Here is a 72,089-nt window from a genome sequence, read left to right on the forward strand (position 1 = left end):
GAAGAATGCTGTAAACAGGTAGCCACAGGCATCCATGGAAGCTTTTGGTATCCAATAATAATACAAATTGGAACAAATGGAGGGTGAGTAGATGAAACCAGTTTTCATTTTTGGGTCTACTATCCCATGCCGTAAGGACAGTTCATCCAAAAAATTTTATTCTGTCATCATTTATTTACCCTTCACTTGTTCAAGTGACCTATTTGAGTTTTAACACACTGTTGAATGCAAAAGAAGATATTTTGAAGAATGCTGGGACCCATTTTTTCCTACTATAGAAAGTTGATGGATCCCAATACTCTTTAAAATATCTTCATTTGTGTTCAACAAAAGTAAAAAAAAACTCATAATGGTTTAAAAAAAACCATGAGGGATAGTAAATGAGGTAATTTTCATTTTGGGTGAACTCTCCCTTTTCACTACTGCATCTATCAATTCTCCACTTGACCCCCAGAGTACGCTGTTTCCTTTGTAATAGTTCAGGGTTACTAACACCCGTTCACTCTTTAAGTTACATGTTCAAAATAAGAAATGGATGAGAATTTTCATTGACTGCTTTGTATGTTTATAAAATGTGTATACCCTATGGTTTTTAATTTTGTATATACCTACAGTGTGTATTGTTTTACCTATATGTTATTTAACGATCTTATAAAATGTCACACATTTGCTATGCAAATTAGCCTATCACTAAGTTGTTGATGAATTGTAGCCTATGTGTTTAGCGTTACTTTTTAAATGAAACTTTTATGTTATGACTTTTAATGAAACAGTGAATTTGTGTCAACCACTTAATAAAAACAAAGCAGGGATGTATTTGCAGTAGGAAATGTAATTAATATTCTGAATTAGACCTATTTAATTAAAATTGCTTAAACTTCTACAATAACATATCATTAGCATAGAGAAACGGGGAAATGACATATCAGTGAAACCAATGTGTCATATTTTCCGTATTCTCTACTTGCCCACCGTCATGGGAAAACACTGGTTTCACTGCTCAGAGTTTTCCCAGAGCTGACAACATGACGTCTATAACACTTCAGTGATGTGCTCGAGTTGTGTGATTGTTTGTCTTGTCTGTGTGGTTCTTATTTAAAACATACTGTACCTGAATCAGGTTGACTGGTTTGGTACATTCCATTGAAGGGAGGATTCCCTTTCTAGTAGATGGGTGTTGGCATGAACTAAAGCCTTCGTTGTTAAGGCAACCCTGGGCTAATATGCAAAGAAGCACATTTGTCTAACATGAATTAATCATACCATAGCATCGTGCTGATATGCTGTAGATGGGATTCCCTCTTCAAATGCAGTCCTCACAATTCAGATGGATATAAGGTGATTATTCCAAGCTAGTAAATGATTCAGTTTAATTAATTTAGAGATGGATAGATATATAGATTAGACAGACAGACAGACAGACAGACAGACAGACAGACAGACAGACAGACAGACAGACAGACAGACAGACAGACAGACAGACAGATAGATAGATAGATAGATAGATAGATAGATAGATAGATAGATAGATAGATAGATAGATAGATAGATAGATAGATAGATGAAGTGATTACCTGTGTGTACCAGAATTACATAATAGTTTCTGTTCTGTTTTGTTTTAAAATGCCATATCTTGATTGGCTCTGCGGTGGAATTTCATTGGTTTCCTAAACATCAATCATCGGATGCCCCGCCTACGACTACTCACCTCACCGCGGAACTCAAAACACGGTTCGAGGTTCAAACCTGAGCTGGAAGTCGTGAATATAAAACCTATGGTTTCTCTTCCACCTTGCGCTTCTTTCTCGGATTACAGCGGTGCGTCACGAACATTTCGTATGTGATATACACTTCCTAGAAGCGAAGTTACTTAAGACCTGGCAGGTAGGAGAAGAGAGATGGTGAACCCGACGACAGTCGCTTTGTCCAAAGTATAAATGTGCTGATAAGGCGTCTTTTTTAAGTGGACCGCCAGTGACACGACGACAGAGCCGCCGCGCCACGCTGTCACTCTGAACCTGGCGACTGTGGTAGGCACTGACTTCGTTTCTAGTAATATAATGTAAATGTTTGGATGATCAAACAAGAGCTTTTGTAAGAGAAGAATTATAACTGCGATGATTTCGGCACATGTGTCGTAAAATATGTCCACTAATATACATCCGGTCTTATGAATGAATATAGCCGTATGTTTAACGTTATATCAGTCTTAAATCCCGATCATAGCCGATAAGTTTATTTCTTTTGAGTTTAATGTCGCCTTAGAAACTCTTTAAAACTATTTCCTGTCCTCACCATGGGTTAAATGACTCATCTGTGAGCCTATTACGCAGTTTTGTTTTAATTTACCCTTAATAAAATATTTATTCTTGTTCATTTTCGGCCTAGGCAACTTTGCAGTTTGTTATAAAAGTTTTAAGAAGTTGTGCAAGTCAATTTACTATTTGACTGATTGGTTTGGTCAGAGTCATTGTGTTGCTGTGGCAACAACAAGGGGACCCGCATCGTGTACAAGTGTCCGTCACGACTGCAAATATTGTGTGTTGTTGTGTTGCATAATTCACACACTCCCTAACCCTCGATTTTTGTAGTTTATTGTTGCTTATTTGATACAATTAAAAACATCAAATTACGATATTTTTTATTTTTATTGTCAGCACCTTTACTATCTGCTATAAAAGTGGTTTAATTTTTTGACAAAAGGCAAAGTTTCTCGCAAAATCCTTAATATGTAAATTAGTGACCTTCATTCTGTTCAGTTTTTGTCCCGAAGGCAGAAAGTCAGAGACTAGCTACAGCAGCATTTTTTTCTATACAAGGAAAGTGAAAGCTAACTGAAGTTGTTTTTAACTCGGAATATAATAAGAATACATTTTAGAGCAGTAATCACAATACTGTGATAGAATGAAATTTTATCCAAGGTTATTATATCCTCAGAATCTTATACCGTCCAGGCATGGGACAATAATTGTTTTCTGTGGTTTAGAAAAGTCAAGGTTTTAAAACCGTCAAAAATTTCCGCTGTACCGTTCCTAAAGGTATGTGTAAGATTGTTTTAATCATGTTTTTTTTTTTTTTTAGGACAACAGTATCTTTAGCAGAAAAAATATCCAAAGATGCTGTTTTAAATAGTTAAAAAAAATCGGTTTTTGAAACAAATGAAGACATCAGAAGTCAATTATTCATTTAGCTTGACATGATTAATGTTCCAAAATAATTTAAATGTTTCTCAAAATAATATATATATTATATTTAAAAGGAAAAATGTTTTAGTTTTATACCATTCATTAAAAAAAGAATATATTTTAGAGCTGGAATCACAATACCGTGAAACCGGGATATTTTTATCCAAGATTATCATACCGTCAGAATCTTAAACCGGCCCATGTCTAAAGGGCGCTGCACTGCTCAGCGCCGCGACAAGGCGCGCACATGCCAGTTTAAAGTATCACACACCAGACATGCGCATTCGCATGCTATTTAAAATGAAACTAATCAGATGGCGCTCTGTGGCGTGGCAGAAATATGAACAGTGTTCTGAGTCGTGGCTGGGTGCCACCGACTTGCGGCGCCAGTGTGTGTACCCTGATAGTAGGACTGGGCGATTTTTCAGATTTTTTTCGATTAATTCGAATTTACGTTTTAAGACGATTTAATTTTGAATCAAATCAAGAAATCACGATTAAAAAATATGTATATATATTTAATACAATTATAATGGCACCAATGCGCTTTGATTCACTCTCTGTATGAAGCAGGAAGCACACTAGAAGCGCCTCTCTGCCGCGCAGCACCACGCAGCGCCATGGATTTTAGAACTCTAAACAGGTTCTATACACACACCGGCGCCGCCCAGCCACGATTCACGAAGCAGTTCATATTTCAGCCGGCCCACAGAGCGCCATCAGATTAGTTTCATGTTAAATATCATGCGAATGTGCGCGTTTGGTGTGTGATAGTTTAAACGGTCATGTTGCGGCGCGGCACTTCTGGTGTGCGACCTGCTTGACTGCCTGTTAAAGTGTGAAGTCATGTAGGATTTTACTTGTTGCACGTCTGTGTGGATTGTCAAGACATTCCCTAATCAAGTCGATAAACTCGATCTCAACATGTATAAAGGACGTAAAAGCCAAACCGCCCCGATCTTTTGGTTTGAACATGAGTAGAAGTGAGGGACTGTAGCAGTGAAAATGAAAGTACCCGTCCCCATGACGTCATTTCGCGGACCTAGTTGAAAACCAGACAGATCAGGCAGCATAATACAGAGAGTGGAGCAAAGCGCATCAAATGGTTGGTATTTAAAAGGGGGAAAAAAGAAAAATAGATTAAATATATTATTTTATATTAGACACACATCTGGTGCTTTTATTTGCTCCTGCTATACGTCCACAACACAACACATTGGGTTAAATTAGGCTTTACAGTTTCCATGTTCAGTCCTTTTCTTCAAGTTACTTTTAAAGAGAATGTTACTTCAGTCATGTTGTTGTAATGTTTTGAGAAGACTATTAACACAATAATAAAAAAAAAGATCGAAATCATGAATCGGTCAAACTTTATAAAAAACTAAGATTTTTTTTTTTTGCTAAATCGCCCAGCCCTACCTGATAAAAATCTATGTTTAAAATTCTGACATGCATGGCGCAGCGTGGTGCGATGCTGTGCGTTGCCGAGTGCTTCTGGTGTGCGACCTGCTTAATACTGTCCCTTGCCTAGTGTGAACACAAACCAGTTAAGAAGATGGCAAGGGGGGCAATCAGACCTAGGTTTGGTCCAGGCAATTGAACCAAGTGTAAAAGCACCCTTCAACAGTAATTTTGGAATTACACTTCACTGATTTAAACTGGGTATAAGCAGTGCTGTCTGTAGTGCTGTCGCCTCACAGCAAGAAGGCCGCTGGGTCGCTGGTTCGAGCCTTTGCTCAGTTGCCGTTTCTGTGTGGAGTTTGCATGTTCTCCCTGCGTTCGCGTGGGTTTCTTCTGGTTGCTCCGTTTTCCCCCACAGTCCAAAGACATGCGGTACATGTAAATTGGGTAGGCTAAATTGTCCGTAGTGTATGAGTGTGTGTGGATGTTTCCCAGATTTGGGTTGTGGCTGGAAGGGCATCCGTTGCATAAAATCTAGCTGGATAAGTTGGCGGTTCATTCCGCTGTGGCGACCCCGGATTAATAAAGAGACAAGAAAATGAACGAATGAATGAATAAATTAAACTGAACCAAACTTCAAACAGTGAAATTTGTATTAAATTAAACTGAATCAGTTGTCATTTAACTAGAACTACACCAGCATTCTAACACAAGCTGCTTTTGACATAATCTTCATTGTAAAATTGCTGTTAAAATGAAAAAGACTTGTCTTGACTTGATGTTTGACTTCCATAGAAGCAGAAACAATACTAGGGAAATCAACAAGTCCAATAAGTGTTTGGTTACATATGCTCTAAAAATCTTCTTTTGTGTTAATCAGAAGAAAGAAATGCATACAGATTTGGAACAAGTATAGGCAGTGAAAGATGAAAGTGGTTTTTATTTTTTTAGTGAACTATTCCTTCTCCCTTTCTTTTGTACTTGATGTTGCAGCATAAATTCAGATAAACAGTTTTTTGTGCTTTTCACCTCCCATTTTATTTAGCTTTTAGTACCTTAATTTAGACAATGAGGAAGATTTTCAAATGTTGTTCCCCATTACAGTGTTGTTATGATCACTAGGGTTAGGACTTTCATAATGCTGCTGAGATATGCTAGGTGGTTTTATATGAGTTTGAAATGACTTGTGTGGCTTGTGAATTTTTTAATAGGTTTCCCCAAATGTACTCTTGCCCAATTTTATGCTTGAACAAATTGCTTTATATCTTATTACAACACAATACTTAAGACTTTTCAAAGAGTTGAGTGTCAGATTGACTCCTTGTTGCATAGGTCTCAAACTCGATTCCTGGAGGGCTGCAGCTCTGCACAGTTTGCTCCAACCCTAATCAAACACAGCTCATCCAACTAATCAAGTCATCACTCTTGTAGTCTTAAACACCAACTCATAATCAAGGGGTTCAAGACAAGAGACTGTTAAGCAGGGGTGAGTTGGAGGTGGTTGGAACTAAACTAAGCAGAGCTGCGGCCCTCCAGGATTTGAGTTTGTGACCATTGCCTTTTGGGTTTGTTTTTGGTCTGACACAAACTTATTCCAAAATGTTGTGTAGTAATATCCAATATGGTTAATATACAGTAGTTAACTTTCATTTTCCCCTTAAGATCATGCTTATAAGTCATGTGACTGAAGCTCATTACAAACACCTTAAGGTTTTTTCTTTTCATTTATAAAGTCACTGATGTCAGCTGCACTTTTCTGTTTGACTTTTTCCCACAATAACTGTTCATGTGAGTCTAACGACCTTTACACTTTTTAATCTGGCCTGTAATGAGTTTGTATTTGTCATAAGTGTATCTTTGATATGCCTCTGTGCCCTTAGTCCCACATTACAGTCAGTCTACACCCCCACCCATGTAACAGTGTGTGGTGTTAATGATTGACTTTTATACAGGGACAGACATCATATTTTGTGCGTCTTTGTGCATGCAATACTTAAACCCACGTTCTGTTCATATACCAAAAAAAAAAAGTCAGTATGAACAATGTCAGTTCCCGTTTGACTTTTTTTCTTTTGTTTGGACCTACAGCTAAATCTGATTGTACTGCGTGGGCAACTTGTATGTTTACATCATAGGTTATTCAAACTCACCATACAAGACATTTTCAATGTCACACATGAAAAGTTTCAAGAGAGCTCAGCCTGTTGCAGCTGCTCAAAACATTTACTGAAACACATTTGTTGGAAATTCTATAATGGAATCAAGTGCAGGACCATTCTATAAATATGCACATTGCAACCAATATTTAGAAATAGGGCTGGGCGAAATGAAAAAAAAAATCAAGAATTTTCAAGTATTTAATTATATTTACCCTCTCCTTTTCAAATTGGTTTATGCATATTTTAATAATTTGTTTATTATAATTGAGTATTTAAAAATTTATTTTCTTAAGTGTATCACACTGATACTTATACTAATTATTTATACAAGTAATATTAATTATTCTCCTTCATAATCAGGTTCAACTCCTGTCTCTATATCCTACTATATAATTAGTAATTTTAGAATCAGTTATTTATGCCAGTGACCAGTCCTCTGGAGCAGAGGGGGTTATTGACCACCTCTGTACATTCAATTAAATTTACCTTTATTTCTATAGCGCTTTTACAATGTAGATTATGTCAAAGCAGCTTCACATAGAAGATTATAGTAAATTGAAACAGTGTCAGTTCAGTTTTCAGAGTTTGAGTTCAGTTTCACTCAGTTCAGTGTGGTTTAATGTTCAGTACTGAGAGTCCAAACTCTTGAGGAGCAAATCCATTGATGTGCAGCTCTAGGGATAACAAACTTTGCAAGCCAGTGGCGACAGCGGCGAGGAAAAAAACTTCACCAATTGGCGAAAGTGAAGAATTAAAAAAAACCTTGAGAGAAACCTCTACATGCACTCTTCTCTGGTTTAAGAAAGGCTTTCCTCTCCAAAATATAATTAGCAAAACAGTGCAGCATTTAAAAAAAATGAAAGGGCTCTTCACATTAAATTTGTTTCAGATAATTTTGTTTACAAATGGTGACTAAACCATAAGATTAGTGTCGTGAATCGTATCGAATCATGAGTCGGGTGAATCGTTACATCCCTAGTCATATTTTTTTATATATCGATTTTAAAGGTTCTTCAGCATGCCAGTTCCTTTGTGCAGCTGATTTAACACATCTTGTAAAATGTTTTAGCTCTCTAATAATAAAATAAAAAAATAAACAAAAGAACTATCTTTTTAGCATTTACTGTTCAGGTTTTCAACAACCAAAGACATTACTTTACAAGCTATTGTTTATTATTGTTCAACATCAGAAAAAAGCAAAACAGGTTTGGAACAAGTAAAAGGTGGGTTAATGGTGACAGAATTTTCAGTTTTGGATGAACTATCCTTTTAATGGTGAATTTAGGGTGAAATATTCTTTCATATATTTTATTTAGAGATGCTAACGATTAATTGATTGATTGTTTATAACCCTGTAATCAATATACCTTATCAATGACTAAATAAGCATGGGCATTTTAAGGTTAAATTATGTTTTGCACTGTGAGATGCGTCCACGACTTTATGCATTATAATCAAGTGTGTGCAGTTTACCTTACCTTATGGTGTCACTTTCCTGACATTGCATATTGTGGGACGCATAAAACCCTGTTATGCACAGATCTCTGTTATTTCCGTATTTTATCTAACATACTGGCACAAATGGGCCTATGCAGACTCATTTTAAAAATCGCGCATCATGGCGAGACATGCGAGAAGCCTCCCCATTCACACAACAAGAGTTCTCTCATCCTTCCGAACGAGTTTATTCTTCCAAGGTAATTTAAGAATATTATCAGTGCTGCGAATAGTTTGTAAAGACTGTCCTGGCTCATTCAAACCGCTTGATTAAACGTTAAATTGAAATTGTGAAAACAGCTTAAGGGTTTGTTTTGGTGCTGAAGCATATAGCGGACTTGTTTTAAAGCACCTCAGTTGTTTTTTGTTCTCCTTGTTTATTTTGTTGAAAACTGACCTGCAGAAAATACAATAAAATTAAGATAAATTATACCAAACTAAATTTCAAGAGCAACAAAAAGATAATTTTTCAAAGAAAAATATATAAAGTGTATATATTTTTTGTTCGTGCACATCTTACACAAATGTTGTGCAGATGGATGATGTTTCACTCTGTGGAAACTGAGCTTAATGATCCAATGTTGTTGTATCACAAACGTCTGTGATTATATTTGCTGCATATTTAATATGTCATTATTTTAAAGATTATTGTCTTGATTGAGCATCTGTCCTTTCATTTTCCCATCTCACCCATGGTGAGTTCAGACGAGGGGTGTGACGTTGCATGTGTGACGCGGCTGTGATGAGAAATAGCACCTCCAAGGCCATGGTGCTCCACCGAAAAAAAAAAAATGGTTTGCCATCTCCAGGTTGGAGGAAAGTCCTTACCCCAGGTGTAGGAGTTCAAGTATCTTGGGGTTTTGTTTACGAGTGAGGGAAGGATGGAGCGTGAGATTGACAGCCGGATCGGTGCAGCGGCAACAGTAATGCGGTTGATGTATCTCTGGTAAAGAAGGAGATGATTTGAAAGATAAAACTCTCGATTTACTGGTCAGTTTATGTTACTACTCTCACCTATGGTCTTGAACTTTAGGTCATTTTGGGAGTGGCAGTGAGCACCCTAATAGAAAAGGTGAGCAGCTCTGTCACCAGGGAGGAACTCATCCACAAGAGAAGTCAGCTGAGGTGGCTCGGGCATTTGTTTTAGATGCCTCCAGTACGCCTACCTGGGGAGGTGTTCCAGGCATGTCCTACCAGTAGGAGACCTTAAGGAAGACCCACGACACGCTGGAGAGTCTATGGGTGCTTTCACACCTGTGAATCGATTCGGTGGTTCCGAAACAGGGATTAAAATTGTTACAATGTTGCTCTTTGTTCTTGGTGCGGTTCGCTTTCACATCGAAAAAAGTTTCTAAACAGACCAAAAGAGCTAAAACTAGTCAGGTGTGAGTTAAGTCTCCTTGCATTGGTCAGAGTTTCATGGTTTATTTGGTGCCGCTCAGCTGTCATGCGTCCTTATTTTAATTAATGGCAATGAGCAACATTATAAGCGGAAAGCTGTGGTTAATTTTGAAAGGCGACGCCCATAGACAACATCACCGGATATAAATTAAAGGTAAGACTCTCTCAGACTCTAGCAAGAATGCAGTTCCTAACGGATAAACAGCTCTTGTTAATACATCACCATGCTTTTACCTTTGAATTTAACATGAAACGCACATTTACCGGTAGGAATGACATCTCACCCTACTCATAATTCTCTCTTCTTATAGCTGGATATGCCTATTACATATCAATAATGCACTGTGATATAGCCGGGCTCAGATACGTTTTGCTTTCTCACTACAATCGATCGCTCCAGAGTTCGTTTCAATCGAGCTGAGACCACCTCATTCAGCTTTCTAAGAAAATATCTTAATATTAAAAAGGAAACATAAGCTTGACAACAAAAGATCCTATCAAGTAATGTTGTAACAAATGCCCTTAAATAATGCAGCCTGTAGTTTCCAGCTGTTTCTTGAGATTGTGTGGTCTGTTATATAGCTATATCTTTTTAGGGGGTTTTCTTGAAAGGCACAGTTTTCGAAAATGATGACATGAGGCTTTGCTGTGTAGTTGTGGACGGGTGGCATTATTTTTAATGATGAAACAAGCTTGTGGTGTTGCCTGTTTTGATGGCACAATTTGTCTGCACAGTTTGCAGTGCACGTTGCTTTGTTCTGTGTAAGATTGCAAAAAGCAAATTAGCTCTCGTCTATTGAAGTTTAGTGACATTTCTCGTCAACAATGTCTGTGACTGGGATCTTGCTTTTTTTTACTCCTTCAAGTGCAACTGACACTGTGTGGCTGTAAACTAATACTAACTATGTGCGGCATCCAAAAGTACATGCTGCAAGATGCCTGTGCAGCATTACGCGTTGTGCATAAACATTATCAAGCACTTATCCAACTGTCATTATCGCTTTATCGAAAAAATATTTATTGATAAAATTATCGTTATTGAATTATCACCCAGCCCTAATTAGAAACACTACAAACAGCTCACACTTTATTACATATAATGAAGACAATCTGTTTATTTTTGTAAAGTTATGCTGAGCTGTTTTCATGACAAAAAACTTTGTCGTGTGTGTGTGTGTGAAAAATTAAATTCACCTGGAAAGTGCTTTAATCGGGCTTTGTAAAAGAGCTTGAACCCTAAAAAGGGACTTATTTTAAAAGATAGACAGCATATCATTACTAAAAAGCATATCAATAAAAAGTGCAAGTTCCCTTTAATCAGAGCTAATATTTTAAACTAAATATTATTAGATCATTTGTGTTATACTAATAAATGTAATTTTCTTTTAATATTAGCGTCTTTTATTATACTTTTTGCAATTTTTTAAAATAAAATATAATAAAATAATAATACTCAATCTAGTCTGTATCATGTCTATTGTAGTATTTACGTCATGCGATTGTCTTTTTGATTTTGTTTTTAGCTTAATCATACCCAAGCGTTTTGGTACAGGACTTTCAATACACTGCACATATCAAAATATAATGTGGAACTAAAAGGATGTTTGTACTGTATTGTATGGTGCGGTTTTGTTTAGTATGGCTCACTTTTGGGGGTTTTTATGTCCCCAGATTAATAAAGGGACTAAGCCGAAAAAAGAAAATGAATGAATGAATAAACTTGTATCAAAGCTGGAGCAAGAGTAGTCAGTGGTATTTGTGGTTCTCTGGACATTGCATTGATTAGCAAAGACAGACACCATGGAAGGGCTAAAACAGACAATAAGTGGAAGCTTATGATTGCTCAATGTACAAATACATCTGACTTTTGTCAGATTAACAACTTGTATAAAATATGAATGTACGCTTGTATGTTCAACACATTATGGCTAATTAGCAGTTATGTAAATAACTTGAGGTATACTTTATAATCACAACCTAGAAAGCAAGGCAGTTCCTGGAGGAGTTTTTGTAGTGTGTACAAATGGGAGGATGCAAAACCACAGGAATTCATTTTCCCCTAAACACCAGCATGTCTTCAGACAAGTTGTGCATGCTTGCTTGCCCACATACCTCAGTCAAGCTTTAGACAAGTCTGGCTTTGTGAACTAAACAAAAATCAAACATTTAGATTAGAAAACCTGCACTAAAGTACTGGTATTTATACTCAACTTTTCAAACATGCATAAATTAAAAAGAAGCAAGCAAATGACCCCTTTGAATTCTATGAAACTTACTTTGTATGGCATACCAACATGTTTATCCCAAGGCAAATTTGACTCGCATATATCAAGAGGACCTTTTGTGTGTGTACTTTGTCTATTCACCACAAATTTGCCCTGGTGACTCATATCATGAGAATGACCAGAGCATTAGTAGTCTGTGGTGTTGTGCTGTGTTTTCCCCATCCACATACATGCACAAAGATTTAACATTATGTAAACATTACACACATGCATGCATGTATGTGTTGCTGGGTGTGGAAGGTATAATAAGGGTGTTTGTAGATGTTTGTGGTCATTCAGAAGTAGTGTTTGCCTACTAGTTTTATATTAGCATTATTATAAAATAGTATTTATTAAATATCAGATTGTGTTTTCACATTTAGGGCCCTATCATACACCAGGCGCAATAAGGTATAAGACGTGTTTGCCGCGATTTGTTGCTATTTTCAGACTAGCGCCACCCTAATTTTCATGTTGTGCTTCACGTTATTTAAATAGCAAATACATTTGTGTCACTTTGTGGACTCATGGGTGTTCCAGGCTAAAAAGGAAGTGTATTAAGGCGAATTGTTGGCGCGTTGCTAATTTGAGGAACTGAAATAGACAAAGCGGTTTACCAACTAAAAGCTAGGTCTAAAGGTCTAAAGTCCAGCGCAGAGCAGTAGTTATGCGCCTATGTTGGTCCAAAACGTGTACACATGCTAATACACACAGGATGGACAGCAATACACAAACATCTTTACATATAAAAAAAATCAAAGGATTAAAATGTTACAAAAATGATTATTTCAGTGTTTCCTCTAGGATTTTCTCAAGCTGTGGCGGCAGGCCTTTTTTACACCGATCTACCAATTACCTGTGGTGTTATTTCAATGACAAATGTCACGAGCGCAGTATTACAAGTCGAGATCGCATTTATGTAATAGCCTGCAGCACTGGTGTCAAACTCAGTTCCAAAAGGGCCGCAGCTCTGCGCAGTTTAGTTCCAACCCTAATTAAACACACCTGATCAAACTAATTGAGTCCTTCAGGCTTGTTTGAAACCTACAGGTAAGTGTGTTGTAGCAGGGTTGGAACTAAAATGTGCAGGGCTTCGGCCCTTTTGGAACTGAGTTTGACACCCCTGGCCTACAGCATGCGAATCTCTTTGCTTGCACGCCGATTTCCTCTGCTCGTGCACAAAACTTCTTGCATGCCTCCTCAAATATACGCTGCTTAAGCACAGATTTGCTTCTGCGCTCTAAAATAAACGCTGCTGAAGTGCGTTTTAGTGCGTTTATGTAACAAGTATGTCTCCAACATTTATTAGATTTGCTAGAAATATTTATGAATGTCTGCAATAAACCTACAGAGCGTCCTACAGTATAGTGAAATGGCTATACGTCCTGTTTGCTGGCCTCACGCATCTGTCAGTCAGCCAGTCAGTCAGTCAGCACCTTAAAGGGTTAAGCAAATGACGCACTGCACTACTGCGGTTACAGAAAATGTTTCGCTATTATAATTCACTTACCTTTTAATACATTTTGGTGCGATTTATTACCCGCTATTAAAAATAAAAAAACAGGACTGAATGTTGTGAATGAAAAGCTATAATGTAACCATGACGGGATCAATTTTGGCGTGGCGCCCCGCCATGGAAGTATGAATATAGTGGAAACCATGTATTTTCTACATAAATATGAAAACCATTGCCTCCAAGCCTTGTTGTTGTTTTTTAGTTTATTCATGACAATCTGCATTTGTATCATGTTGTGATTATTGTTAGAAGTAATATTTATTTTAGCATATATTGTTATATTTATTTAAGCATATTTATATTTGTTTTAATAAAAACAAGTTTTGATTTGCCCACCTGAGATGTATGAAGTACCATATAGGGAATAAGAATAGAACGCGTGTATAGCTCGATTTTTTGACCACACTTTGTTATTATTCATGGTTTCCGCTTTATTCATTCTTCTATGGTGGGGCGCCACACCAAAATTCATACCGCCATGGCTACATTACAGCTTATCATTCAAAATATTCTGTCATTTTTGTTGTTGTGGTTTCTTAATAGCGCTCCAAAACATAATAAAAGGTAAGTAAATCATTATAGCTCAAAGTTTTCTGTAATCGTCGGGCTGTGCATCATTTGTTTAACCCTGGTGACATGCTGACTGACTGACTGACTGACAGGTGCGTGATGCGTGAGGCTAGCAAACGCGATGTCGGTTTCCGTTAAAATGAACACAGTTTCCATAATTTTACTTTATTTATAGATAAAGACCTATTGTTCTGCGTACAATGACTTAATCTTGCTGGAGTTTATAGCCGTTTCACTTTTCTTTTAGACGCATTAATGCCGCCCCGTAGGTCTACTGGAGACATTCATAAATGTTCCTAGCAAATCTAACAAATGTTGGAGACATATTTGTTACATAAACACACTAAATCACACTTCAGCAGCGTTTATTTGAGAGCACACAAGAAGATCTGCACTTGAGCAGCGTATATTTGAGGGGGCGCAAGAAGTTTTGTGCACAAACAAAGGAAATCGGTGCACAGGTAAATACATTTGCATGCTTGTATTACATAAATGCGATCCCATCTTTAATACTGCACTCATGACATTTCTTTATTTGTCATTGAAATAAAGCCATAGGTAGTTGGTAGATTTGTGTAAAAGGCCTGCCACCACAGCTGGAAAAAATCCTAGAGGAAACAGTGTTATTGATAATTTATCCGTTTGCTGAAAATTAGAACTTAATTTTGAAATAGTTTTGAAACAAATCTTTGCGCTTAACAAATAAAATTAAATATGTAGGGTATTTGATGTCTTCAGTAGAGTGCGTACCGTTTCCTTATCCATGAAAGTAAAGTGTAAAATAAAGAGAAAGTAAAGAGGCCAAATGGAGGAGGCTCCTTCTTTAATCACACGCATTCATTAAAGCATTCAGTTTTTCCCCCTTACAAAGTCTGCCATGTAAATAGCAAATGCGCCATGGCACGACGCAGCTGACTCTTAAAGGGAATTCGAAATAAGACCATGATTACTTTAAATCGCGTTATGCTCAAAGACACCCATAACTCATTCATAGAATAAGCACAACCCTGTTGGACCATGCACCACCATGCATATTATTCCATCCTTAAAATCGCAAAAGTGGATTCAGACATGCCATTAATGCTTTTGTGCCATGTGCTTTAGACTTTGCGCCTACATTGTTAAAATGGAGTCCTTGGACTTTGTTCATTCTACAGTTTTAGATTTGCTGATTTAAATATTATGGAACCCTCCAGAAACACAGATTTATTGTGCTTGCATGAAAACACTGCTCACAGACCTTGTAACGAATGTATGATGCATTTTGCACTTGCATACAACACTCTTGAATGCAGAAAGTCCATTGTAATTTTTCTATTATTAATTACTCACCCACATGTCCTTCCAAACTTTTGAGACCTTTAGAGGTTCAGTCATAATATTAATAAACCATGAGAATACTTTTGTGCTCACATAAAAAACTAATAACTTTATTCAAGTTTCTTCTTCTTCGTGTAAAATAACTTGATTTGCTTTCCAAAGATAAACGAAGGTCTCAGGGTCTGGAATAACATGATTGGCAAGTAAACTATCCCTTTAAGACCATCATTCTGTCATGTTAGCTTATTTTAGAATATTGCTGTATACTCGTGTAACTACCTTTCATGTGACTGGATTATTTTACTGATCAGTGGACCAAAGGTTGATTTGTTCACTCAGATATACCTGAGCCAAAGTCTTAAATCAAAACTATTTGGATAAATGACCTCCCAGAGGTCTGTTGATAGTTCATGTTTGGTTTGAACTAACACTGAGTTTTTGGGCTCTGGAAGGGGGTTTGGTTTTGATCAGGTTTTGTCACCATGGTAACTTGCGCTACACATGCAGACCCAAACTGGATCAATCAGCTGTGACCTATATCCGATGCAATAAAGCCACTCCCATTTCCCATGCTTCTTTTTTGCTTTTTTATTCAAAATAATTGGTTTATATTATGTCAAATATAATTAATTAAAAAATATATTTAAATACATTTGAATCGTCAATTAATGTTACTAATGCCTTTAACATTTATATTTAAATACTCACTTACATTTTTAATCAATGTCTTTTGAGGTTGTTAATGAAATGAAAATAATTCAAATAAATGATTGATTTGCATTGTTATAATAATGTTTTCTTTAACTTGCCTTATCAGACTTTTACTGCATCAACCTTGTGTTTAAATTGATTATTTTTTGGTAATGATATCTCTCCATCTTCAACAGTGAAGTGAATTGTGCTGACTCTCGCAAGAAATTACTAAAACTGACTGACTCTCATGTGCCGTGTGATTGGCTGTTTACTGCATGTTTCATATTTTTATGTGCACGCTCTCCAGTGTTAATTGCCAACTCTGCGTTTAACCCTGATTTAACAGAGAGTGTTTATATCACCCATAATGAAACAATTTATCCTGATTGCATTGCATTGGAGTTGTCATCCTGAAACTTACTCTGCAACCTGGAGTTTGCAACTCGATTTGTGCAACAGGTCTCAGCTCTGTCTTTTTAAACTTCTTCAAGCATCTGAACTTAAATTGACCTGGGAGCATTTGTTACAGTGTGTGTGAGTCTGAAGTGAAAGTTACTATGTAGATTGGTAGGCAAGTAAAAAGTAAAGGGTAAATAATGACAGAATTTTCATTTTGGGTGAACTATGCCTTAGATACTGTTAAACATTCAGAGTGGATGAATCATCTGACCTTGTTATAAATCTAGAAACTCCTCCATAAAGATATCACACATAAGAGTTTAAAAGGTTGGTTTCTTATTGAAAGTTTGTTTCTCTGTTGTGACAGCAACACTTCAAATGTTTGCACTATGCAAACAAACCCCTGTTTCAGAAAGTTTTCCACACACTTTCAAATGCCTGCCATTGCAAAAGGTCTTATGGTGTTATAAATAATTGCTACTGATGCAGATCAGCAGATGCTGAAGTTGGTGTCATTTGCAACCCACACATATCTGCATGTTATTGTATCTAAATGTCTTTTCAATGGGTTAAAATTGAGAGAATAAACCGGCAGCTCTTTTTGTTTTTACTCAACTGAGTGTTTCAATGCGAGTTTAACATATTGCATGGTCCACTGAAAGAAGAAAGGATAGGGGCACAAGAACAGTGTGTCCCAGGTTTAGAACATACGTGCCTGTGTAGCCAAAACAGTGCGTTCCAAACACACACACACACACACAAACAGAAATGCACACACACTTTCTTTCTCTCTCGACTCCAGAGAGATGAAATACAACAAACAACCCGATAATTGTTATTTGTTCCTTCAGTTTTGTTTATCTAAGTTTTTGATGCCAAGGATGCCAATTATGATAATTCTTTTCCAAAGGTTTTCCTTGCAATATTAAAGGGCACCTATGATGAAAATCATCTATTGTAAGCTGTTTGGACAGAACTGTGTGTAGGTCATATTGAAGTGATAGAAACACAATTATTATTACTATTTTTTTTTTTTTTTTTAAAAATAGGATCCATAGCCCCCCTGTTTTGAGGCCCACTGCAACGTTACGTAGGAGGTGTGGTTTCCCGCACACCAAATTGATTGACAGCCCCGTGTTTACATGTCACTGTAGTAACACGTATAATGATATAGGGCTGCTCGATTATCGGAAAAATCATAATCACAAATATTTTGGTCATAATTGTAATCACAATTATTGAAAACGAAAAATTCTGTGATTTTTTTTTTTTTTTTTTATTTTTTATTTATTATTATTATTTTTTAATATATATATATATATATATAAATATTTCCCAAAACATGTGTAACTGAGGAATTATCCAGTATTTCCTATAATATTTTTTCTTCTGGAGAAAGGCTTATTTGTTATATTTAGGCTAGAATAAAAGCAAGTTTAAATATTTTGAAATCTATTTTAATAGCTCAATATTCTTAGCCCATTTAAGCAATATATATATTTTTGATTGTCTGCAGAAGAAACTACTGTGTTAAATAATGACTTGCCTAATTACAATAATTAAGCCTTTGAATGGCACTTTAAGCTGAATACTAGTATCTTAAAAAAGATCTAGTAAAATATAATGTACTGTCATCATAGCAAAGGTAAAAAAAAATATATTAGTCTATCAAATCTATTATTAGTTATTAAATCTGTTATGAATAAACTGTGCTTTAAGCATCTTCACTGTAATGAAAAAACTGTAGCTACAAAAGTCATCCAGTCAAGAGCAGTGAGGGATTTTCTCCTTTTGTTGTTTGATTTAATAATAAGAACAGGTGGCAGCAGGAATATTGTGTGCTCTCTCTATAAGAATAGTGCGGCTCTGACAGGCGTGGGAATGGGGGGTGGGGAGAACTAGCATCTACATCTACACTGTGTTTAGGGGAGAAAATTCCAATATTATAAATATAATAATAATAATAATAATAAAAATAAATAATCTGTTTTAGCTAAAATTTTACAGACACTTTCTGGAGAGACAAAAGACTTCTCTTAAATCTTGAAAAAGGGGTAAAATAGGTGCCGTTTTAGGAATCTGTGTGTTTATATTAAAAAAATCCAGTTACTTGTTATTTGTAACAAAAGCAGCACAATTCCCAAATAAAATTTGGTATATGGATGATAAGCTACATTTATTTGCTAACATTTTTTTTTCTGGATGCCATTTTAACGGTCTAAGATTTACTTTTCCAATTGGTTGAATCATCATGGGGCTTATGTAAGTTTCTGCTTACACTTTTTTTTTTTTTTTTAAATAATTTTATTCCTTAACATTTTTGGTTACTTTGTTTCCACATAAAAAGTATTACAATACTTATTATAAGACTTTTATTATAATATATAATGTTTTTAGTGTAAATATAATAATTTGGCTTTATGAGATTTTTTTTTATCATTCAGACTATTATTAATGTTAAAATTTGAGTTTTTTTCACATACATTTTTAAAATATTTTGTTTAACAAAAGAAGATTTTAGGAAGAATGTTGGAAAACACATAGTTTATAGTGAACGGAAGAAAAGGAAAAAGAAAAATTTTCATGTTTATGGAAGCCATTTTTTTAACGTTCTTCAACGATTTAGTTTACTTAGATGGAATCATGAAATGATTCATACCATTCAATGTCAATATACCTATTATCTTAATATACATGTACAGATTAATACATTTTTCTGCCTTCGCTATTATTTTCTGTTTGACATATCTCATAATTGTCTGTGTGTTTTGCCCTCTGCTGGCCACTTGATGTAAATCGGGTTCTGTCATTTTGTATTGAGGGTTGCTTTTTTTGTCTTCACAGTAAGTCAACTGCAAGATGAGTTCAGATGAGCAATTGTCACCACTGTCTCCCAAGACGTCACCTGTCACACCATTTCAACAACGGAAAGAAAGTAACTCGTCATCAGATGACAACAGACAGGCAAGACAAGTAGGTTTAGAGGAGGACTAAGAACTTTAATGATTTAATTTTTTTGTAACATCAAGCGTGAAATTAATAGGCGACGCAGTGGCGCAGTAGGTAGTGCTGATGCCTCGCAGCAAGGTAGCTGGTTCGAGCCTCGTCTGGGTCAGTTGGCCTTTCTGTGTGGAGTTTTTATGTTCTCCCTGTGTTCGCGTGGGCTTCCTCCGGGTGCTCCAGTTTCCCCCACAGTCCAAAGACATGCGGTACAGGTGAATTGGGTAGGCTAAATTGTCCATAGTGTATGACTGTAAATGAGTGTATGTGTGCGCATGTTTCCCAGAGATGGGTTGCGGCTGGAAGGGCATCCACTGCGTAAAAACGTGTTGGCTGGATAAGTTGGCGGTTCATTCCGCTGTGGCGACCCTGAATTAATAAAGGGACTAAACTGACAAGAAGATGAATGAATGAATAAAATAATATGCTTTTGTTATATCAGGGGATATGATCATACTTTGACTTAAGTTGTGCTGACATTATTTGCGATTATCTAGCAAATAATCAGCATAGAGAGGAAATATGTTAGCAAATTTCTTATTGCAGTTGAATTGCTAAAGCTTTTATCCCGATATACAGCACTATCAAAATATTGACCTAATCTGCAAAAGAGTTTAATTTTAATAATTATTAATTTATTCATTTTCTCTTCAACTTAGTCCCTTCAGAAATGTGGGGTCGCCACAGCAGAACGAACCGCCAACTTATCCTGACTCAACCCATCTCTGGGAAACATCCACACACACTCATTCACACTCATATACTATGGACAATTTAGCTTACTCAATTCACCTGTACCGCATGTCTTTGCACTGTGGGGGAAACCTGAGCACCCGGAGGAAACCCACGTGAACGCAGGGAGAACATGCAAACTCCTCACAAAAACGCCAACTGACCCAGTCGAGGCTCGAACCAGCGACATTCTTGCTGTGAGGCGACAGCACTACCTACTTCGCCACTGTGTTGTAGCGTTTATAGTTAAATTAACCACAAAAACATTTAGTGTATTGCTTTATTTTGTATTCATGTTTAAAGTAAGTGTTTTAAACAAATCAAATTGCAAAGTTGGTTTATGCATTAGAGTCAATAGTAAGAAATAACTACATTTATTACAATTACCATGTTAATAACTCAATTTTGCTATTTATTAACTCTGATTAATAAAATAATTATAACTTTTGACTTTAATACATTATTAGAGATTAACCAAGAAATAAACGTTTCTAAAGATTAATAAAAGTTTTCGTTGTGGTGCAAATTTAGCTATATTGTCAAGTGTTAACAAAAATACCCCTATAAAAAGTTACAGAATTTTTAATTAGTTATTTTATTAGTTATTAAGCTATAATTCCTTGTTTATTTTTGAAAGTAAAATGCTTATTAAGCCTTAAAGCATTTGGAGAACCCCTGAAATGCAGCAATCTGAGTATTCTAAAAAGACATTCTAAAAATGTAAATAACTTTTGACATTATTTTTATGTGCCCAAGATATAAATATTGTGGATGTTCATTATCAAGGTATATTGAATTACTGAATGTCTCCATATGTCTAGAGGAAAGTTGTTGTTGTTGTTGTTGTTGTTTTTCTGACACAGCCTTTTATTCAAATTTACATCTGTGTCCTATCTCGTTTTATTTTTTTATTCTTCTTTAGGGCAGTTGGGAGGTGGTTGAGGATATGCAGGGATTGATAGGAGATATCCAAAAGCCCGAGAAGCAGGAAGGTTTGCTGTTAAAAAAGAGGAAGTGGCCTATGAAGGGCTGGCATAAGGTGATCATGTGATTTTGTCATTGAACTCAATGATATTTAAATGATTGTGTGTGTCCTAAATGTGCTTAAAGGCAATTTCTTTTCATGTCCACTTGTTTTTAACAGAGATATTTCCTGCTTGAAAGGGGGATCCTTACATATGCCAAGACTGGCAGTGATGTGAGTGTGAAAACCTAGTCATTCACATATATTTACTAATAACTTTATAGTAACTAACAGTGTTGGGAGTTAGGCATGGCACGATAACCATTTTCAAGGTATACCATGGTTTGGAAAGTCAAGGTTTTAATACCGCCAACATTTTCTGTTATACCATTTCTATGTTTATGTAAGATTTTTTTTTTTTGTTACTTTTTTTTTTAAGACAACAGTATCTCCTCCAGAAAAGATATCCAATATTGGCATTTTGAATGAGATTTTAAAACTAATAAGACAGCAGAAGTCAATGATTCATTTGAATTATTCAGCCTGACATATTTACTGTTTCACAATATTTTACATTTATATGAAGCTATAGTAAACTATATTGGCTGCGTCACAAATCACCTACTACTCAGTAGGTACTGCATTTGAATTTACTACTCGATCGATAGAAATGTACATTCTACACATTATGAATGCGAGTAGTATGAATGGAACTTGGACGTACTATGGATGTCATTATCATGTGACCTACCCACTTTACTCCCATTCATTAATTTTCTGGCGGTACATCATGGAATAGCGTAGCATTTATTGGATGCGCACTTCAGAATCTCATCTGGTTACTTTTTGCATACTGTTATTCTATGTATTTAGACATACTACTTGGCTCGTATATTGCTTTTAGCAACTGTATACTACTATATAGTATAGAATTATGTGATTTCGGATGCAGCCATTGGGTTCAAAGGAGAAAAAAAGTGTTTCTTTTATACCCAGACATTTAAAAATAATATATTTTAGAGCAGTAACCACAATACTGTGAAATCGTGATATTTTTATCTTGGATTTATCATACCGTTAGAATCTTATGTCGGCCCATGCGAATTAAGGGTAACTCATTACAAGTAATGCAAGTTACGTAATATTACTTTTTTAAGTAACAAGTAACTCATTACATTAAAAAATGAAGTAGTTATATTTTAATTTCTTTTTTTTAATTTTTTAGAAATTTCTTTTTCAGTGTGAACACACTACTTACACTATTTATACTACAAAATGGCGTAGAATAGTGCATACGTATGCGATTTGGGACGCAGCTATACTCTCATTGATTTGAATGCATAAAAAAGTGATTTTACTTCACTAATAAGACAAAAGTAGCAAACACATTCCTTTAAACAAACCTTAATTTGTGTATACAGCATGTATAGCTCTGGGGTCAGAAAGTGCTCAGTAGATGACATTATCCTAAAATATAATTTTTTTATTAAATTATTATTTTTGGTATTTTTATTTAAGGTAAATAAAGGCTATAGAGTGTGTTGTTATTGCAGAGCTCCTCTGTTAAATAATAATAATAATTAAAAACACCTGTGAGTTCTGAAAGAGTTTAAGCCTCAGCAAAAGTATTGAAAAGTAACACAAAAGTAATGTAACACATTACTTAACTTACTTAACATAACATAACATTACTTAACATAAAAAGTAACGCAAGTAGTAAAAAGTAATGCAACTAGTTTCTTTTTTGGGGAGTAACTCAATATTGTAATACGTTACTTTTAAAAGTAACTTTCTCCAACACTGGAAACTAATAACCTTAACTTTTCTGACTCTTTGAAACAATAATAATTGTAAAAAGAACTATAGATAATGAAGTTGACTTGAATTAAATTGAATATTACACACTCGTATGCTGAGTAACCTTACTTAAATCCTGTCAGAGATGTTGTTTTAATTGTTTCCATGTGATTGATTCCTCAGCTAAAGAAGGGGAGATTACGAGGCCGCATTGATGTTGGTCTTTCTGTCATGGCCATGAAGAAAAAGTCCATGTGCATCGACCTGGACACAGAGGACAGTATCTATCACCTCAAGGTATTGGCATATACACAAAACAACTGTTCTTATTTTGAGATTGCACTTTCTTATTACGCTCCATTTACTGTGACGTTCACAGGCAAAGACTCGGAGTCTGTTTGATCTGTGGGTGATGCAACTACGGCATCATCGAATTTTCCGTCAGAATGAGATTGCCATGGAGCCTCCCGAGAGACAGCTGCAATCTGACCCCGCCTCCAGCAGACAAGTACTCACTCTGTTTATACAGTAATCAGTCACAGTGGAATATAAATGTCAGCCTTTAGACTCTCTGCTCGATCAACAGAATATTTGACTCTAAAGCTGTAATAAAAATCACAATAATAACAAGATCTAAATTCAGCTTGAACCTGATATTTAGTTAATTTTTTAAAGTTATGATAGATGCTAATATTCCTTTTATATCTTTATGACTTTTAAAAAATGTAATCTAATTGTTTTGTTAAATCACGCATAAAATCATTATAAAGTGTACAGATTTTAAAATTATGTACAATAGTTTGCATTTGTAGAAAACTTTAAGAATTTGTTGCAGTAAAATGTTAATAATATGACCACTTTTTTTAAAAAGTATTAAAACTAATATACATATTGTGCACGCTTAACAGAAAAAAACATTATAATATAATAATATTATATGTATATTATATTATGTATATTACCATAATATGTTTGCAGATATTACAGAAACATGCAAAGTGAAGATTCTTGTTAATCTGAAAAACAGTGCTGAAGTCCGATATTCTGTTTTTCTTTTTTTCCATGCCAGAACGTCTGTCTTTGTTTTGGTTCTTTTTACCTACCCACAGCTAGTTTAGCTAATTATATTTCAGCTACTTGTTGGAAAACTGCTTATTTTATTCACTCATTCAGAATGGCTCTTAAAGCATGCGCCCGTGACTGAAATGCGACCTCCGGTGGACAGTAGAAAACTCCAAAATGAGACTCAGATATAGAGTTCCACATGAGATGGCTATCACATAGCAAATAATATAAATATTACGAGCGTAGACATTAGGTGAGCAGGTTACATTGAACCACGTGTTCCAACAACATGCTACGTGACAAGATTTGCAGTGATAAGCAATTTGGTTGTTTGTACAAGACACGTAACATGACGTTTAAATACAGCCATTCAGAAGCAGAGAATATGCACTTGCTCATGAAATGGCAATGCTTCTAACTAATTAATACATATTAAACACTATTAACACTTTAACATTATTAAATGTACATTGAATGTGCTTACATTCAATTACATGCTGAATGTGTTGGTTTTGAGTCACAGCTCTAAAGTTCAATTTCAAACAGTTTGTTTTATTTTCAGGATCTGAGGTGAACTCTGCTGCCGCTTTCAGTAGAATGGCATTAAATGTCATGTCAAATGGCATTCAAGCTCACATTATTAGCATTTAACACTAAATAAAGCACATGAGGTTTACCTGAGGGAAGCGGCACCAATGTCAGTTTGTGCTGCTAAAAATAGAAGCTGATTCTAATATATCAATTTAAAGAGTTGGTTAGAACAAAAACTCCTTTTAATATGGAACATATTCCCTCAATCACATGTCTTTGCATTAATTTAGAACACAACTTAAATCAGCCTTTGGGCTCAATTGTCAGACTGCTTTCTCAATCTGGCAACCTTGGCTTGCGTTTGTTTTGATCCAGGAATGTAATACCTAGTTCAACCACTGGGTGTCAAACTTACATCGTGCACCTTTAACAATGGTGATACACTAACGTTTCAAGTGGTGCTCGCTGCAGAGCCATTTGGGCGAGCTGAGCTCCAGCGAGGGGGAGCTTGAGCTCCATCTTTTTTGCACTTCTTCTACAAGTGATGTCACTGGGGGTAGGGTTAGGGGTGGGGTTGGTATACGCATTAAAACAGCTTACAGGAGGAGGAGCGAGAGCTCATGCTCCCCCTCGCTGGAGCTCAGCTCTGCTCAAATGGCTCTGCAGCGAGCGCCCTCTCTAACGTTTGGATATTTGGGATCTGTATGTCTTTTTATAAAATGAAATTAATACTTTTATTTCAGTTAGACTCATTTAAGAAATGTTTTTTTTAAACAATAAGCTGCTAAACTGTTTTGACAATTCAAATTGTAATAAGAAGAAATGATTCTTGATCATTAAGTCAACATTATGGAATATTTTCTGAAAGGACAACCAAGACCAAAGAAGTAATTTATATACATTTTTCAAATGTTTATTATTATCACATAAATCAAACCTTGGTGAGAATTAAAGACTTTAAAATATCTTGGGCACATACTTTTTATCATATGTGTGTCTTTTTTCTAATATCACACAAAGGCTTCCTGTAATAACACATTGTCTCGTTGTTTTTCAGTGTCCCCAGCGTTCTTTTATCTCCATGCAGCCTTCAGCCTTATTGAAGAACAACTGGCGCCAAAACTCACAAGATATGGAGAAATGCTACAAAGGTAGTTGCAGAAAACTGCAATGATACATCATTCTGTGCTTCTGTTCTTGGCACAAATGCTACTTATTTCTTAGATAAAGTACATCATTGTAACATTTCAAGTAAAAAAAATGAAATAGTAACATTTTTGATAGATCTGTCAGAGTGTGAATCTTCATTGCTGGAATTAAATCTGCTGCTGAAAAATATGGAGGTTCTTCATCGAACATTCTCAGCACCTGCCATTAACTTACTGCAGGTAAATAGCATTTGCATGTTGTATGTATTTTTATAATTTTTTGTCAAAATGTTTAGTTTATATCTGATGGTTAATCAATCTACTGAGATATGAACTGTAGTTTTTAATTCTAAAAATAAAAAAGTGCATTTTGTTCAAGTTTGATCTTTATATAATTTTTTGCTTGAGATAATTTAGGATTCCAATTTTAAATAAAAATGAGAAATGTTGAAATAAAACAAACTTAAATTTGTTTTATTTCATTTAATGTTCTTTTTTAAAAGGAAGTAATACAAATATTTGTCATTTGGTTTAATTTTGTAACTTTGACCACAGAGCGAAGGTTCCAAAAAAGAGAAACGAGGACACAAAAAATGGAAATCAAAGAATTATAGCAAGGAAAATAAAAATGCTCTACAGGTATAATAACAACATCTAACTCCCCTGTACACATACAGATATCCTCACAGATTCTCTCTCAAGCAGTTAAATGATATATCTGTTTTTCCATCAGAATCCTGATGCTCCATCTTCTCGTCTACATGTGTCCCATCCTAACTTGGTATATTCAGAACCCGTTTCACCAGACTCATGCCTGGAGAGTCCAGACTCACCCACGGAAGCCTCTCGAATGCAGGAGGAGTTCTGTCGGCTTGCTGGCACTGGTTAGTTTGAATAGTCACGTTTGCACCATGTCAGAAATTATTATATTATATTAATAAATCTCCCCTGGTCCTTGATTTTGATTTGATTTAAAGCTGATTTGAACAAACTTTCACCTGTGACCTCAATGAATCAGTATTGCTGCTCTAGAGTGGACAGTCTAAAAAAATAAATTTCAGACGCCAGATATATTTTTTTTACATTTTCTTTTAACAAGTTCATGTCAGGACACTATGTGCAGTTTATTTATAAACTTATTTCTAGAGGATTACGTGCTTATGATTGACCACGGCTGGTCCAACACTAGCCAACAAATGAATTATTAATCGGATGAATCTTAAAACATTATAAATAAATAGAGTTTCGTACTTCAGTTATCTTCGTCTTGAAGAATCCCTCTTCCACCCCTACTACTCCTTTTTCCTAGATAGGGTGGTACAGCAGCTCAGTGGTTAGCACTATTGCCTCAAAGCAAGAATGTCACCAGTTAAACTCTTTAATAGGCCAGTCAACGTTTCTGTGGGGAGTTTACATGTTCTCCCCGTGCTCGCGTGGGTTTTCCCAGGGTTCCCCGGTTTCGTCCCACAGTCCAAAGACATGCAACATAAGTTCATTGACTAAACCAAATTGGCACAATAGATGAGCTCTTAGTCAAGATCCCATCTATGCCTTTCAGTCAGCAGTCTATCTCTTCATAGTCATGCTTATCTGTCATAAGCCATAACTAAACCAGGGGATTTCTCGAGACATACCTGAGCTCAAACTCCTCTCTTACCCTTCACATGAGAGGGAGCCCCTAGCTTGAGGATCTTCTTAGCTCAGGGCTCTCTCCTGGGACAGCATGGCAAACACGCTGTATTATTTATTATTAGCTAACGCCTGTTTCACACCGCAAGCGTCAGCGGCGCGTGAGCAGAGCGTGAGCAGCGCGTGTGTTTTCGGCGTCCATGTTAACAGATTAGAGCTTTCATACCGCGCGCAGCAGCAGCGCGTCAGTGCGAGGCGTGAGCGTCGCCGAAGCAGCAGTGCAGCGATAGTTTCGGCGCTGGGTCTATTTTTGATGCGCTGCTCACGCTCAATTAAAGTGACAGTGCATTGATAATGACCAAAATCATTAAATGACAGTAAAAAGTAGCAATTTTACCCAATAAATGCGTTAATAATGTCAAATGGTTTATATATAGTCATTCAAATGAACTTAAAACGATTAAAAACGGCAACAAACATTTATTTAGGCCCAAACTACAAAACCAAATGTAAAACAATTTTACTATCAGTTTTGCTTAAGTTGCACACTAGTGTTGTAGGAGAGGGTAAATGGAATATTTACGGGATTTGTAGTCCATTGCGAAGTGTATTGTGGGTAGTGTAGTTCGACACGCATGCTGGATGATGTGAGCTCGCTGTGTTCTGTGCAGCTGAGCAGAGCAAGAAAGTTTTAATCGGCTTTGTTTTTTGTTCACTCGAGTTATTCCTACCGGGAGCTGTTTGCACTGTGAATCTCACAACACGAAAATAAGTAAAAGAATGGCATGCATTGGTTACTTTTGTCCGTCTCATCATCTGCACGAGCATGAATTAACGAGCTGTTATTCTGCCGCTGGACATCACTGAAGCGGATAAATTAACACTAGTTTGATCATGTATAAATATCATTATAACTACATTGTATAAATATGATTATAACTAGGTCTACAGCAACCTGATAATCAAAAAACAAATGACATGATATCACAGGCGATTGTCTTCTGACTGTAGACAGTAGACACCTCTCATATAAGTTAGCTTGAGAAGCATACAGTACTATTTGATCTATAAAATTTGTAAAATAAACATTTGCAGGTTAATGAAACAGCATATGAGGGGCCTTGGTGCAGATGAAAAGTTTAAAAAGTGTATTTGTATATAGAGGGGTAACTAGATAGAATAGACAGAGATAGGTTGATCTCAGCAGCAGCTGCCGAAGAGCTGCGCGCTGCAGACGCAGCTGGTGTGAAAGGCAAACGCCTGCGTGCTGCTACTGCTCGACAAACGCGCTGCTCACGCTCTGCTCACACGCCGCTGACGCTTGCGGTGTGAAACAGGCGTAAGTGTGAACTTTTGAAAGTTTATTGATGTAAATGAGGATAGCGGTTACATAAACTGTGACAATATACTCAATCCTTTATACTGGAGATCATGGTTATGGGTGGACCATTAAAGTATTCATAGTTGTGTAAATTTTGTCAAGCTTACAGTTTTCTGAATTATTTTTGGTTTCAAGTTATCTCAAACCATTGAGATTAATTTGTTTTAATGCTTTTCCACTATCGGTTTAAACGGTTCCATTCTGTGCTGATCTGGTCCAGTCAGCACGAAAATGGTTTCTGTTTCTACAGTGGTACTGATAACAGGGCTCTTTGGAATGCAATACAAATGCGTCAGTCGATGCCTTGGTAATGCAAGTTAATGAGATTTTTTTTCTGATATTTTTATTGATAAATAATAAAAATAAATAAATGTATAACACACTTTCACTTCCACCGATCACACAGAATGGGCTTTATGCGTTGAGAGTAGAGGTGTGAACCTATACTGGTCTCACAGTTCGGTTCGGTTACGATTATCATGCCATCAATTCGGTTCAATTTGATGTCTCGGTCGGTGCATCACGGAGCATTGACGATGCTTTCCATACACAGTGTTATATTTTGGGGGGGAGGCTAAAACATGCTGTCTGTATAAACACAGACACACAGCACCACACTGTCTCTCATTCAAACTCAAACGCAAACATAGACAGCACCAAACAAACAAACAAACAAACACGCACACAAACACACACTTAAGCCCTCGCAATATGCGTTTAGCCGGGAGAGCACGGCCTTTGCACTCCGCGCGAGCTCTCCCGGCTAAATGCATATTGCGAGGGCTTAAAGGGAGCAGAGGTCGTAATGTTGAGCGAAAAAAAAGAAAAGAAAAAAGACAGCTGTGAAACATAACCAGCTTTGTCTTTTTGTAGGAAACACACTTTAGATCTTTTTAGGGTAAGAGGTTTTTGAGTTATTGCCGCTATAACTGAATGTGTCAGGAATATCGAAAACAAAACCAACTTAACCACGCTCATTTCTGGCGCCCCCCTGGATGTACAGCGCCCTTGGCATTTTCCTTCTCTGCCTATGCCACGGACCGGCCCTGAGTTGGCTCCTGAGTGTTGTAAATACCGGCGTTCACCTCCCTTGCGACAGAGCACATAGGAGATAGATGACGTCAGTACATAATAACCGGTTATGATTATTACTGAACCGATATCAAATTATCCGCGTCTGCATCGCGGTGAACCGAATAAACAATTAATTTTGGCACCCCTAGATGAGAGACATCTTTTTTGAAAGGTTTACTAATGGCCTCAATCTTTTCTGCGTGCTGTTTATGCACCCTACGTGCCCTGCGTTTTAACCGCCTGGTGTACTTTGCGTTTTTGCCCTTGTGCACCGTGCGCTCTCAGTTCAGAAAAAAAAAGTCAACTCTTAGCATAACAACATGGTACGTCAGTCGCGTCTGTTTCATTCTCTAATCAAATGAAAGCAGAGGCGTGGTTTCCGTTGAAGTGCCTGCAGTGTTTATGTTATCTAGACAACAACAGAAACTTTTGAAGACGGAGGAGAGACTTGTGGTTGCTGTTTTGGGTTATCTTAGAGCTGTATGACTTCACAAATCATGAATACCACAAAATTAATAATTATTAAAATTATATTATATCAACAGCAACACTTAAACAATACCCAGGTGATTCAGTCATTGCCTAGCGACATACTGTAAAAAATGTACCCCGCTCCTTTTTTTCTTGTAAACTAAAAAAGGCAGTGCGATGCGCCTCACATTTTTGGAACACAAAAGCACCTTCAATGTGATCAGCTATGGAGAAACTAGCAGGCAACACAGTGGTGACGTCAGACACACTTTACAAGTCCAGCACTGTTGTCAAATGGTGCCTAGAACCATTTGTGCCGAGAATAGTTTGTAATTATCCCGTGCCATTCCAGGCTTACATGGAAATGCAACTGGAACCATTCTTGATATAGAACAGTTCGACACTATAGTGAAAAATCTGCTAATGTACAGGTAGTTCACTAAAACTGTTGTGACTGCATGGAATGGTTAAGAAAAGAGAACTGTTCAGTCCATTAGCAGTAAAGCCGTTGTTGCTTGGCAGAAGAATAACATTTTTATTCATATCAATGCATTTGATTTGCTTTGCTTTATTGTGTGAAACTATGTACAGTATATTGAATGACCATTTTATAAAAGCAACAAGGATCCCAAAATTGACAGTATAATTAATTTATTATAGCTTAAGGGGCTTAGGCAATCTTGTCTGTTATAAATCCACTGTAATTAAAGTTAGTTTTAAAAATATTTTAATGTTCAATATTAAGTTTTGCTTTTGTTTAAAGTTTGTACTGATAATCATAAAATATTACTTGTATTGTTATCAGCTACTGACAGTTTTATATGATAAAAATCATATAATTGAATTATACGAATTTTCTTTTTTTCTGCTAGTTCATTCCACTCTTCGGTCAGCGTACTCTTTACTTTGCTCCGAGAGAGACAGAGTCAAGAACACACTGGATTTTATCAGTGAGAAGGTATGCAGACAAAACATTTATGTAATCCGTTTGCTGTTATCAACAAAGCTCATTTTATCTTCTCGCCTAATCAGGACGTCTTTGATGGGTCACGGCCTTTGCTGCAGCAAATGTCTAGTGAGAGCCGAGGGTCAATCCCAGAATCCATGTCAGAGTTCTTTGATGCTAAAGAGTACCTGCTGTCTGGCAGCTCATCTGATAATGAGGTCAGTTTGGCATAAATCACTTTTTGAATGATTTTCAGATTTTAAAGTGGCCCTGGTATTTTATAATACTCTTCACAAATACTACTATGTCTTTCATATAGTGGGTGATGTACAGTACTAGTTTGTGAATGTAAAAGATCAGTTTATTTTCAAAAATTAAATAGAGATAAATGTTTTCTGAGCTGCAAAAGCAAATCAACTCTGCAAGTTCTTAAAAAATGAGTCTCAGGTTTATGTAAAATCCAAGGCATTGTTGCTGTTTGTGTCTTTGTTTATACAAGTCTTGACATTCAGATATGATAAAAAGCGTTTTGTTTCCAATAGGAGTGTAATGGATCACCCACCGTTGATCGGTGGTCCATTAGGATCACAACCCAGAGTTCGGAACGCACGTGACCCGCAGATTATTAACTTTTTTTTTTTTTTTTCGTATTTTGAACCTTTGGAACGCACGTGACCCGCAAATTAATAACTTTTTTTTTTTAATTCGTAGGTTAATCTAAATTAATTATCCATTTATAACAACCGCAGAGGGATTGCCTTTTGCGTCATTCAAATCACGTTTATGAAAGCATTTTGGCTTCCCTGTAAAATATAACGATGATGGGAAAAGTTGTTGTGGGACATACCTAAATGCTTTCTTAGGCTATTAATTAAAGGTGTTTTCTGTCACTGTTTGTTAAGCCTGCATTAAAAGGCACCTATGGTGAAACATCTACTTTTCAAGCTGTTTGGACAGACATATGTGTAAGTATAGTGTATAGACCGCCATATTGGGGTGATATAAACACAGCCAGTCCTATTTTTTTTCAATTTAAAACGATAAAAGCGATGGACCAATTGGAGCGGTTTTTAGATCGACCTTGACGTAGGAGTCCGGTGCCTCAGTCAAAGTTAATTCAGTGTGTGTAGTTTAATCTAGGTGTACAAGCTCGGAACTTGCACACAGTTGGCTGTAAAACTATACAAAGACACAAATGATTGTGTACTCTGCTTGGTCTGTGTCCGAGGCGTACATGGATGGCTGAATTCTGATCCTCTCATGCTGCTTCTCTCTATTTGCCTGTTTGTTGCCAAACACAGAGCGAGGGAGCTCTTGGCTCCGCCAAGTTACGTACATTGTTACGTTGGGGCGGGAATGTTAAACTAATTTTCATATGAATCAACACACCCCTAAAACAGCAAGCAGTGTACACACCCCCAACATGACACTTTTGAACACATTATAATAAAAAAATCTGAACTGTGTTTTGAACTGAATCTAAACTGGCACACTCAGAAGAACCATAATATTAATATTAAATCATAAAAAGGGGTAAACTATGTGCCCTTTAATGCATTCAGTTCAAAGATGCACAAATAAACATTAAAAGGTTGTGATCTCAATTCAAACCTGTGCAACATGAATGATAAATGATAATGATTTGCATGTTTATTAATCTTTTGAAGCGCTGCATGGGATAACAGTTTATAGTTCAGATATAAACACTAATGTTTATGGTAAAGATTAAAGTCACCGTTTAATATAACCTAATGCTGGTGAATGTTGTAGCAATTACATTGTGTAACCAATTGGTGGCAACAACCATCAAAATTATGTCACTGAATAGGTTTTCAAAAAAGATCCAACTATAATGAAACAAGTTTTATGTGTGAATTGTTCAATCATTCATTAAAAATAAATGTGATATGTTCTACAAGATGTTAGATTTCTATATTTAGCATTATTAGCAACAGTAGCGAAGATCATTTTTTTGTATTAAATATTTTCCTTATTTTCATCTGGTTCTTTTTTTTATTTTTATTTTTATTAAAATTACAGGTTGTAACTTCTGTTTGTTAAAACCAGTAATATTTTTATGTAAATAGAAAGCAAATAACGTTTACCTCCTACCTTTTTTTGCTGATCTGAAAAATGGTCCGAGCCATGACTCAAAAACCATAGCATGATCCAAACCGTGAGATTTGTTATACGTTAAACTACTAGTTTCCAACGTGATGCAAGTAATATACTAGTCACTCACAAAAGGTTTGAACTTTTGAACACATTGGAGCACTAGACCCAATCACCAACAACTCGGTATGTCTTGTAAACACTCTTGAAAAGTGATAAGAAAATAACACCACGTGCAAGACTGGAAATGGTACCCCGCAATAACTGTTTTAAATAATTTGCCATTCACATGGCCTGTGCGTGGATTTTCTGTGAAAGGGTGAAAAAGAAAAAAGATTATGTAAGAGGAGATGGTTGTGGAGATGCAGGGGACAGGAATGTGCATTTTGCAACGAAAGGGAAAAATTGGAGGTTAAAAAACGATTTTGTGATGTGCTGTGGTTAGTCAAGCAAATTTTTCTTCTTTGTTGATTTAATTCAATTTATTTTTATTTATATAGCACTTTTCACAATGTAGACTGTGTCAAAGCAGCTTAACATGGTTCTAGTAAAGTCCAGATTTCAGAGTTAGAGTTCAGTTTAATTTAGTTTAGTGTGGTTTCAATTTCACTGTTGAAAGTTCAAACACTGTAGAGTGTATTCACCGAAGTGCAGCTCTACAAATTCCGATCCAAGCTATCCAGTGATGACAGTCGCGAGACAAATGTTACTGTTTAATGTAATCGTTTACTCTGATTATGTTGTCTATAACCCCTCCCCATACTCTCTGATGCTCTGTATCTCGCTTTCTCTTTGGGTTTAGATCCTTTGTATAGGTCAACTTATTTCATACAGTGTGTTTTTGAATCGTCAACCGCTCCAGATATTTTAGCATGCCAAATATTTCACAGGCTTTTGTGACATGTCTGCAATTTTCTTCGATTGCGTCTTTGATTATTCACACTGCGTGATTGCTGCTTGTGTATTTGCTTCAGATTTCAGACATTTGTCAGAGATTTCACAACTTGTTGGTGAGTGAAAGTCAGTGCTAAAATCGTGTAGTGTGAACTCAGCATAAAACAAATTTAGGAACCTTTAAACTATCATAATGGGACACTGAGAAAATGCATGAAATGCACATTAAAAATGCACAATAAAATAAAAAAATATAGGTTAAATCAGGGTGTCCATGAGGTCTTGTAAAGTATTAAAAGTTCATCAATCAATTTACAGAAATTTAAGGTGATTATACAATGTTTAAATCTATGCTAAAGTTTAAATCTAATCAGCAAATATTGAAACGCTGTGTAGATTATGAAATGATAAACTCGTGCTAGATTTGATGTTTAGCTGGTAGCCCACAAAGCACTGTTATTCAAGTTTTGCTGTAGGTGCCACCTGCCAGAAGACATTGAATTAGTGTTTGTATTCAGCATGTCTCATGTTTTAGTTTTGTGCGGGTATTTTTTTGTGTAACAATTTAAAAACTGTAGATTTACTTAATATTTTTAAATTATCCAATCTATATTAAATCATTAACTGCACACACTAATGTAGGTTGAGCCTTGGTGTGAATCATGACTAAAGTTGCCTCTACTTCTAAGTTAAGTCAGATGGTTCAGCCTGTGATTAAAGGCAAAAAAAACAAACATTTTTGTCACATACTCATTAGATTTTTTTCTGTTTTCTGAAATTCTAACATTCAAACATTTTCTCTAAAATTCTCTAAAACAGAAATCGGTGTTGTAATTGGGCAATTTGGCCAATTTCTTTTCCAATTTTTTTTTTTTCCATTTTTTTTACAACAAACATTTAGTAAATATACAAGTTTAAGTGCCCCCAGTGTTACTGGTTAAAACCTAAAAAGTGGCGATGAGGTCTTAAAATGTATGGAAATCGTCTTTAAAAGTATAAAAAGGTTTATATATATGTATATATATATACATATATATATATATATATATATATATATATATATATATATATATATATATATATATATATATATATATATATATATATATATATATATATATATATATACATACACAGTACACTGTAAATGTGAACCACTGTAAACGTGAATTTCATCATGACCATTTTGAACATTTTTATTTTATTTTTTTTATTCATAACCAGGTGTCTGATGATGATTCTTACGTCAGTGATGTAAGCGACAGTACATCAGTAGAGTTTTGCAGGAATGAGAATGGCAACATGAGGGAGATTTTTGGTGAGAAACTGGGAAGCACACACTTTTGAGTTAACCTGTTTAAAGCTTTGTTTTTTAATTAATCGGTTGTGTGTTTTAGTGTCTTCAGGTAATGGCAATGAGAGTGCAGTGATGCGGCGAGCACGTTTACCAAGTGCACGCATGAACGAGAGTGTAAATCTGTGGAGTATCTTGCGCAGTAACATCGGTAAAGACCTGTCAAAAGTGGCCATGCCTGTTCAACTCAATGAACCCATGAACACTCTGCAGAGACTGTGTGAGGAAGTTGAATACTGCCACCTGCTGGACACTGCTGCAAACACACACGACCCACATATGCGCATGGTGAGATCAATCTTTAGATACATCTGTATAAATGTAGGAATGGAATGGCCAGCAATGCACTGTATTCAAATTTTTTTTTAATGCCAAAACTTATGTAAGTTTTTGCAATGGATATATCAAAATGTATTTTATAAATAGTAATATGCATTGGCAATGCAATGTCTGTTGCGATTGGTCAGCGGTGTTCAGTGTGAGACAGAGAGAAATGCCCACCACGGCTTATCAACATTGTTGAAGCAGTCAGAGTGCAGAGTGTATGTGTGAGTGTAATGCGGTATAACACCAGCATATTGCCCTATTCTTAACTATGACACACATTCACTGTTAATCCACAAAGTGGCATAAGCTGATCTATTTTGAAACTTGACCACCACATGTGTATAGGAACAGCTGACGGTGGCCATACCAACGACAAACGGCAGTGAATCGTGAGCACACAAACGCATTTAAATCTGTAAACAAAATGAACTCACCCTAATTTAAAACTTGGTTTTAAACGCGAAATGACAATATAATGAGTTAACCAGATGTAGTACAAGTAACAAAACACAATTAAATCATTTTAATCGCACTTAAGTTACTTACACTTGTAAAATGGAGGAAGAAACTGATCCATGAACTGTGTACTGTAAAGTTTCTGTCAAGCTCTGACAAAGTCCTATACATCAACAGTCTTTTCTGATTCTTCCTTTAACAAACGGCCAATTAATCCCCCATTGAAAGCGTGTAGATTGCTGAAGCACTTGACTGGAACACAGCACAAGGCTTGGGCTATAATGCTGAGGTATTTTTGCAAAAATAAACTTCAACCACTAACTCTTCACAGCCTCATCTTTGGGTAAAGAAAATAACTTTCCCTCAAGCCGCCTTTCCACTGCACACGACATTTGGACACGACTGTCGGAATACGCCCCCTTGTGGCAGCCGCACAGTATTTTCAGTGTTGTCGTTCACCCTGGGGGAGGGAAGCTGATTCGGTGTCCGGAAAAAAGGAGGGCAAAAGCAAGAGCCTTTATTCTCTGTGTGTTTACATAGTTTAATGGATGAATGAATACTAGAAACTCATAGACCGCTAAAATATTGGAGGGAATGTGGAGATATTAAAAAATATATATTTTTATTACTTTCTTACTTACATTTATGAAAACAGAAGTTTTTTTTTTTTTTTTACATATAGACTTTTTTTAATTCAAAAAATAACCAAATAAACTATTTCTCATCTCGCGCGCACTGATCTGCTTGGACAACACTGGAATACATCATATCCGGTCGGCAGGTCGCATACGGTCTAGTCGCAGGAGTTCAAATATTTCAACGGATCCGCAGCTCAAATCGGATCCGAATTTTCCGCATACGGAGATGATCGGAACTCAATGCAGCTCCTGGACTGCTGTCCATTGGAAATGAATGACTTCTGGTCTGTTGCTGGTCGTTTGTCGTGTGCAGTGGAAAGGAGGCTTCACACTTCACACCTGACATGATTCAACCATGATCTGCTACAGTGTATGTCTTCTTTTTCTGCGCAGTATTTGCGCAGGGATGGGAGGGTTCATTTTTCCCGGGTCTGCGCGGTCAACAAATGGGCTGGGCTTGAGTTCTGTATCAATGTCACACTGACCACTACTTGTCAACTCTATTATAGATTAATCAATAGTTTTAAACACTTTCAGATTTAAACTTTAGCTGGATATTTCACTTCACTTAGAGCTGTGTTACATAGTACATGTAGGATCATAAAAAACCCATAATAGCCCCCCATCTTTAAAAAAAAAAAAGTTGATACCTATGCCTCCAAACATGACTGAATTTCTGATGTAAAAGACTAAATGAAATTTTTGTAAAATATAAAACAGATTTAGTGCTTAAAGAAACAGTTCATCCAAAACTGAAAATTCTGTCATCATTTACTACCTTCCAGTAGTTTCAAACTGGGTTGATATTTTTTTCTGGTAAACACAAAAGATGATGTTGTGAAGACTGTTGAACATCAGTAGCCATTGACTTACATTGACCACAGGTCATGGAGTTTCTTGAAATGCATGGAATTTTTTAGGGCTAGTCCAGACATTGAAAGTCAGGGTATGTTTTATGATTTATATATATAAATAGTACTTGAGTATTTAAAGTTTTTAATTGATGTAAAAGAATAATTTAAAGTATTAATCATTGTTGTGTTATAGTTATAATCAAATCAAAATGAATAACTTTTCATATATAACATCTCTTGAATTAAATAAGGCATTTCCAGGTCTGCTTTGCTGTAGTGTTTAAAATCTATTTTCTCTTTTGTCTGCTTAGTGCTAATTAGTCGTGGAAATGCAGCTTTTTAGTCAGTAAAAGTCATAGAAATTTGACAATTTTGCTTTGAGTGATAAAATTTTACATAGTAGATTTTTTTTCTCTCAATGTGAAAGTCCACTGATAGTAGTTTGTAACATTCTTTGAAAGATATACTAATGTGTTTAACAGACAAAACAGTGTGAAAGTACACTTTAATGTGAATGATTAGAAAATTTATTTAAGCCATTAATTTTACTGTACTGTACTTAACTGCAAAATATATTTACAAACAAGAATCTTGACTGTATAAATTGGGGTTGTGTTTGCTAAAGCAAAGCCTTTGTACAACCTCTGTGCTAAAAACCATCTTGATAATGTTTTTGCAAAATAAATTCAATAATAAAGCTTAGCATACTTATCAGCTGCTGTTGTATAAAGCTGATTTTATTCTGCACAAACAACCAAATGGATGTGCATCCAAGCTATTTGAATAGAATAGACTTTATTTGTCATTACACATAGAAGTACAACAAAACATTTGGTACCCCGTCAAATTGATGCTCTCACACAGCTTTATTTTCCACAAAATTTAATTATTAGACACAGTATTGGTCTGAACTGTAACTGTTTACTAGATCTTTAATTAAACCAAATGCTTGCAGACAGAATAAAATACAGAAGGCAGCCTACATTCGTCTACTTAGTACTAATATTATTGTTTAGTCACAAGATGGCGTGAAACGGTAAAAAACAGCGATGTAACATTCAAGATGATTTGTAGTACCTGGTTAAACCCAGGTTTTAGTGTTACGTTTGTTATCTAAGAATGATAGTCCTTGAATGTCATGATTGGCCAATCAGAGTCAAGAATTCCAGAGAGCCTTATAATAATAATTGTGATTATTAACCATCACTATACAGTCCTATGTTTAACCATATATCCTCCTCTTGTGGGTTTGCAGGTTTATATAGCAGCATTTGCTATTTCTGCCTATGCATGCTCGTTCACTAGAGCAGGAGGAAAACCATTTAATCCTATATTGGGAGAAACATTCGAGTGTATGCGGGCGGATAAGGGCTTCCGCTTCATTGCTGAACAAGTAAGTGCACATAAAAAAAAAATAAAAAATTCTATATCTAAACAAAAGCATATGCACTCACATGCACCGTTACATTGTGTGCTTTAGGTCAGTCACCATCCACCTGTGTCTGCTTGCCATTGCGAGTCTAAAAGCTACACGTTTTGGCAAGGTAAGTGATGCGCATTTTGTCAGTGGCAAATCTTTAGGCATTTAGCAGGATTTGGATGTGCATTTTTCTGCTTTTCTTCATTAGATATGCGCTGGAAGAATAAGTTTTGGGGAAAATCGATGGAGATTGTTCCCATGGGAGTCACTCATTTAGAGTTGCCAGGGTAAGTTCATTCTATTTTGAATTACTCTGCTTCCCATTTCGCTTCCATTACATCATGTGTTGTCTCACACTATCACTTGCTCATTCTCAGTTTTGGGGATCGTTATGAGTGGAGTAAGGTCACTTCATGCATTCATAACATTCTGAGTGGTCAGCGCTGGATCGAGCACTATGGGGAAATGTCAATTAAACACTCGAACACTACTGGAGATGTCAGTCATTGCAAAATCACATTTCTTAAGGTGAGACCATTAGGACATGCAAAACTCAAAGAACCAAGTCATACCACATTGACGCGATTTTCTCAATTTCACAAATCTGTTTCAAAAGATTTCATAAGGACAAAATTTACTAGTACAACTAATGCAATCTTTTTATAATCTACATGAAGTTAAAATAACTTTAGCCATATTTTTAAACTAAATTTTGTTAAAATATAACAGTTAAAGTGATAGTACACACAAAAACAAACATTCTCTCACCATTTAGTGCTGCCTTACCTTCATGAGTTTCATATTTTCTGTTGAATGCAAATGAAGATACTTTGAAGAATGTTGAAATCCTGTAACCGTTGACTCTCATAGTAGGAAAAACTACTCCATTTAAAAGATGGTATTATTTACAGAAATGTAAATCTAATGCATTTGTTCAAAATGCATTGTCTCGAGGAGCAAGATGAGTAAAAATATAGAGAATATGCACTATAGTGGCATGGAGTGGTGACTTTTTTGACCAGGTATGTAATGTATTAGACCTGTTTCCCACTGGATATTTTAGCACCTTATGTTTATAGTGCCATCCATGTTAACAGACAACATTCTTTACAATGCATGCAAAGATGGTGCAGTAGTTTGTAACAGGGCCGAGTCGAATTGGCAGTGTATATTTGTGCTGCACAATTAATGCTGAATTAAAGCCCCGGGGCAGTGTTCTTAGTCAAATAAAATACTAAATATACTAAAATGCATGAAAACGTTATTGCCAGGATATTTTGCCCATACAGTTTTAGTAGTGAAAAAGAAAAATTCTATCAATAAGTACTTAATCCTCATATTGTTCTAAACCTCTGAGATCTCCTTTCATTTTTTGAACACAAATTAAGGTTTTTGTGGTAAAATCAGAACTCTCTGATTTTCCATAAACGACAGTCTTGAAGGTACCAAAAAATTGTAGTCAAAGTTGTCCATGTGTCTTCAGTATTTTTATACAGGTGGATTCAAAAGGAATACCACAACTTTGAAAATCTGTATTCAATTAAAGAAACATGATGGAACCTTGGGTAATTAATCAATGTGAAGTGTACTTAACTTTTTTCAGTAAAAAACAAGTTCATAGATCTTTAATATGACCCCCTCCAGACACTTGAGTGACTTCAGCCTGCTACTCGAACTCGTTCCACACTCTCTGTAGCATCTTTGGTATAACAGTTAATCCTTCTTTTAGTTCCTCGGTGTGAAACTTCTGAGCTTCCTTAAATTGATGACAAATCTTCCTTGTAGAGTCTTCAATCTTTTTAAAAAAATGTGGTATTCTTTTTAAATCACCCTGTATTATAAATCCACGAGAATACATTTGTGCTCAAATAAAAGAACAATTATGATTAAGTTTTTCTCCTAAGTGTCAGTATAGGGTGCTTGTTCACAAGTACTGTACACTGGTGTATTCCATACTCGCATGCAACTTTCTGTTTAAAATATAATTTATAAATTGAAATAAATTGTGAGAGAGGAACATTGTTGCATCACAGCTGAGCATTTTGCCTAGCATTAAATCAAATAACATGCCTGATTATGGGGTGAACACCGGAAAAAGGTGACACAGTGAATGAGAATGTTTAATCAGTACACAACCTTTTGCTGTGCTTGTGCTTCCAGTGTGAAACTGGTATGAGATATGTCAATGAGAAACGCCATGGAAGTCAAATTATCAAAACAAGGCTGTTGCCAGGAACTACCACTAGGTGGCAGTGTCTTCCTGTGTACCTCAAAGCATAAAAAATGCCCTCTTAAGTGTTTGTTTCAATTAGATTTATTTATGAGTGTTACCAAATATTGTTTAACTTGAACAAATATGGTTTCAGTGGACTTTCAAAATTCAATTTTCATTTTGTTTGAAAACGTTTTATCCTTTATTCATATTTATATTTTTGGACATGTTTATACAACAATGTTTTCTTTGATTTCTGAAGAAATGTTTTCGATTTTCTTTGAACATTCTAACTTTTAAAAATGGGATTTGACATGCAAGTTTTTGAATATGATACCATTAGTCTCCATGTTATCCATGCATAATCGCATGCATTTATGATTGTTATGACAGTTATGTGTGTTATGATCTACAACAAAAGCAAAAGGTGTCAGAGTTTTTGTGGATTTACTTACTTGGATGCCTCTTTAACTGACACACATTAGCAGGAAAATATCATTTGATAATAATTTGATATATTTTATTGCCTTCATTTTATAATATTAACTTTAAATTTCCTTGTCAAGTAAGATGTAAAATATAGTACAATTAATTAGCCAGGTCCAAAATTTATTCTCTAATGGCCTCACTTGAACTCCTACAGTGTTATGTCTTTGCACTTAAAAAAATCAAATGAAACATGGCACTAAGCCTGCCTTTTGTTCTGTGAATGAACTGGGCTGCATGGTACTAATATTTAGTGAAGATTTATTCAGGTATTACTTGAAAACCGCATATTAAAAACAGGTAGTTTAGATTGAAGCATCAATATCATATCATCAAATTCAGTTAAAATAGAGAACTATTGTGGGGAATTAATTCCACTTGTGTGTGTTTGCGTCTGTGTTTGTCTTGCCACATGTTCTGCATTCATTTTATGAATGGTTTGTGTATATATCCTGTTTTTAAACAGATGATTAACTTTCATACCATCTTTATATTCAGTCAAGGTCTGGGGGTCTGAATGCTAATGAGGTAGAGGGTCTGGTTACTGATTTGGAGGGGCGTATCATTCACTCCTTGTTTGGCAAGTGGAACGAGGCCTTGTATCTGGGCAAACCGCCTTCAGCAACGTGCATCTGGAGAGCAAGTGAGTTTCAGTAACTGTTTAACTGTATTTAAATGGTCTAAACATTATGGCTGATTATGATTGTCATTTTTTAAGCAAATGTTATGTATATGTAGAAGAATTCAAATGATATATATATATATATATATATATATATATATATATATATATATATATATATATATATATATATATATATATATATATATATATGAATTATTTTAATTTCATTTGATTTTATCTTTTTTTTAAATAAAGTAAATACAAATTGAATGCAAATTCAATCTCTGCATGTGTTGGGCACTTATAGAACATCAGCATTTTCTTGGTTAGCACTGTAAACAAAGAAGCTCCACTGGTAGTGGTCAAGCAGTGTAAAGAAAATCTAAAAAAATAAAGTACCATCTGGACTTTTCTGAAGACAGAGGGTTTGCACTGCCATTCAGTATTTTAGGATATTTATCAACAGTTCCATGCATCAGGAACAGTGAGGTTTTACCATTTAGTTATTTTCAATTTAACAATAAGCCACACATAGGACAAAATCAACAAGTAAACTGAATGAAGCCCATGTATAGCACATCAATGATCAGTCATTGCTAGTGTTCTCTGTGCTGCTTGTAGAACAGTATGTCTGTTAGTTTATCTCGTCTCCCATCTCTGGCCAATGTTAAAGGGATTGTTCATCTAAAACTGAAAACGTAGTTATTTCCCATCAGGCCATTGAAGATCGAAATGATGTTTTCAGTAGAACTTTAAATGAATGAAATGGCATTAACGCACACCTTTAGAGTTATTTACCGTTGGACTCTCATGTTTAGGCATGGTTCAAGTTTCAAAAATGGTGTAACAGAAGAAGCAATTTTTGGAAAAGAAGCACTCAGTACGTAACCAGTGCGAGAGTTAACCTATCACACTAAGAATTAGTTACAAAAAGTGTTATTTTGGGTGTGAGGGAACAATTTAGCCTTAGTTTAGCTGTTGTTTAGCCATAGTTTAAATTTAGCAGTTGACCAATGATGCACTGAACTTTCTAATTACACCAGTGACATCGGATGCTCTAGAGACCAACCTAGACTAATCATACTGATGTAATTGTTTGCATCAAAGAGTTAAGATTACAAAGTTGTTTGCCTGTTTTATTTAAAGCATTATCAAAAAATGTACTCTGATGTATTTCAGAAGATTCGGCACTTGCACACTTTTGACTTTGTAGATCCTGCCATAGCACTCTAGGCAGTTTTTTTTTTTTTTTTTTTTTTTTTTTTTTTTTTTTTTTTTTTTTTGGAGAGAATTTGCAGGTTTGGCATGCTGTCCCGGGAAAGAACCTTGAGCTTGGAAATAAGTGAGCTCAGGAGGGATCCTGCCAGGTGTGTTAGCATATAAGGGGGTAGGAGATCAGGTAGGTCTCGAAAGCTCCACCTAGTAAAAAAGGAACAGGAGGAGATGGGGTGGAAAGGGGGATTCTTCCAAAATGAAGATAAGGAAGTAGGGTAAAATCAGTCTATTTATTGTGGGCCTTGATCAATCTGATTGGAATAATGCGGACTACGAATGAGAGACCAGTTGAGATCAATCATATTACATTCCCCTCTTGAAATTAGTTTAAAAACTTGACTTCATCTTGTGTGACTCTTGAACAAATAATGAATTTAAGTCTGTTTAACTGACTACATTTTTATTAAACAATACTTTTGATGCAGTAAAAGGAAATTAGTGAATCTGAAAATTCACTTTTTAACTTTAAGTTCATCTGTGGCTAAAAACACTTGCTCATATTCAATACCTAACTTGCGAATGTTGACCTCAGGGGGCGCTAACACAGCACTGTTTTTGTTCATGTATCTCAATATAGATCCTATGCCTGAGAACCATGAGCAGTACTATGGATTCACCCAGTTTGCAATTCAATTAAATGAATTGGAGGAGGGTTTAAAGCCACTGTTGCCCCCAACAGACACCCGTTTTAGGCCGGACCAAAGGTACACACACATTTCAAACCATTTCAAGTATGTTTTCCCCAAGTAACCTCTTCTAAAAGCCAATTTTGCATGCCATCGGCTGTTTATTGGCCCACTTTTGATTAGATTACTTGAAGAGGGTGATGTTGCCGGAGCAGAAGAACAGAAAGAAAGAATTGAAGTCCTTCAGAGAGAGAGGAGGAGAGTCCTGCAAGAAAATAACATGACCCACTCCCCCCGATTTTTCAAGTAAGTGACTGTGTTTTGAACACAGACGTGGTTGTTTTTGCATTCAAGTTTTCATCACGAGTTTCTGTCTGTAATGCAGTTTTGTTAATTCAATCAGGCGTGCTAAAGACGACACATGGGTGAGCAATGGCACATATTGGGAGCTCAGGAAGGATCCTGGATTCAGCAAATTAGAATTCCCTGTACTCTGGTGACCAACAGTCCATGCTTTTTTGTATATATTATCTAGTGCAATCTTGTTAACAGTGTGGGCTTTATGTGTACTGTGCATATGTTGATGTTTTTGTATTGGTATTTATCTTTGTTAAATGTAAACATTTATGGCATTATATAGAAAATATCTTTAGAAACACATTTATGTCTTGACAAACTGCCTTGCAAATGCACTGACCAATAACTTTCATAAGTGCCTGGATGTAATTAGTGTTTCCATTCAAAGTCTTTCTGTTATTCTTGTTTCTATCCAATAATCAAAAAAATTACGTTAAAGAAATTGCCTTTACTGAATCTAAATAATATAAATATTAATAATTAGTAATATTAATAATATCTCATTTCTGTCATGTTAAAAGCATTAGGCATTTAAATTTCAATGTGGTAGTGTGTGTTGTGCTGCCCTTCAATTTTATTTAATCAGCACAAAATATTTTATAAAGTCAAATTATTACAGGAATGAGAATTTAAGGCGCATAATTGTCATAAAAGTGAATCTTGGTCTTAAAATAGAGTTTATGCAAAATATAATTCCTTATTTATATACATGTTAAAAAATAATTGATTTTGAGTGCAATGTTGGACTGAATTTTATATGACATTCACATTAGGTAAGTTTGTATATAAATCTTTGAACACCAAAGTTTTGACTCAGTTGTTGACTCCAACAATTCACTCAGTCGTAATTATGGAATATAGAATCCATGAATATGTTTGAAAATAGATTTATTTTTCCTTAAAGGGACGATGATAATAGAAAATGTAATAATATATGAAAAGAAATTGTCAAACATATCAAAAAAAGATTGCACATTTTTTGTGTATGTATGTGGAAGAGCGACAGTCTATATGCTCTCACGTGCTGTTCCTGTTACACTTGATAACTGCGGTCCTGTTTCTGGGTGTGGTGTTTTACTGAAATATGATAAACACAACATTACTTTCTTTAGTTGGGTACACACTTGAACTTTACACAGATGGGCACTGTTGCTTTCAGAAGATTAAGGACAGGTTACATCAGTATACGACTGACCATATGTTGGGTTTGAGCAATAAATAATGTGCACAATTCAAAGAATGTTTCCTTGTTTTTTTAATTATACGAAGGCTTTTGAATAGTCACTTATTGTTTAAATCGAATGACATGGTATTACTGTATGTTTTTTAGTTTAATAGACTAAAATGCGGGTATTTGTTAACATTCATTTTCTTTTCGGCTTAGTCCCTTTATTAATCTGGGGTCGCCACAGCGGAATGAACCGCCAACTTATCCAGCATATGTTTTACACAGCGGATGACCTTCCAGCTGCAACCCATCTCTGGGAAACATCCATACACACTCATTTTCACACGTACACTGTGAACAATTTAGCTTACCCAATTCACCTGTACTGCATGTCTTTGGACTGTGGGGGAAACCGGAGCACCCGGAGGAAACCCACAGGGAGAACATGCAAACTCCACACAGAAATGCTAACTGACCCAGCCGAGGCTTGAACCAGCGACCTTTTCTGCTGTGAGGCGACAGCCCTACCTACTACACCACTGCATCTCCCCCTATTTGTTAACATGCTTGACAAAAAACATTTCTGAGAAGAATTCTTTAAGATATAGTTCATCAAAAAAATTTAAATTCTGTCATCATTTACTCACAGTTCATTTGTTTCAAACCAGTTTGCCTTTATTTTTTCTGCTGAACCCACAAGAAGATATTTTGAAGAATGCTAGGAACCCGTAACCAATGACTCATTGTTTCATAGTATTTGTTCTTCCTATGAAAGTCAGTGGTTACTGGTTTTCACGTTTTTTTTAAATAAAGAAAAATAAAGGTTTGGAAGCATGTTTATTACTGAATGGTTGGTGGGATTATTTAACATTAGGACGACTTTTTAATAGTGATCATTTTCATTCAGGGATTTATTTTATTTTTTTTGTAATGGAGGACCTTTCGTAAAGACGAACAAACACTATGAAAGTTATTGGTGCTATCTTGACAAATTGCCATTGCTATGTACTCCATGTTTGACTTTGCTCTCTAAACTGAATTATGAATCCGAGTTCCAGCCTCACCAAAAAAAGCAAAATAATAGAACGCACTTTACACACTTAAAAAAAAAGAAAAAGGTTTGTTCAAGTGGGTAGCCTGACCACAGGTTCCCTACTCATAAGAATGTAAATTCCCACTTAAGCTAAGATCTTACTCAGAGTTATTTTGGTTGAACGTCATGCAGTCTTCATTTGGGCTTTTCCCCTCACTCAAAGCTGGTAAAATAAAGTTTTAAAAAACAAAGACAAATTATAGCTAAATAAAATGATATATTTTAAGATTCTCCACAGCTGTATTACTAGTAATTTTGAAATATTTTTTTTGTTTAAATTAGGTGTTCACATTGAAAAATTTTAAAAAGAATTTTGATTTAATAACTGAAATAATCACATATAATTATAATCCCCTTAAAAATATTAAAAACATATACTCACTAAAATAGCATAGGACATAATTTAAATATTTATTTATTCATCTAACTAAAGACACAGAATCCCCAGAAATGAACTTCGACCCTATAACGGCCATATACTGCTTTAAAACACTGCAGCTGTCAAAAGACAAAGGAGGATGGGCTGTCCCCTCTCTAAAAGATTATTATATAGCAGCACAAATTAGGACTGTAATAAACTGGTGTGACCCACACTATCATGCCCATAGAAAAATATAGAAAACTTTATATTTAAAAATACCCCTGTTCAAGCCATATTAATGGAGAAAACTTATTAAAAAAATATATAGAACAAATAGAACACCTATGGACAAAACTTACTTTAAATGTCTGGACATAAGTGATAAAAGAATTAAGCTTGCTGAAATATTGTACAATTTAAAAAAAGAATTGCTTATAATTCAGATTTTACACCAAACAGTTTAGGTAACAGATTTAAATTATGGGCAAACAAGGGAATCTCCTCCTTTAGTACCATCGTTAAAAAAGGAGAAATTTTAAGCTTTCAGCAATTAAAGGAGAATTTTCTACTTGAAAATCAAGATTTTTATAGGTATCTACAGGTGCAAAATTATTATGATCAGAGAATAAAAAAACTTAAAGACAATCAGAATCCATTGATAGATCTAATAAAAAAACACACACATCAGGTATAAAGTACAAAATAGCCTCACTGATATATAAGAGTCTGAGAAGTATAAAAACACATTCCCTAAATTACTTAAAAGAAAAATGAGAGACAGAAAGTGGAATAACCTTTACTGATGAAGAGTGGACAAATATATGGGAATTTCAATGGAAATCAACAAGTTCCTTAAACTGGAAACAATACTGTTGGAAAAAACATTATTAGATATTTCAAAACACCAGTGCTAACAGCCAAATACCAACAAGTCTCCAAAACGTTGCCGTAACTGCTGATGCAAAAAAAGCAAACCATTATTATATATTTTGGAAATGTATATTCTAGAATATTGTAAAGAAATACAAGAGGCTCTTGAACTTATATTTGAAATAGATATACCTCTAGAAAGTAAATTGTTATATTTTAGCTGTGTGGATCCAGATACAGTAACAACAGACAATAAATTATGCATGCTCTCATGGCTGCCAGCAAAAAAGCGACCAACCCTATGTAATTGGATAGATGCTTGAGATCTACACAATGGGAAAAAAAATCACTTTTGTTGTCAACTTGAAGGATATATTCCTGGGAAAATGGAGGAAATGGGTTAAATATATTTTAGTAAGAAGACCTGACTTTGTTATAAACAAATAGAAGATGTTGGCCTGATAGATAAATATTTACTAATGTGTGTACATGTATATGGTTATACATATTCATATTGTACTGTGTGACATTTAAATGTAATGAAGATGGTCAGTTAAGATTATTCTGGAAGGAATTATATTATGACATGGGTTCTCACCCTGGATGTAAATAGTGCTTTAATTTTTATGTATTAATTTTTATTTTTTCTCTTTATGCTGTTTTTCATTTTATAATTTACAAAGTTTGCACAACAAACATAAAGAAAATTATTGACTGCATTTGTTTGAATATTGTTGTGGACCATGAGAAGGCTTGAAGTCAAAGTCCTGGACCTGGCTTTGTAACTATTACTTTTAGAAAAACTATAAAAGTAATTAATTGTTTATGGTAATTCTATAGCTGCTGTGGTAATACAACACCTATAGTGATACCCATAACTGTACTATGCTTTCTACAAACATAGTACACCACAATTCATTGTATAGTAAAAACTAAAGTATACGGTATACATCACATCTCAGTATTCTGCAACGTGTTAACAATACTAAATGTAATAAATACTATTTTATACACATACAGTACACTTTCTATATGGTCAAAAAATCATGGTATTTACAACAGTAAATAAAACTAATTTGCAAGTCAGAATTGTCAGATAAAAGCATCAGTTTTTTAACTAGTCTATTTTTATTCTTTTGTCATGTTTATAGATTGAGAGCATGACATGCATTTAAATGTCGCAAATGCCTGTATTCATTATGATAATTACCCGAGGAGTTTGAAGGTTTTATTAAATTTACTTGACTTGGTAGAAATGACAATAAATGAGATGATCCTCCCACCCATTGATTTATTTATTTACTTATTTTTTCAAATTACATACCTGATTGCATTTATTTATTTATTTTTCTCTCCAAAGGGGTGAAATAAAATAAGAAATATGTTGGTTAGTTAGGAGAAAACTATGCTTGAAAGTCCAGTCTATCACATCTCACAAGAATACCAACAAAAAAGTTAGTCCCCTACACGACGACCACATGCACTACAATAGTAAAAGCATATGCTTGTGTTCAGTTGCGGGCAGGTTTTACTTCCCTTCCGCTGTGCCATATACTGCACAATAAAGGTTAGTATTATGATAACCAAAGCTGTTCATTTACACATGCAGACTACAAATGAAATCACCTCTGATCAATCTCTTTAAATTATCTTACATTGTCGAAAACATAAACCTGCTAACCAAGCGGTCAATGTTTTTTAACTAATAAACCACATTAAACTTGGACTTCAATGGGATAAAAACTTGTTTTTAAGGTAGCCTACATAAGCCACGTTAAGCCTTTTTACGTTTAATGGACTGCGGAGGAGAAACGCTTAACGTGATATATAGTTTACTTTGTCTATGGAATTAGGAATTGCTCTTTTTACAGTTAATGTCAATTACAAGTAACGTTTGACGGAAATGTGGGTTTCTCTTGTTGGTGATTACACTAAGCCACGTTAATCGTTTTCACGTTTAACCTTTTAGAATGTCCCGAAGTTGAGTAGCGCTTCCTCCTGTCAGTCAGATAAGTGACTAGGCTATACCCTCACGTCACGTTAAGGGGACTTTTTCAGGAATCAAGTAGACGTTCAAGTGTGAGTGAGCGTGCTGCGTTTTAGCACTTTAGTGACAGGCGGGGTTCTGTGAGGAGCTGTAGTTAAGACTATATTGAAGCGTTTCTTCATAATCCACCGCTGTTTCTCTTATTTTGGCTGCGGTTCTACAGCGCGACACCGAAGACAGAATTTCTGGCCAAAAGCAGAAGGTAGGCTACTAACGTTATGTACACATACTGTTAGTGCTTCTGGAAAACATCGTCCATTTATCTGCGTCAATATACTCTTATTGCACCTCAGAAGTAAAGTTATGTTTTCATTTAATCATCCTCGTTTTGTTTCAGTTATTGTTAAGCAAAGCTGGGAAGATGTCAGTCTTATTTATTGTAATCATAATTAATTGAAGTTATTATATGTAAATTATAATTTAAACGGACAGTTCATCCAAAAATAGTAAGTTGGTCATTTTTTACTCACCCTTGACTTTTTCCAACTAGTTGTTGTTCTGTTATAGATATTTTGATGAATGGTAAACCATCGACATCCAGAGTAGGGAAAATCATGCTTACTTGTTTCCAACATACTTCAAAACATCTTCTTTTGTGCTCAACAGAACGAGAAAAAAAACCTCAAACTGCATTGAAATTAGTCAAGGGTGAATATAATTTTTGGGTGAACTTTCTCTTTAATGCTCAAAAATAGATATTTTATTGTTTAAACTATGCGTTGTGGAAAAAATTATAGGTGTTTGAAATGACATGAAGATAGGTAAATATGCCAGAATATCAATATAGTTTGAGATAATCCTGAAATCCTGACATCTTGATTCGTTGTTAGGTTTGATTTGTTTTATTTTTTGCTAATCTCAGCTAATCCTTGCGCTTCATGTTCGGCTGTTCATTATCTGTTATTTATTTCCCCTTTTGGTACTGTCATGTTTTTGGCATCTTTCAAAATATTTTTATGCACAGTTTATGTTAAAATAGCCTAAATTTGGTGTATCACGGGCAGTACTGAAATATGGTGTTTATTTTCATATTTAATGATAAATGTTCAGTTACATCAAATAGAGGATGGTCAATCTAAATGAACATATTTGGCAATCACTGTGGAAAAAAATTATTTAGCAATTCACTACATAACTGAGAACACTGCTTGCAAAAGTGAATACATAAAGATGTTGATCAATTTGCCACTGTGATATAATGCTGTCTTTTTATGTGGTTGTGCAGAAGATGTTTGAAATAGCAACAAAGAAGTTTGTCCGACACATAGATCCTTCAGGTGTTCTGATTCCAGCATCCAGCCTCAATGACTCAAAAAACCTCCAGCTGCTTGCAGTGGTACTAAAAAGCAAGAAACGTTGGTTTTGGCAGCGAATCAAATACAGACCAACAGAATTTACACTCAATAACCTGCTGAAGGAGAAAAAAACACAGCTTAAACCAGGTAAAGTGCGTTTTTTATGCAGTCACACTCTAACACTGCGTCTGGGTTATGTGGAGAAGACGCTGTCTCTGTGATGTGAAAGTAAATCCACTTTGCATTAATTTCCAACGGATGTGGATGCATGCTTGACCTTGTATAGTAAAAGTTAAATCAATACTCCTTTTCTTGTATGATTATGATTAAGAGACGTCACTTGTGCTGACAATCAGATATTGTATTGATTGTTTGGTTTTTGTTCATTTTTGTTAGCATCGCCACAATGATTTGACAATTTTTGTTGGGCTTGTCTTCTTTAAGTTGTTGTGACATTAGAAATCTGGGCTTCATTATTGATAAAGCTCTGTTTCAATAGCCATCTTAAGTGCATGCGTTCTCCATCTGATGAACATTGCAAAAATCAGTTATCTCCTCACACTTGGACTATTGTAATGTTCTCTACACTTGTCCTAAAACAAATCTTTCATGGAGCACCCCCCCCCCACCCCCCCCCCCCCCCCCCCAATTTACGCACTACTAAATATTTTAGTGTTGCACCACTGAACTTAGTTTAAACGTAATGCTATGTTCTAATTTAATATTTATGGTAGCCTTTCCCCATGTATAACAATAGAAAAGAGACGATAAAAAATGATCCCCCTATACTCACAGCCTTATTTTCCTCCTAAATCTCATCATTTTTTTCAGTTGTGAAAGAAGAGTTTCACTATTTTCAAGGAGTGCTTTGTGTTAATCAAGTTTAATGTTTTGAGAACATGAGTATTTACGGCTCGTGGTGCAGGTATGTGCGTCGTCTGCCATTAGTGACTGACTGTAATTTAATGTACTATAAAAGTTATTTTTTTTAATGTAATTTTCATAGGACAGTTACATATAGATACATTAGTTGCAGAATTTTAAAGCAGTTTAACGATTTAAGTTCGTTTTATTTGATATTATGCCATTCAATGTGACTATGCATGACTTCACATAGAGTTTATGACCTACTAACTACGGTTTGCCATAAGATCATGTGGTGCAACCGAAGTGAGAACGAATTTCGTTACAAATTAGCTAGTAGGTTCTGAGCCCCTAGTGTGGACTTTATGTTCTATTTTAAAAAAAAAAAAACTTACGAACAGCTGGTGTAACCCTATCCCTATTACTAAAACCCATTGCCTTAACCTTAACATTTTTTTTCTTTATGTATAGAATTGTTGACTCAGTAGAGGAATTTTTCCCAAAACCAGATTGAAATGGTACAATATGTATTATATTTAAAAAGATGGTCTTCAATCTGCTAATGAAAAATCTTTTCCATCACTTTTGTCAATGCACTCAAAATCGATACCAGCCTATTATTAGAAACATCAAACCTACAACCTTTCTTAAAAAGAAGAATAATTTGTGCTTGTTTTAGCTCATCAGAAACCTTACCTTATCAAACTGAAAGCTTTATAACACTAGTAATACATTTAACTGAGTCTTTGTGAAACTGCGCTGGAATATTATCTAATCCTGTTGCTTTACTACTTTTAAGATATATTTATTTCTTAAAAACATTACACTCACAAAATACATCCTGGATATATATCTTAATCAACATAACACTATAATAATACTTATAATACTCATAAAACTAATTATACTTAATACTCTAACTAATTTACCCTTGAATAAACCTATTTTTAGAAGCTTTTTAACCAATTTCTCTGCAGCAGTTAACAGCCTGTGACTTTTCAGACAAGAATCTTTCATCAACCATAGGCAATTTTTTTTCTCGAAACCCCAAGTTGAGAATGTTGCTTTGCTTCACAAATTGTTTCCTTAAAGGGCTATGAAACCCCCCTGTTTCAGCAGTTTTCACACCTCTAGTTTGGAAAAAGTCAGGAAAGGGGGTGTATATTATGAGAAAATTCATGGTTATGTTCTTTTTTTAATGTAAATGTGCTGTAGGAGTCCTTTCAAAATAGCATAATGAGGCAACTTTGTTCGGGGCAAAATATGCCTAAATGATATTATCATGCTTCTGTCCATGCTGAAATGAATCTCTCTCTTTTTCCCTTTGTTTACATCAGAGTATAAGAAGGAAGAGTTTGTAAAGTACATGGAAACAAACAGAAATGTACTTGGTGGATCTGTAGATGTGAGCGGTCCTGATGTTACCTTAAATTTGAATGGACGAAGCATCTCAAATCTTTATTTACGTCTTGGGAGACTCCAGAAGGAATATTTGGATATTCCAAAACTTCTGAACGACACCAGAGGAAGGTTAGGAAACACTATGATATGTTAACCCACAATAATAAACATTAATTGCCAACTAATGAGAAAATCAAAAGATAATTTTTTTATTCAGATTTTAAAATTTAAAGTTATGTTATCTGTTAAAGGCCAAGTTCATCCAAAAATTATTTGAATTCATGAATTTATATACAGTCCTCAGTATAAATGAGTGCAACCCGTTTTGAAAATGGATATTTTTATCCATTTCTTGTTGAATATGGGTAATATATATGGGTGCATTTGAACAAAACAGATTTATTAAACAGAGATATTTATTAAAATAATATTTTAGTCACACAACATCTTTAGAAATGGAAAATTTATACATTTAAATTCATGCAAAATATTGCAAAAAATGTACAAACTACAATTTTCCAACAAAATTATATATATTGTTTTGTTTCTCTAGATTTTGGCTATTTTTGGAAAATGTATCTAATATTTTTCCTTAACATATACATTTGCACTACTAATTTTTGAATCATTATTGTAAGTTATTGTGTTAGATGAGCTCCAGATTTGGCTTCAGTACTGACTAAACTAATGTATTTGCACAAATATAATATTGTAACGCTTCCTATAGAAAATATTCATTTAAATGAGGGATTTGTTGGGGTGTACTCGTGTATGCTGAGCCATGTCTGCCCATTTATTGTAAACGGTATTAGAAAACAAATTATTATTATTATTTTTTAAAATATTTTCTTAGATAATGAAAAAGATTTAGAACAACACGAGGGTGCGTATATGATGACGAAATTTAAAGTGAAAAAATTTCTTGTTACTCTACTCACCCTCGGATCACACAAAAATTGTAAATTCTGTTGTTTCTGTTGAACACAAAGGAAGAATGTTGCAAAAAAAAAAAAAAAAAAACAGTATTTTTTTCTACTATGAATGTTAATGGCTGCTTTGGCCCAACATTCTTCAGAATATCTTGTCTTGTGTTCATCAGGAGAAAGACATTCATGTAAGTTTAGAAACCCCCAAGTGTGAGTGGCGAGGAAATTAGCAGCTTTGGGTGAACTATTGCTTTCCTTTTTTTGTGACATTAAAAATATGTTTAGTTGTCCTTGGGTGATTCATAATATACACATTGCTTTAATAAAAAACAAAAAACAAACAAACAAAAAAAACCATACAGGCCAAACCAAAATGAGTAGCTGTGGCTCCTGATGATACATTTAAAGTAATGTAAAAGAAAGTAAACATTTATACCATTATTTCACTGCTTTTGCAAACAGTGCTGAGCACATTAATGAAAGTGTACATCACATGTACTAGTTTATGCATTTTAAGAATCACCAAAGTTTCAGCTAAATGGTTTAATGCTGTACTGATGTAAAAAAAAAAAAGCATCTACACCTTAAATGACCTGAGGGTACGCAAAATTTACTTTAATTTTTGACTGTATTATCACCATAAGCTGTTAAATAGCAGCCCTAAATTATTTTAAAACTATTTACCTGAATATATATTTTTCAACTTAAACTGTTATAAAACTTGAGTAGGTTGGAGCATCAACAAGGTATATACAGTTAGGTGGTCCATAAATATTTAGACATTGACACAATTCTAACTTTTTGGACAATGGATTTAAAATAAAAACAAACAAGATGTGCTTTAACTTAAGACTGTCAGCTTTATTTTGAGGGTATTTACATGCAAATTAGGTGAATGCTCTAGGAATTACAACAGTTGGCATTATTTGCCTCCCACTTGCTAAGTGTCCAAATTTAATTGGACAGAATAATAATCATAAATCAAACTTTCACTTTTTAATACGTGGTAGCAAATCCTCAACTGTCGTCAGTTTCTGCTTGTTCTTGGGGCATTTTCCTTTAAGTTTTGTCTTTAGTAAGTGAAATGCAAACTTAATCAGATTCAAATCAGGTGATTGACTTGGTCATTACATAACATTTAACTTCTTTCCTTTCAAAAACTCTTTGGTTGCTTTTGAAGTATGGTTTGGGTCATTCTCTATCTGCACTGTGAAGTATTTGGCTTAATATGAGCAGAAAATATTGCCTCAAACACTTCAGAATTCATCCTGCTGCTTTTGTCAGCAGTCACAACATCAATAACTACAAGAGAGCCAGTTCCACTCACAGCCACACATGACCACGCCTTGACACTACCACGACCATGCTTCACTGCTTAGGATCATGAGCAGTTCCTTTCCTTCTCCATACTCGTCTCTTCCCTCATCTCCATACTCTTCAATCACTTGGGTACAAGTGGATCTTGATCTCATCTGTCTATAGGATGTTGTTCCAGTACTGTGAAGGCTTTTTTAGATATATAATCTGGCCTTCCTGTTTTTGGGCTCACCAATAGTTTACATCTTGTGGTGAACCCTCTGGATTTACTCTGGTGAAGTTATTTCTTGATTGTTGATTTTGACAAACATTCACCTACCTCCTGGAGAGTAATCTGGTCAACTGTTGTCAAGGGTGTTTATATTCACCAAGAAAATAATTCTTTTGTCGTCCACCACAGTTGTTTCAGTGGTCTTCTGGGTCTTTTGGTATTGCTGAGCTCACCAGTGCGTTCTTTCTTTTTAAGAATGTTTTAAACAGTTGTTTTGGCCACGTCTATGTTTTTGTTATTTCTTTGGTAGGATTGTTTTGTTTTTTCAGCCTAATGATGGCTTGCTTGACTGATAGTGACAGTTTTGTGGATCTCATTTTGGGTTGACAGTAACAGATTCTAAATGCAAGTAGTACACTTAAAATTAACTCTGGACCTCATTTATTGGCTCACTTGGCCACGGAACAGTTTAGAAGCCAATTGTCCAATTACTTTTGGACCCTTAACAAGTGGGAGGCACATATGCAAACTGTTGTAATTTCTACAGCGTTCACCTGATTTGGATGTAACTCAATTGTTTTAGTGTATAAAGCCAAAAATGTTAGAATTGTGTCAATGTCCAAATATTTATGAACCTAACTGTATTTGCATATAAATTTATATTTATTTAAAGTTTAATTGAATTGAATTGAATTGAATTGAATTGAATTGAATTGAATTGAATTTAATTTAATTTAATTTAATTTAATTTAATTTAATTTAATTTAATTTATTCTTTTTGACCCCTGCAGAAAACTGGACCTTAAACACTCTTTGATCAAGCAGTCCAAAAATAAGAACAAGACCTTTGCCATCCTTAAAGAGCGAATCTTCACCACCTGTAACGGCAAAATTAATTGGAACGAAGAGGAGAAAAGCGGATGCCAAACTGTGTTTACAGTGTTTTGGAATAAGGTTGGCAAAAAACTTGCTCAGCTCTTTTCATCTGAATGGGATTCGATTATTGCATTAATAAATATCCTTGTGTTATTGTGGTGTTTCAGATGTCCATTGAAGGCAGTGGTAAACAACACCATGGTTCTGAAACTAAATTAGACATCCCACCGGACACTGTGTTGGCCTACAGTGTAATGGAAATAAGCATCGATGCAGAAGGTTGTTTCGGTCAGTAATATTATCTCCATGTGGTTGAAGAACACTACAATTCACTTTATTTATTATAATGTATCCGTTAATATTAAATTTGTTTTTATAGATTTTTGAAAATGTATGTTTATACTAATTGGTAGAGATGCTTTGAAGAGCATTTGGCTGAAAAACCAAAACTGTTTTGCTATAATTATTTATTATTTTATAAAATTATATAAAGTCATTTTGTAAAATCAATTAAATTTCTCAATTACTAATAAAATTATTAATAAAAAAAAAAAACACAAGCCACGTTTTATAGAAAGAAACATTTTACTAAATGGCATCACTTTACCAGCGTTTCCATAACAGCACATTAGCGCTATTGCAAGCAGCAGGAACAAGTATACTAAAAAATACCGTCTGTCTGTCAGTGCAGTATTTGAGTGGACTTTGCTGTACCTGTGAGCATGTGCAGTTCATACATAGTAATACATGTACTTGAGTGAATATCCAAAAAGTGGATTATTGAGCTTTAACTAACTGCACATTTGAAAAATTGCAGACAGTAGCTATGTTTCCTTCCATCCATTCTGGAGATGCGCATAAAAACATTGGTTGATAGAATCACCAAGATGCACATGAATTTTAAAAATAATGATTAATAATTATATTAATAAATAATAATAATGTTTTATCTGGATAATTGATTAAGATAAACTTTTTATTTGATAAGTAAAGATGCGCATAAACTGTAATGGAAACACTTTTACCTAACAAATTCCAGTATGTGCATAAAAAAGTAATGTGATTTTGTTATATCATGTGATTCTAAATATATAGGTGACTGTGAAAGGACAAACCAGCAGACTGAGCACATTGTAAAACATCTGAAATGTTGTTTTAGTCATTCTAAAACACATTGACCATTGGAGTATTAGTTTTATTATATTACTAATTCCCTCCAGAACTGTCAAGAACGTTTGCACTCTGCGTCTCAGGGCTTCAAATGCCACCACATGTTCATAGCTTGTCGGTATTTGTCTGCTGAAATGTAAATCATTTAATAAATAAAGAGAAGATTCTCGCAGCAAATCATACTGTTCATATTTGCCACCAGTTAATCAGGAAGTGACGATTTTGTTCTCTTTTACTGGTTGGATGGAAATTCTGCTTTATTTGCATTTCTTTTATGCGATATTCCTGTTTTGCGCAAAAATTTAATCAGCATTTTTGGATGGAAACATAGCTAGTGTGTTTAATTGCTCTTACTTCGGATAGAGCAGCAACAAACAGCGCTTGAATGAAAAAGCCATCGGAATTAATGGGTTTTATAGCGCAGTGCTTTCTGCATAGTTGAAAGCTGCTTCACACCACAAGGTAACAATGGCTGGAGGGAGAATGAAACCTGTGTACTGAACACTGAAGCACTGACTCAAGCGCAGCCTCTTTTTTTTTTGTTTGTTTGTTTTTTGGCTTGTATTTTTGTCGCCAAATAATATTAGTCGAAAATGGCATTTTCAGTTTCCAGCCAAAATTTTCATCCCTAATAAATTGGCGGTCAATATTTTCTATTTATATTATTTATATTAACATTTGTAGTTATAATGCTGAAACTGTTTTTGCTGCTTTATTTGTTTGTGGAAATGGGAAAGGTTACAATAAAAAATTAAACTGTCAGGATTTGCAGTTTATAGTTATGTGTTTGAGTAAAATGTAATTTTGTTCCGCAAACTACTTATGACATGGTTTTTCTAAATTCTAAATAAAAATGTTTTCATCTACAGCATAAAATGACAGTTGCTTTAAATAAATAAAAATAGAGAGAAAATCACAATGCCAGTGATTAAACTTCAGAAGAGATAAAATAAAAGTAACCCCTATTTTTTTGTCACAGCAGATAAAAACATTTGCTATTCTTACTAAACGTCATTTACTGAAAAGAAACAATCACACAAATAAATAAATAAATAAATGAATAAATAAATAAATAATGACAAAACATATCTTTTTTTATTTGAATTTTGTGTGAGTTTAGAGTTGTGCCTTTTCCCAAGAGGATTAGGCACTGATGAGACGTCTGAGATTCCCTCTCCTGTTCCCTCTGAAGTGGATGGACAGTTTCCACTGATGCAGGAAGGTTTCCCACTTCATACCCAGAAGAAAGGTTTGTTTCAGTTCTTCTTTGTCTTGCATCATTGTGTGAGGAAGCAGAAGTGGGAGTCAACTTTTTCTGTTTCCCTTTTGCAAGTTAGTCTTTATTAAGATATTCTGAATTAATGAGAATAATTTGTGGTCTATTTGCAGCACTTGCAGATGTACAGACATGCTTTTGTGCACTGGCAGACCTGTCTGTTGAACTCCGTTTCTCCATCTTGGTCCTGTTGAGGAAGATTATGCTGGACCGAACTATCTTGTCAGCTTTGGTGGACACAGTGAGTAATGCTGTATTTAAAAAGGAACGTCTGCTAAATCCTGTACTAATACTGAGTTACCGTCATGTCGTAACATACATAATTTCAAGATGACAACATATGAAGGTCTATTTGGAGCTATCAGTGCTATCAGGGATATTGTAAAATTGCATAAATGGGTGATTATTTTTATTACATAGATCACAAGTTTACAGTAAATTATATAAACAAAAGTATTAGAGACTGCACTCTATAATGAATACAGTGTTTCTTCACAATGCTTTATGCATAACAACACCCTTCATTTGTGACTAGAGATAGGTAATAATTCATATGACCAGGTCGAAAGTCAATTAAAATATACAATATACGATTCATCGGTTGAGATGTTAAACAAATTGCAATACATGTTTTTAACAGCATTGAGCATTATGTTTGCTACAAACTAGCATGTGCAATAGCAACGGACAAGTACTGTAGGTAGGACTACTTATTGGGGCCAAGCACAGAAGGCTCTGGTTCTTATTATTCTTCTGCTTCTGCTCTGGGTGTCTATGGCATTCCTATGAACCATTTGCGGCATTTGCGCAAACTTTGGCACACTGATAGAGAACAGTCTGATCTTCAATTACAACAAATTTGGACTTTCTCACTCAGACTCTCTAGTGCCACCACTTATCAAAATCTTCACTTGTGTTTATCTTTATCACTTTCGAAAGGAATGGGCTACAATCAAAAGTCTTTCCTATGACACCCTATGACACCCTATGACATCATTTTCCGTCATGACAATTTTTCGCTACTTCACATTTTTTGCAAAACTCTTTTGAACTAATTCATCCGTTTATCCAATTTTCATCAAAACTGAATCACATGATCTACAAAATCAAAATCAAATCGCTTTTATTGTCACATCATCAGCAGCACGTGTGCTATGATGAGTGAAAAGCTTAGGTGCTGGCTCCAGACAGTACAAAATACAGACAGTGCAAGTAAAATGACAGTGCAAAATACAGTCAGCTGACAAAAAATTCTGGAATTCAAGTTGATTAAACAAACCATTTTCGATTAACTTGCAAACAAATTTAATGTAAAGCTTGCAAAATTTGGCTTAAGATTTTATCTCCGTAACCCATTGACGTATTTACTTGGTGTGTGTCACAACCATGGTCTGAAGTGAGCTGCAGCGTTTCAGCACACTTCCCCCTAGTGGTGTAGAGATTCAAAAAAATTGCTTTTTTTTTTTACTTATAACTTCTCAACCCTTTGTCAAAAATTCATAAAATTAGTCTTCTCACATCCAGCAGAGCATGATGTTGAATGATTTTCCCAGGTCAGCCATTTTGGCCATTGGCTATTTTGAATAATGTCAAAAATTGCTATATTTTACGGACACATTGGTGATTAGTTATGAAAGTTGATACTTGGTTTGGTACTGTGCCTTGAAAGTGCTCAAAACGTTTCATCACAGCACCACCTTTTGGTCAAACGTTGTATCGATATTTCTAAAAATGCGAATAACTTTTGACTAATTCTGCCTGTTGTTATGAAATTTGTCTTGATACATTTATTTGGTTGTGATGAGAATATTGATACCAATTATGCTTTAATTAACTGAACTTTCTGTTCACTATCCAGCCTTAAGTCAAAAACATACTTTTTTGGACTCCTTCTACATCGTCTGACTGATTTGCACCAATTTTGACTTTTTTTTGTGTTGTGTTGTGTTGATAGGTGTAACAATTTTTGTTTCCTGCACCAACACATGTGATGGTATAATGCCAAACTACATTTGAGGCTGTATCTCTGTGATAGTTAAAGATAATGACACCAAATTTGAGGTTTGTCACTGTTGCCACTCACTGACAACACATAAAAAAAATTTGGTGACAGCGCCACATATGGGTCAAGAGTTCTAAGACCTTCATTAGCCATTATTAATGAAATATACAAATTTGATAATAACTTACTAACTAATTTCCCTGTATACTTTTTTGATGAAATTGGGATCAAATTATTTCTTGGGTCATGCCAACAACACAGATACCATTTATGTCATAATCTGCCATACTGTCTGCCATTTTGATTTTGTTCAAACCATTCTTTTTTAACTCCTCCTAGACCGTTGGTCCAATCTTCACCAAACTCAGATCATCTTCAGACCATGTAGACCAAAAGTTTAGGAATTCATGTGGGTAGACAAAACCATTGTCATTTATTATATGCACAAAATTAATTTAAGTCTTTTGTGTCTCCAGAGTGTGTCTGTAAAGTTTCATCTCAAAACACACATCAGATTATTATTTGTTCTTTCAGAATATTAGAATTTTCTGCTCTGAACACAATGTAGCTGTTTTTTTTTTTTTTGCCTGTGCCTTTAATGCTAGTTCTCCCCGCCTACTGTTCCCACGTGTGTATAATGCTGCATTCACACCAGACGCAGAAGAAGCGCCAAGGGCAAGGGATTTACATGTTAAGCCAATGCAAAGACAAAAATAGACATCCTGTGGCGCAATACACGCGAATGAGGCGGTGCGAATGACAACATTCGCTCGAATGAAGCAGCTCGAGTTGAGTATTTTGTGCGATTGACTTGAGTTAGAAAATCTGAACTTCAGCGAACATTCGCGCTGCATTAACCAATCAGGAGCTTTCTCTTGTAGGGGAGTGATTATAACGTAGTGCCTGTTGTTGGTATGCCAGGGGAAAATCCTTCTGCCGATACCAGACAACAGTTCATCAAACTGGGCTTGGCTCAGTTGGTGCACAACTGAAAGCCTCCATCATGCAGGTATAGTTTAAGGAGTTGATGAACTCACATAGTTGGGTGCATTTCAGAATGAATCTGTGGGACTCAGGCACAGCTCCAAACAAATCAAAGCTGTTTTGCAGCCTTTCTAAAGCACATAAAGCACAGCTATTCTCTCAAGAAAATTCATGTTAGCCCTTTAGCAACGTAGCTAGAGTCACTGGGCAGACAGAAGCCCCACCCATGACACGAAGTCCCGTCTGTTGTGAAGTGAATTTAATGCGCAAATGAATTGAATACTCAAAATGTTCATGCTTCTATTTATGCGCGAATATGGCGATTTATCCGTACCGCGTCCGATATGAACACAGTATCAGAGTCTGCCTCAATTTCCGGCTGTGTCAGATAAACAGCACAGTGACAGACATGAAGGAAGCAGATCTCATGGAATGTTTGTGAGAAATACTACAGTAAGAACTTTCCCAATGATTATTTGATGTATTTGTTGTGGAGTTAATTCAAGCCTTTTTGCAACGAGACACACAATGTCATTACAAATTTCTTGCACACACAACACAGCGTGCACGTTTAAATTTGCACTCTTTTTGCACGGCAATTGTGTCAGGATACGCAATAATATCCACTGCTGTTTGGATGTCCATTATGTTAATGTGCAAAATAAACCTGATTTAATGTCCACAATCTGTGATTAAAGCATCTTCTTTTATAATTGTACTGACATGCGGCTATGGTGAATCACTGTTACTCATTACAAACATACATTGTTTTAAAAACGTTTTAAACTCATTCTTGATCACATTTGATGATGGTTGATGATCACAAAAAGCTGAACAGATATTTTAATCTTAGTTACTTTGCGCACGCCCTGTATTGTTGATATGATTATATGCTTTACTATGGAGACATGTTTATATGTGGCTGTCAATCAAATTGGTGGGCGGGGAAACCACACTCCTACATCACGTTGTGGTGGGCCTCAAAATGGGAAAGATTTGGATCCCATTTCAACATCAGTAAATAAAAAAGGAGACTTCTTGTCTTTATATCACCCCAATATGATTGTCAACACATTATACCTACACACAGTTCTGTCCAAACAGCTTACAATCATAGTTGCCCTTTAAAACCCTTTTAACACAGTTTTTATTTTTATTCTTTGTTATTTTTATTTCCTATACTTGTTTCTTTTATTCTTGTTTATGCAAAGCACTTTGAATTACCATCGTGTATAAAATGTGCTATATGAATAAACTTTCCTTGCCTATCACTTGCCCATTACACAATTCTAGAAATGAGGCTTGATTCTTCTTCAAACTCAGTAACAGCTGGTTTTGCTTGCATGTGCTCAACTTGTGTTCCTCAGAATGTGCAAAGAAGCAATTCAGCACTTTCCAAGTTACTGCCACATTTACACTTCAAGAGTAGAGAAAGTCCATTGTATAGACATTTTTCCTGGAATGCAAAATTGCCCATTAGTAAGAAGGGTGCTTAGAATATCCGGTCGACAGCTTGATGCATATGAGGAGTCACATTCAAACAGCTTTGAAACTGTAGTCTTAATCTATTTTACTTGCGTTTAACGTCTTTGAAGTAATACTGCTGTGGATCACCTCCTGGACTGATAATTTCAATAATACGATCTTATATTCAATTCAGTTCACATTTGTATAGCGCTTTTACAATGTACTGTAGATCAAAACAGCTTCACATAGAATATTATTGTAAATTAAAAGAGTTTTGGTTCAGTTTTTAGAGTTTAAGTTCAGTTTAGCTTAGCTCAGTTCAGTGTGGTTTAATATTCAATACTGAGAGTCCATATTGAGGGTCTTGGATCACATCAGTGGCGCTGCATAGTCTCTGGGGGCCTCGGGATGAGTATGCTCAGTTGGAAATAGGGAATAAAGAGAATATTTAGCGGCTTTGTTTTTCATAGTGTATATATAAAAAGATGCTTGAAGCACATTCATGCATCATATTGCTATGTGATGCACTGAGTGTATGTTTTACAAAAAAGATAGGTCTTTAATCTAGTTTTGAACTGTGAGAGTGTGCCTGAACCTCAGACATTATCAGGATAGGAATGAAAGCAACATTTCAAAAGCCATTACCCTTACCATTAGATTGCATCTTGTGTCATTTAAACGGAGCATTAATTGACCAAAATGTTTGACACACACACGTGCTGTCTCACTTGATTGAAAGACTGGCACAAAGTGAAAATAAAGTGGCACTTTGAAATGACAGAAAAACTAATACTGTAGTAAATACTACAGGCTACAAAAAAAAAACGAAATGAAACATAAATGGCTCCCGAATAGAATCAACATGCAAATCAGCCAGCAGAGTATCATTACTGTACTTTTATTTTTTGGAAATTACACGGCTTCGTTACATACCTGTTAAGTTTCATGCCAGTAATACGGTTTGCTCTATAATGCAGTGATCTATTGCCTGTTTGTGTGCATAGAAGAGCTGCTGAGCACAGTATAACAGCTGACAGGTCGGGGACACTGGTGCTGTATGTCAGCATCTGATCCGACAGTGGAAACTGAATTAGGAGAATGTTTTTCTCTCGCGCTTGAATTGCATCTGAAGTATACCGGCTTAACACACACTTTTCAAAATCAACGTTGTGAACCACAAAAAACACTCCACTCAAAGAGGTATTGACAACCATTTTCTGATCAAGATAAACCAGTTGTATACGCTGTAAATGGAAAATTTCAGCACCCTACCGAAAAACGCTGGTCACTATGGTGGCCCAAAGTCCCTTTAAAGCAAGTTATTTCACTCCATCACGCCATCTTTGAAACGTCTCTCTGGCAGTATGCTCAGGCATTCTGTTTGAATGGGGAAACATCAAATTCTCCAAAACTACTTGCCAAGTTTACGATTACATTTCATATTACAAATAACCAATACAATTAAACAACAACTGTCTACTTAGTTTAATTTCTAAATATTTGTATCACACAAAATCAGCAAAAACTCACATCTGGTACGAGCCCCTCCCCCAGAGAATTGTCATTCTATATCAATTACTGATTGGCTACTGTACTAGAAGGCAGGCTTTTTTTTTTACCATATATCGGATTGCTGATTGGCTCTTGTACTAGAAGGTGGGGATTCATTCGCCATATTGACAGTTATACTTTTCCCCATTCAAATGTTTATGTGTGACATGTCTTGTGTATTCTATAGTCTTTGGGCGGCCTCCATGCAGCAACGAAGAAAAAGATCTATAGATGATTTTTTCTTTTAATAAATGTATCTGATCTCATTGCATTTGTCTTTCAGCTCGAAACCCTGAGCAGTGACGAAGCTCCATGTTTCTTAACCAAAGAGCTGTCTGAAAAACAGAGCCAGATTATTCGTGAATTTTTGCACTTACTTAAGTGGGAATCGCATGAAAATAATCAATATCCCACATCGACATCATTGTCCATTACTAATGGATGTCAGAAATCAACAGCCAATCACAGCCATCCTGTCATGGCGTCTGATCAGAATGGTGGTCACTCTGCTAAATCCAATCAGAATGGATGTTCAAAAGCAGCAAGCAAGCCAAGTATGGAGCTTATGTATGCCATGCAAATGCTGCTCTGCGCTCTTGAGGGTTAGTATGCGTTCATTTAGAGACATTTTTCTCATGTACATAAACTTTTAATTTACTTAATTCTCTTTGTATTTCAATTCAGAACTGACAGATGCAGGACTAAAATTGCTAGAACCCTTCTGCACTTCTGAACATCTCAGCAGTCTACAGGATTTAGTGAGTATGAGTCTCGTTGTTTATGTTTGTTGTAATTGTTTTTCAGACTCACAGAGAATGAAGGGAAAAATTATTATAAGATTGGAATTATTTTCTGTACACCTAGGTCATTCATCTGACTTCCATCATGCCACTCTGCAAGAACACAGTTCCTGTTTCCCTGCAAAATGAGGATGAATTCCACAGAAAGGAAGAACTTTTTAAGTCTTGCAATGTTTTACTAAAGAAAGAGAATGACTCGCTGACCTCAGAAGTGACATGTAGTGTGGGATTCCTTCCTCTTGTACTCTGCATTGCCATTCATGGCCTTGCATCTCTTAGTGCCGTGTGAGAGCGGCAGTACTTTTACAGATGGCATAAATTGGGATGCTCCAGAGTTTTCCTAATAACCTAAGAAGTGCATATAGTACATAATTCAGTTTGAAAGCTACATGCATAAAAGTTATTCAAAAGCTGAGATATATTAAACAAGCTACATTTTTAATCATATTTATGCTGAAATTTATATACTTTATTTCACCAGCATATACAATTAGGTCCAGAAATATTTGGACATTGACACAATTCTATAATTTTTGGCTCTATATGTCAACACAATGGATTTGAAATAAAAGAACAACATGTGCTTTAACTGCAGATTGTCAGCTCTAATTTGAGTATTTACATCCAAATCAGGTGAACGCTGTAGGAATTACAACCGTTTGCATATGTGCCTCCCACTTGTTAAGGGTCCAAAAGTAATTGGACAGAATAATAATCATAAATCAGACTTTCACTTTTTAATACTTGGTTGCAAATCCATTGGATTCAATTACAGCCTGAAGTCTGGAACTTATATACATCACCAGACGCTGGGTTTTATAACGGGTGGTGCTCTGCCAGGCCTCTATTGCAGCAGTCTCTAGTTCCTGGTTGTTCTTGGGGCATTTTTCCTTCAGTTTTGTCTTTAGCTATTGAAATGCATGCTTAATCAGATTCAGGTCAGGTGATTGACTTGGTCATGGCATAACATTTCACTTCTTTCCCTTAAAAACTCTTTGGTTGCTTTACAGTATGCTTTGGGTCATTCTCCATCTGCACTGTCAAGCGCTGACCAATGAGTTCTGAAGTATTTGGCTGAACATGAGCAGAAAATATTGCCTGAAACACTTCAGAATTCATCCTGCTGCTTTTGCCAGCAGTCACAACATCAATAAATACAAGAGAACCAGTTCCATTAACAGCCATACATGCCCACGCCATGACACTACCACCACCATGCTTCACTGCTTAGGATCATGAGAAGTTCCTTTTCTTCTCCATACTCTTCTCTTCCCATCACTCGGGTACAAGTGGATCTTGATATTATCTGTCCATAGAATGTTGTTCCAGCACTGTGAAGGCTTTTTTAGAACTCTAATCTGGCCTTTCTGTTTTTGGGCTCACCAATGGTTTACATCTTGTGGTGAACCCTCTGAATTTACTCTGGTATAGTCTTCTCTAGATTGTTGACTTCGACAGACATTCACCTACCTTCTGGAGAGTGTTCTTGATCAGGCCAATTGTTGTGAAGGGTGTTTTCATCATCAGGGAAAAAAATCTTTGGTCGTCCACCACAGCTGTTTTAGTGGTCCTCTGGGGTTTTTTTTGGTGTTGCTGAGCTCACTGGTGAGTTCTTTCTTTTTAAGAATGTCCTCAACAGTTGTTTTGGCCACGCCTAATGTTTTTGCCATCTCTCTGATCAGTTTGTTATGTTATTACAGTCTAACGATGGCTTGCTTGACTGATAGTGACAGTTCTTTGGATCTCATCTTGAGAGTTGACACTAGCAGATTCCAAATGCAAATAGCACACTTGGGGCCCTATCATACACCCGGCGCAATGTGGCGCAAGGAGCGACGCAATTGTTATTTGCTAGTTTCAGTTCGGCGCAAGAATCGTTTTGACATTTTGCGCCAAGCTGTTTAAATAGCAAATGCATTTGCGCTCATATGTGCGCCCATAGTCGTTCTGTTCTAAAAAAAGCAGGCGTGTTTTGGCGCGTTGCTATTTGGAGAAACTGTAATAGTCTGTTCTTTAGACCAAAACAAAGGTGGTCTAAAGTCTGGCTTTGCTTACACACTGCTTAATACACACAAGATGTAGAGCAATACGCTAATATCTTTACATATGAAAAATAATTAAAATATTCAGGATATATATAGGATATAATAAGGATATATATAGGTGTTACATCCTTTGGATGTATCTATTATTATTATTGTTGTTTATTTATGTGTTTACTGCCCATTGGGAGTGGTTATGTTGTGTATTTTCTCTTTTACTTTCACTGTGTGTCTCTGCCTGCCCACTAGGTAGAGCTGATTGGGCCCAGGTGGTGCTCATCATTGGAGCGTGCTGCAGTAATGCGCTGCCACAAAAGAGCAGTGCGTCTCAAACCACGGAGAGGTTAATTTCTCCCCTGCTTCAGACTCGTGATTGTTGTGGTCATACGTTGTGGGTGTTAATCTGGTTGGTTATAAAAAGGAGTTTAATGGGCTATTGAGTTCAATTTGACTTCTGTGTGTTGGGAAACTTGTTTGTTTTTGCGTTGTGGAATTTTACAGGCAGTGTGTCTGTTTTCTTAGTTGTTATTTAAATACATATATTCTTTTGTGTGTGTGGTATGTAAAAGGTAATTGTTTCTTTGTCTGACATTTTGATTTAAAAATTGAAGTTGTAGGGAGAGGGTGCCATTTTTTTATTTTTGTAATTGTTCGACTGTGTTTATTCATAGTAAGGGAGTTGAGGAAAGCCTTTGTTGTTTCATTTCTTTTCTTTTACCTGAAATTAGGTTATTTAGTACTCCTCCTGGGGACTGTTTCAGAAAGGAGGTTAACTGAAAACTCAGAGTATATTAACCCTGAAATGAGAGAAACTCTGGGTTTTCCGTTTCAAAATGGCAGGTTTGTTAAACTCGATAAAGCAGGGTAATTTAAGCCTGTTTTTGAAAGAGAGGTAACTTTAACTTAGAGTCAGTTACTGTGGTAACTTACTCTGTGAATCTAATCTGGTCAGAAGCAGGTTTTATTCTCTAAACTCAGAGTTTCTGTCTGTCTCCTCCCCTTTTTTAAAGATGAAGCGGTATTTCTCGCCTTAGCCTTACGTTTCCACCCACCTATTTTAATGCTCATTTTGGATATGTGCATAAAAACGATTGATAGAAACGTGATGCACATAACTTTTTAAAATATGCATAAAAAATGCGCATAACTAAGTAGGATAAACTTTTATTCGATAGAAAATGTGCTCATAAACTACGATGGAAACACTTTTACTGAACAAATTACAGTATGTACATTAAAAAAAAGCTCATGATCATTTGATAATGAAAATGTGTGTAAATGGACAAACAGCAGGCTGAGCACACTGTAACACGTCTTAAATATTGTTTTAGTCATTCTAAAATGCCTTAACTGTTTCAGTATTAGTGTATATTATTAATTACCTCCGAACGTCTGGTGCGTGTCAAGAGTCTCCGCGTCTCATGGCTTCAGACGCCCCTACGTGTTCATTGTGTTTCAGCATTGTCTTCTGACATCGAGGGGCAAGTACATTAATTAGGCTAAATAAAGAATTAATTGACGCAGCTTCTTCTACCACAGTAAATTCTGTTTTTACTGTTGATATTTGGTGCCAGTTTAAACAGGAAGTGACAATTTTTTTCTCTTTGACTCGTTGGATGGAATTTTATTCGCATCTTTTATGCAATATTCCAGTTTTGCACATACATTTATGTAATATATTTGGATGGAAACATAGCTATTGCCTACATTTTAGTCACACACAGAAGAACTGTACTAGAATGGCTTATCCTTTTTTAATAAATAATTAAATTAAATTCACCTTCGACATGCACTTTAACTAGATTAATGGGATTATTATTCTTTCTAAAAATTATTTTTAGTACTGCTTACCTTCTAAATGTTATATTAACCTCTATCACTTGATCAATAAAAAAGGCAGACACACAAGTGCACTGTTAAATCATTTAAAACTAATAAATGTATATAAAAAGTTTAGAAAAAAAATATAAACGTCACAAATTACATTGCTTATTTTATTATACTTAAATATTTTAAAACTTAAAAAGTGAAATTAGGCATTAACTTGAGCAGCTGTTTTCCCACGCTAACTGTCTCTTCTTCACTGATGGTTGCTTCTTTTCAAATATATACACTCATATTTGCTATAACTTTATATGAGAACATCTAGTTCAGCTGGAGAAAGAAATGGTGATCTCTTTTATAAGATACTGCCATAGTCACTCATAATGTCTGCGCTCCATTGATAATGCCTTTTTAAAGTCACGGTGTGCGCGATTAACTCTGAGTTTGTCTACTCGAAGTTGATTGACTTAACTCAGATAAGCTGTTCTGAAACCGAAAACTCAGAGTTTTTAATCTCTCTGTAAATCAACTCAGAGTTCAAGTTTAAACTGTTGTTTGAACCTCCTTACTGAAACAGGCCCCTGAGCTAGACCTGTTTTGTTTGTTGTTTTGGTTAATCCTTCTCCTGAAGATTTATGCTTCCTTTATTGTTTATTGATTAAGAACCAAATAATAAAATAATTTAAGTTTACTCTTGTGGTTGTTTCACATTTCTGAGGCAGGATTGAAGTGTTCCCTCAATATTTGTTTATTTAATTTATACACAAGTCATTAATTTGGTCTTCTTTTTCTCAAATTCAAAATTTTAATTTTCTTTATTTTCCTTCCCCAACCCTAGACCAAAAAGGGGAAGGGACGTAACAATAGGATATGAATATAAATGATTAAAATATTACAAAATATATTATTTTCTAGCCTACATAAATTTGAAAACCACTGCCTTCAATCCTTCTTCATCTCGGGGGGCGTTTTCAGTTCATTCAATTTGCTTTTGTACAATGTTGTTATTATTATTATTAGCAGTATTATTTATTATATCCATATTTATATTTGTTCTATTAAAAACAAGCTTAGATTTGTCCACCTGCAGGTTTTAGACCATATGGGGCACAGCAACAGTGTTTGGATATAACTGGATATATATTTGGACCTCACTTCGTTATTATTGTTCATTTATTCGTTTGCTGGAAATTAGAACTGAATTTAGAAATAGTTTTGAAACAAATCTTTGCACTTAACAAACTAAATTAATTATTTATAGGCTAACTGATGTCTGTGCATACAAGGTTTCCCTATACGCGAGAGCGAAAGTGAATTATGAGATGCCTTATCTCTCATTCTCGCCCTAAAGATGCTCTGTTTAACTGTTTTCTTGCAAGTGAAATGCTCAGTTTTTACACATACTTTAAGTCATGTAAATAGCAAATGCACTTATGGCGCGACGCAACTGACTCTTAAAGGGAATGGGAGATGAGACTCTGATTGGTTTATTCTCAAAGCACACCTATAACTCATTAAGAAAATAAACTCAACCCTTTTAGACCATGCGCCACAGCGAAATTTTCCCGTCTTTAAAATAGCAAAAGAGGATTCTGACATGCCCTGAATGTGTTTGCAACCTTTCTGTTTTGCTCCTGGACCGTCAAAATAGAGCCCTTGAACTCTGAACCTTTTATATGCTCATTGTAATTGAAATATGGAGGGAATAACACACACCTGGCCATGGAACAGCTTAGAAGCCAATTGTCCAATTACTTTTGGACCC

General features: G+C 35.4%; 2 protein-coding genes across 9 annotated transcripts in view; both read left to right on the forward strand.

Annotated features, from left to right (window-relative positions):
- Window positions 1-1,198: 1,198 nt before the first annotated feature.
- On the forward strand, window positions 1,199-46,016 carry osbpl3a (oxysterol binding protein-like 3a). Of its 5 annotated transcripts, none has more exons than XM_073930785.1 (23): window positions 1,736-1,884; window positions 1,965-2,030; window positions 19,250-19,378; window positions 21,060-21,176; window positions 21,282-21,335; window positions 23,082-23,195; window positions 23,278-23,406; window positions 25,552-25,645; window positions 25,779-25,882; window positions 26,198-26,281; window positions 26,376-26,526; window positions 31,070-31,155; window positions 31,230-31,361; window positions 35,374-35,467; window positions 35,547-35,791; window positions 39,034-39,171; window positions 39,259-39,322; window positions 39,407-39,485; window positions 39,576-39,726; window positions 42,395-42,539; window positions 44,374-44,500; window positions 44,606-44,728; window positions 44,826-46,016. In XM_073930785.1, exons 3-23 carry the CDS (start codon window positions 19,265-19,267, stop codon window positions 44,920-44,922), a joined length of 2,442 nt encoding a protein of 813 aa, XP_073786886.1. In that variant the 5' UTR covers window positions 1,736-1,884; window positions 1,965-2,030; window positions 19,250-19,264; the 3' UTR covers window positions 44,923-46,016.
- Window positions 46,017-50,372: 4,356 nt separating this feature from the next.
- The window catches only part of gsdmea (gasdermin Ea), a 22,269-nt gene continuing 552 nt past the window's right edge, over window positions 50,373-72,089 (forward strand). For 2 of the 4 annotated variants that reach the window (XR_012395031.1, XR_012395032.1), the window contains exons 1-10: window positions 50,373-50,520; window positions 51,544-51,760; window positions 53,815-54,007; window positions 57,124-57,286; window positions 57,376-57,496; window positions 59,499-59,627; window positions 59,768-59,895; window positions 65,942-66,260; window positions 66,343-66,416; window positions 66,523-67,038. Coding sequence is in view for 1 of the 4 variants with exons in the window: in XM_005170077.5 (XP_005170134.1) it covers window positions 51,547-51,760; window positions 53,815-54,007; window positions 57,124-57,286; window positions 57,376-57,496; window positions 59,499-59,627; window positions 59,768-59,895; window positions 65,942-66,260; window positions 66,343-66,416; window positions 66,523-66,747 (1,566 nt within the window). In the remaining 3 variants the exon portion in view is untranslated. Of the gene's footprint in view, window positions 50,521-51,543; window positions 51,761-53,814; window positions 54,008-57,123; window positions 57,287-57,375; window positions 57,497-59,498; window positions 59,628-59,767; window positions 59,896-65,941; window positions 66,261-66,342; window positions 66,417-66,522; window positions 71,016-72,089 lie in introns of those variants that run through there. The other 2 variants (XR_012395030.1, XM_005170077.5) reach the window with 2 other exon arrangements.

The sequence above is a fragment of the Danio rerio genome, chromosome 19, assembly GCF_049306965.1.
Source record: "Danio rerio strain Tuebingen ecotype United States chromosome 19, GRCz12tu, whole genome shotgun sequence".
NCBI lineage: Eukaryota > Metazoa > Chordata > Actinopteri > Cypriniformes > Danionidae > Danio > Danio rerio.

Coding starts and splice junctions, on each gene's coding strand:
- osbpl3a (XM_073930786.1), top strand. CDS start 19,265: ATGAGTTCAGATGAGCAATTGTCACCACTGTCTCCCAAGACGTCACCT. Junction 25,646..25,778: donor TATGGAGAAATGCTACAAAG/GTAGTTGCAGAA, acceptor CATTTTTGATAG/ATCTGTCAGAGTGTGAATCT. Junction 44,501..44,605: donor CGTTTTAGGCCGGACCAAAG/GTACACACACAT, acceptor ACTTTTGATTAG/ATTACTTGAAGAGGGTGATG.